At 39.0% G+C, this 64,667-nt stretch overlaps 2 protein-coding genes and 1 pseudogene across 2 annotated transcripts; 1 reads left to right on the forward strand and 2 right to left on the reverse strand.

Annotated features, from left to right (window-relative positions):
• The window catches only part of LOC140245878 (probable lysosomal cobalamin transporter), an 18,283-nt pseudogene extending 13,406 nt beyond the window's left edge, over positions 1-4,877 (reverse strand).
• Positions 4,878-7,171: 2,294 nt separating this feature from the next.
• On the forward strand, positions 7,172-15,379 carry LOC140245882 (1-acyl-sn-glycerol-3-phosphate acyltransferase epsilon-like). The gene is made up of 7 exons (XM_072325364.1): positions 7,172-7,441; positions 8,115-8,309; positions 9,189-9,287; positions 11,260-11,350; positions 11,826-11,996; positions 14,184-14,307; positions 15,157-15,379. The coding sequence occupies exons 1-7, from the start codon at positions 7,226-7,228 to the stop codon at positions 15,377-15,379; spliced, it is 1,119 nt and encodes a 372-aa protein (XP_072181465.1). The 5' UTR covers positions 7,172-7,225.
• A 7,322-nt stretch (positions 15,380-22,701) lies between these two features.
• On the reverse strand, positions 22,702-52,681 carry LOC140245879 (trifunctional enzyme subunit alpha, mitochondrial-like). Its single transcript, XM_072325362.1, has 20 exons — positions 52,582-52,681; positions 49,732-49,785; positions 48,947-49,017; positions 48,152-48,285; positions 46,188-46,218; positions 44,490-44,597; positions 43,870-44,092; positions 42,583-42,652; positions 42,272-42,324; positions 41,141-41,259; positions 38,390-38,509; positions 37,458-37,639; positions 36,894-36,929; positions 36,236-36,371; positions 32,741-32,827; positions 31,693-31,902; positions 28,211-28,406; positions 27,266-27,468; positions 24,187-24,241; positions 22,702-23,500 (listed from the first exon to the last, which is right to left on the reverse strand). Exons 1-20 carry the CDS (start codon positions 52,646-52,648, stop codon positions 23,352-23,354), a joined length of 2,304 nt encoding a protein of 767 aa, XP_072181463.1. The 5' UTR covers positions 52,649-52,681; the 3' UTR covers positions 22,702-23,351.
• Positions 52,682-64,667: the final 11,986 nt, after the last annotated feature.

The raw sequence follows: 64,667 nt of genomic DNA on the forward strand, positions 1-64,667 counted from the left end.
ATAAATCGCCAAGTGCCACGGTACACTGTTTGATGAAAGCTTCACTCGTGATTCCATTCCTCATGAAGAAAACTTGTGTTGTGTGCTGATTGAATAGTGGTGTTCCAATCTCAGTTGTTGTTGTTGTTGTTTTTTTTTTTGAGTAAATTCTAATTTTCTTTTGTGGTTGTGTCTTCAAAAGTCATGCCTCCCAGATCTGGACAACAACGCTGTTACTGGCCATTTGCAAGAAAAATAATCATAGCCTTGTAAAAACATAAAACAAAACAAAACAAAACACTCCCCCCAAAAAACAAAAACAAAAAACAACAACAACAACAACAACAACAAAACAAACAAAATACCACAGCAAAGTTTGGAATTTTCTTGGAGCTACAAATGTTTCTATTAATTCACATGGCTTTGAAAAACAAAGTTTTCCAAAAGTACTCATAAGAATGCATTGCAGTCCCAGATTAGTGTTGCATACAGGGGGTATACATTGTACTCTGCAGCACACATACATGTAAACTGTAGAGCTAAAAAAGCTCCTACCATAGTAGCTGTACTGCATATCTTTCTGAATGTTGTTTCTGGTCACATTGTCTGCTGCCCAGTCCTGCAGTGAAACAGAAACAGAGAGAGTGTGCATGACAGAGGTCAAAGTACAGGTACTTTATATGAAAGTGAAAGGGATGACACTCATTTGTTAAACTCAACTACGACCTTTATTTAAATCAATTTGATGTTTCTTGCATCAAGTTGTCTTTTTTTTTTTTCAACAGATTGACAAATTGCCCATTTGCTCATCGTCATAGATAAGCACTCATTATTTGGTGTTTAGAGTAGTAGCCATGATGATAAAAATCAGGGGCATGCATACTTGGGTGGTATCAAGCTTTGTTAACAACATTGACATGGGCTACATGTGTACCTGTAGCTACATACACATTATAGCTTTGCTGTGTTTTACTTTTGAGAAGTTTGTAAAATCAATATTCATTAATTTAACAACTTACACAAATACAGTCTCCTATAGTGTAAATACACTGTATTTTTGTCTCCAAGACTAGAAGACAGTACGGTTTGGAGCTCTGTGTTTTTCTAAAATGGATATTCAGATACAATACTTCTCATTCTATCACTCTGGCTTTTCATCACAAATTCAACCACTTGCAAAATTGCCTCACAAGTCCCAATATGCTATTTCAGTCTCACCAAAAATGTATGCAATATATACACAGGTGTAGCATTCTTGTAATGAACTGATACGTTTATTGTGCCTGCATTTAAACTGCAAGTTTTATCAACTTTGCTTGACTTATCTATATTGATCAGTATGTCACACAAAGTAGAATCTAACATTTTGGCTGTCATAAAACTGTTGTTGGTTTAATACTTACCTTAAGGAGTACATAGATGACTTCTGATTTACATCAGTACAATTTGTTCTTTGTTCTCTTTTTTTTTTTTTTTTTGGTCATTTCCTCATTGACGGTATGTTATATCTTACATCTGAATGACTGAAACTGCTCTGTCCACTTGTTGCATTTTGAAGATTAAGTAACAAGACAAGTATATTTCATTGATCTGACTCCCATGTCTCTTCCCAGTAAATCACTGATTCATATGAGGGTTTTACAGTCCTGCTATCTGAAAAAGTGAAAGAAAGATTATAATGATAAAAATAATGATAATAACAATAGTAGTAGTAGTAGTAGTAGCAGTAGGCTTAGCAATCATTTATAATTATGATATTAATATTTATATATGATATTAATAACGATAATAATAATGATAACGATAATAATAATAATGATAATAATAATAATAATAACAACAATAATAACAATAACAATAATAATAATAATAATAACAATAATAATAATAATGGCACAACATTTGCTCCTTTGACAATTGCTCGGGGACGGACTTATTTTCTCCAAGGACTTAGGGTTAGGGTTGTGATGGGGTTTTAGGTTTAAGTTGCAAGATGGGGATTAGGATTAGGGTTTAATAGGGTTATAAATAGGTAGAATCTATGTTTGGTTAAGTGCGCAGATATTTCATGAGAGCAATTGTCGCATGGGAGCAAAATGTCGTAGAACCACTTGCCTGGACCCTGACTCGAGACTAACTGAAAGGAGGAGAACTCACCTCAAACGTGCCATTGCCGTCCTTCATGGAGGAGACGAGGAAGATGTCAATAGGAATGAGAGCCACAGTCAGCACGGAGACACACAGACTCAGGAAGGCTGAAGTATCAGACATAAAATACAAAAATCAAAGGGAGCCAACATTTCACAGGATAACATACAGCTGCTCAGTGTTTGTATGTACTGCAGACAACTCTAAATCTAACTTTAAGAATAAAATTAATGTTGAAGTAATTTGTAAGACAAAAGGGAACCAATGCCAAGAAGACTACAATTCCTGCATGTGTTTGGGTACTGCAGACAACTCTTACATGACAAGACAAGGCAAGACCAAATGCTGAAGTAGGTATACAATTGTACAACTGGACATAATACAAAATTTGAAGGGAACCAATGGCAAAACAATTCAACATTTGTTGAAGGATTTAGGAATTGTAACAGAGCTACAGTCCAAATCTTATCTTATAACCTATGAGAGGATTCAGTAATTAGCAAACAAAAGCACAGGTTTCTTGTGTGCTTGATACACACGAAAGGTATGTTCACATATAACTGGCCTGTTTATTTCAATAAGCCCTGGGTGCAGTACCTTCTTTCTCTAATCATTGAATCCTCTAATGGGCAAAAAAGTTATTATGGTACCTTATATTTGAGTTGGTTTATGTATCCAGTCATAGAAAGCATTAAGATACAATACATGTTTTCACAGTGAAAAACAGTGGGAGAATACAAATGAATGAACATCACTATAAAGATGTGCGCACGCACAAAACACAAAAATAAACGGCACATTGACTTCCCTGCATGTACATGTACAATGTATACTACGCCCTACGGGCTCTTTGCAATTTTAATAATAAACACTTCCTCTGTGTGTGTAGACTAAAAAGGACAAACACTTTCACTTGGGCTACCAGTACAGCCACTACAGGACTAAACAAAGTGATGAGTTATATTGTGTACACGCCCATGAGGGACAAGGCTGTGCTACTATTAGAACTTGTTAGTGTTAGGTGAAGTGAATACAGAATAGCCTCATCATGCCTTCACAATGTTTTTGTTTTGATAAGTGGGGAATCCCATGGCCATGGGCTGCAGTTTAGGGCATCTATATTGTAGGAAAGTGTACAAATGTACTTTCAATACAGGATGAGAAGTTTTTAAAAAAAAGAAGACTTTTACTTAGTTTTACCTGTCGTTGTAGCACTGCATTCGCTGTGGATCACACTCTTGAGACCATAGATGAAGAAGAAAATTGCTATCAGCAGGAGCTGTGGGAATGATTTCAAGAAAAGACAATATCTAATATGATGAGACAAATACAGCGAAAGCATTCAGTGAATTAAATGAGAAATGATAAAAGTTGATGTAGACTAGATCCGAACGTTAGACATCGATCAGGCTAGAGAGTACTTAGGGTAACTTGTTAGAAGGCAGGAGTAGATCATACAGTGTAGCTGACTGTGATGATGTCATTCTCATAAAGCAAGTGGCCCTTGATTCGACAGGGTTCCATGAATAGACCACTCATACAAATAAAAATTTACTGAAATTCATGATTAAAAAATGGTGCATATCAAGTGCGAAATTCAAACTATGCAAAGTGCCTCCACACATGTTCCGAAGAGCACAACAGTGGGCCACGTTGCCGGACCCCCCAAAATCATTGTCGCGACCCTCCCGGGTCAACTCGTATTAGATAAGCAGTTCAACGGGTAAGTAAATGGGTAAGTAAATTTGCATAGCAACACATAGACTCGTTTCATTCCAAGTTTCGAAGTTTCTAGTCCGTATACCTGCACTGAATCTGTACAGCATACACACCTACAGCCATGATGGCAGCCGTTTCTGAGATAACTTGAGCATTCACACAAAATTTAGATTTTGCATGCCACCTGTGCCAGAATTTGCGGTATCGCCGTGGTTTAATTGATCGCAACGTGTTGTGTATGCGTTGATTCTTTCGCACAGCATGGAGTACATGGAGTACCGTGCTCTCGTAGTGCGATGTAGTATCTCAGTCCGGGAAACCCGCTCATGAGGACCGCTCCCGCGTACAAGGACTGCCCCGCCTCATGAGGACCGCCCCCATGCCTCATGAGGCCCGGGGGGAACGCCTCATGAGGCCCCCCTATTCATTTCTATTCATCTCACATCTGACGTATAAATTGTCGCAACTTTGCACGGTGATTTTTTGTTACACACACATGTCCACTATCCATGATGAAAATCTGTTTTTTTTTTCTTCAAAAATCAAGTTTTAATCAACCGATGCAGAGCGCCCATTAAAACGCACGTGTTTTTCATTTAGATCTAGAATTTAGAAACTAGAACCCTAGCTCATTTAGATCTTGGTATCTATCCACTTTTCATGGAATTACAAAAAAATACTAAAACACCTTATTACTTTCTCTGGTTTAGGGGTGCCTACACCCTCAGCTCAGAGTGCGTGAGTCAACGTATAACTAATAAACAACCATTGCATTATGGCGAACAATCCCATCTTATCTTAGCATCTTATCTAGAGCTGGATCTGGTATAAAGTTTATTGGTAAACATGGTTAGTGCAGTGGGCGAAATAACTGTCTTTTTTAACCCCCAAAGAGCAAGAATGAAGAGCAAGATTTAGCCAATAAATTGTCCATAAGAGTTAAGACCACACTTGTCACGGATACTTACCAGTAATATTCCTCCCGTGCATCCCCAAACAATGACGGAAAGGCCAGCGGAGAGACTCTCCATCGTCTGACTTTAGTTTGAGATTTCAACAACGGTAGTGAAAATACGTGACGCCCTGATGCAGTGATGGTGTGAGTGAGCACTTCCGTTCTCGGAAGGCCTCGGAATTCCTAGGAGTTTCAGAGACAGTCGTCTTTTGTCTCTCAAAACTCGGTACCAAGCTCTGGAGCTGAAACTATCAGTTCCGAGCTCTTCGTGCGTCATTCACGTCTTGGTTTTCCTCGGTAAATAACTTGATATCTGTCAAAAAATCGACGAATTCCTATCCTTTGAGTGTGAACGTGATTCTCCGACTTCGATCTTTGCGCACTGCAGCTGCGAGTACTTACATTCGAGTGTGCAGTAAACATTGATCACATGACCCTATTGAAGTTAGCAGTAGGTATACCGGGTAATGGCAAGTTTGCGATGGTACAGTTAAAACGTCCTGTTTTCAAAGTCAGAAAAGTTCTCTTACTGGGGCCATTATGCACATTTCAATATTTGATTTCAATTTCACTTTCAATTAAAGGCCACTAAGGGGCTGTCTGGTTGAGGCCGGGATTCATATTTTTTTTTTACGTTCCTAAGTGAGATAATGGGAAACCTCTCATGAAATATGAAAAAGCATGTAATTTTAAGAAGGATTCAAGGTTTAATGATGAAAATTGGTTTTCTCAGCCATCTCCGAAAACGACCATTATTATAGGCCTATACGGTTGTTCTGCTTTTTATTCAAATTTCATGGGTCTATTTAACGGCTACTTCTACAAAGAGGTATAGCTTAATTCACTCTTTAACACATTCAAACGCATGTACATCCCACAGTGTGTTCATGAATGTTGAAAAAAAAAAACACAAAAAACTTGTAGAACCTGCACGGATGAGAGAGATGATATGCAAACAAGCTTACACCTGAATTCCATTCATGCATAAATTGAAGAACCGCCAACGGCCAGTGGATTTTCTTTTTCACTCACTCAATTCCACTATATCATAGGCCTAGTTCTATCATAGGCCCTAAATATCAATTAAGATATATCTACTAACATGGACGCGCGTCGCGTAGAGTTGTATTATAATCAATTCCACGTCAACACTGATCGACGTGAAAGATTGAACAGTCATCACTATATTTCCGCTATATTTTAGTTTTGACGTGACAGGGGAAAGTTACAGCGTTGTGTGAAAAAATGTTTTAAAAAATCGTATTGATATCCTAAAAAAGAAATCCACCCCAAAAATAAATAAACTTCAAAAGAAAGAGAAAAAAAAGTCCTCTGAGAATGATACAAAAATAACAAAATCGGATAAGAAATAAGGATCGAAGATGTGACATTTTGAAATTTCATATGAAAAACATTTCTTGACTTAGTCAATAACCCGTTATTGAATATCTAAGTGAGTGAGTTGATGATGTTTTACCCTCACAATTTTCATGCAGGCCTACATGTTATCGCCAACTTGCTGATTTCAATATTGATAAGGACTGGGTCAAGATTAACGGTTCTCAGAAAATCAGTGAAATTTCAAAATGTCATATTTTTGATTTGTTTAATGTCCTGTAGGAAGGCTGTTTTCTCTTACTTTTAAAGTTTATTTACTTTTGTGGTGGCTTTCTTCTTTAATTCTTTTAATAGTCACTTAATTGTTGAGGGGAAATCGACATGTGTGTCACCGTAATTTCTATGTCTTATTTTTTACTCATGAGGTGCACAAAATTAATATCCTCGACATTCTTTGAAAAAAAAAAAACCTGGTGGCAAACTTCGAAAAATGTTTTTTTTTCAATGCATAGCTCTTCTATATATATATATCTCTCTCCCTCTTTTTCGCTTTAACATTCAGTGATTGACATGACTTTAATTACAAGAAAGGGCTTAAAAACACACCTTTGATCTACACTGTATTTGCTATTCGCCTCATTATGACGGATGAAAAGATAGCCAAATGCTCCCCAACAATTACTGTAGAATAGTAAGCTTTTAGGTTTAGTTTGATGAGAGGAATCGGGATTATGGTTATGGTTATGTTAATGGGTAGAATGTTTGGTTTATATAGATATTTCACGATAGCATACCTATATAGTGGAACCCTGTCCTTTTTGCTTCCTGCTCAGCCAGTTTGACGCTACCATAGTTTTGTAGTTTCATCATAAAAAACAGTGAGAAGACCTACCAGTCGGTACACGTGAGTCCTTGAGTTTAACTAGGCAGCACTCTCAGTCTCAGCTCAAGAAAAGACTTTCACCAAACCTCTCGATAACATAGTATCTGACCGAATTTGCGTCTGTGTCGCCATGATGTTACGATCCATTTCTGCTGATCAATGAATTACTGCTATTGAAATTATCTTGTCCAAGTACTACAGACATGTTCACCGTAATCCTTCATCTGAACTCGCTGCGGTATGTGGTACCCGCCGCAATGATGATGGGCTGTGCGCCCACGTACCTCCGGGCGTACTTCGGCTGCCACGCTCTCAGCTACGTGCTCCCCGTGCGATGGTACAGGGCCGTGGAAGACACTGTTTGGGCAACTTACCAGCGCCTCGTTGAGTTCTTCTTCGAACACTACAGTGGTGTGGAGGTGTGATATTTGAGTATTTTCTTTTGACACTTCTGTTGGTGAATCTTGCGCTTGTGAGTGTTCTGTCAAATTTTAATGTTGTCTTCGTGTTTAGACGATCCAGGAATTGTGACTGAGCTGTTGAGTGTGAGGAACTGAGGTTGATCGATGACGACAGATCTGTGTGATTGTGAAAAGTGAGTGTAGACCTTGCCTTGAGTTTATTTTCAGTGTCTGACTGTGATAGAGAATAGAAGGGGAACCATGTAGAACTCTTGTCAGATGATGCTCACCAAACTGCGTCAGAGTAATGTTACAAAAAATATCAGGCTTCCGGCCTCCTCCTTCTTCCGTTAAGTGCAGCGCAGCGCTTCATGCTTGAACTAGATTTCACGCACTGTAGTGTGTGAGATTGTGCAGCTGTATGATGTGTGCTCCATCATTCAATGTCTAATGTATTTTATTCTACAAGTAGTGTAGACCTATAGTGCACAGAACTGCCATCTCAGAGAAGTCAGGTTTGTGCATGCTGATGGGAAACACAATCAGCTGACAATGACAGCAAATGTAGACTTTTTCTTGTAATTTTATATGTACCTGGTAATAAAAAAGGGGTAATTAAATGCTGGAATGAGATACAAAGTTTGATGTAATCCTGTAGTAGTATCTAAACGTGTCTCTCCTCCATGCCAAGGTGATTCTGTATGGAGAAGCAGAGGACTGCCTCTCCAAGAAGGAGAATGTGGTGTACGTGTCCAACCATCAGACCACGCTTGACTGGGTCGTCACCGACATGCTGGCTGCGAGGGCGGGCTGCCTCGGCAGAATTCGCTACATCCTGAAGAGCGGCCTCAAGTTTCTGCCACTCTACGGATACGTCTTTGGCTTGGTAAATAATTGTGTGTTTTAGATGGAATCAGCAAAGAGACGAGTGTGCAAAAAAGAAAAAGAAAAATAGTAAGTTTTTTTTGCTTTCAATTTGATGTTATTGCAATATTATCTGGCCTTTTTAAGTCTTTTGGTGCCCATCACACATCTCAGGGATATGGAGACTGAACGTTTTCCTCATTGCTCCTTACCTATGGAACTCCCTTCCATTATTTGTCTGCGAGATTGACCATCCGAACCACTTTGCAAAGCATAATTCCCTCAAGACTCGTATTTTTGCCAGACATTCACTTAATATAATTATGACTTAATATCTCTTGGAAGGTATGCCTTTCAGTGCTTTTTGAAATAGAAAGATGGCGTCATACAAATATACAGTATTGTGAATCTTCATCATCATCTCATCATCATCATCATCATCATCATCATCATCATCATATTTGGTTGATTTTTTTTTTTTTCATCAAGCCCACCGGAGGTGAGGGGAGACTAAGGGATCGCCTGCGCCGTCTGTCTGTCCGTAATGCTAAAAAAACTTCCATTACTTTGTACTGAGTACTTCCATACGTCAATCAAACTTGGAGCGAAGAGTGGATTATGGCTTATAACATTTGCTTGGTAGGACTGTTTGTGACCAAACTTTGGTGGTAGATATCTCTTGGGGAGTTGAAAATCACCACAAGGTCAAAGGTCACAGACAGCAGTCAACAAACTTTCAGAGGCCAATGTTAAACAATCAAAGTTAGATTTTTACAAATGTGGTGTGGTACATTTGTAGGCATGATGACTCATTTGGGCACTTGCCTTGTTTTTTTTGTTATTTTTTTCGTAAGCTGCTCTGAATTTCTTTCCATTTCTTTCCACTCTTGTATTTTAACAGCATGGGAGTATTTTTGTCAACAGAGGCAAGAAAGGCACACCACCATCTTTTACAAAGGTGTCCAAGCAGCTGAAGAGCCTAAGAGATCACAAGATCCCAGTGAGTTTACGCTGAGCTCATGTCGGTATTTCCAGCAGCCATTACTTCTACTCGGTGTTACAAAAAACATTTTCCTCTTTTGATCCTTAATAGTTCAAAAACTGTATATCAGATAACACTGACATTGATATGAGCAATAGCTGAATAGTGTACAATTTTGTTGGAGGTAATTTAAAAATGATAGCATACATGTAAATCAGTTTCATCAAATTCAAGATTTATTTTGAAGTTAGGTTTCAGATTTGCTCTATTTTCAGCCCTCTGTACAAAATTTTGATTTTGCAAAGGGGTCAAATGATGTGTATCTATAGGAGTGTGTGGTTATTACAAACACCCCGACAATGGTCCTGAACAATGACCAGGATTGGAATGCTCTATTAGATATTCATGAGAAATTCCACAATATCAGCTAGTCTTTATTCATCATGAAACATGTGCTTATTTTTTTTTTACTTTATATTTCAGGTGCATGCATTTTACCCTGAACCATGAATTCAGACTAGCAGTGCCTAGGGCAATCCATCATGAAATATGAATAAAGCATTCATGTGCCTTGGAGCAAGACTCCAGAAGCCTAGTCGAGCAGAGCTCTGAAAACAGAGCTCTGAAAAAGGTGGTATTCATGGTATTCATGTCTATTGTTCAGGGTCATTGTAAGCACACGCTCACACACGCGTCACTGGTTCACTGTGTATAGTGCAATCTTGTACAGAGGGTCCAAATTTGACCAAAATCTGGAACTTAACTTTAAAATTAATCATTTACACTTGTATGTAATGAGACTGATTCATGCTCTCATATTCAAATCACCTCCAAAAAAATTGTACACTATTCAGCTATTACTCATTATATCAATGACAGTGTTATCTAATGTATAGTTTTCAAACTTTTAAGGATCAAAAGTGGGAAATGATTTTTGTAACACCAAGTACTTATTTGAACATGAATTCTGCATTACTGTTGATTTGAAAATTGGTAGTCATCATTATCATACCATTGTTGGGGGGGGGGGGGATAGGATGAGGATAGGATAAGGATTTGAATTCTACAGGATGGAGACTGAGCTGAAATCATTTCCTTTTTGTAGCAGTCCATCAGATACTGTGTGGACAATGAACGTCAAAAGTGTGAACACGAATGTGTTTGTTCCAAAGGAAAAGCTAGACAGATTATTGCAAAACACGCTGGATACTACTGGAAACCTCTTCCTGGAAACAGAGTTGTAAATTCAAATGTAAACTTTATCAGTGCATTGACCTTTTGCTGCCCTTTTTTTTGTGGGGGGGGGGGGGGCCCTTTTTTTTGGCCCTTTTTCCACCCTGGAAAACCCTTGTAAAATGCTAGAGGATAAAGTTTTCTCTTTCTGCAGCACAGTTAGCATGCTCTCGCATTTGTTTGATTGTTCTGTGTTAGTTTATATTTAGTTTTAATTCTTTGTGTGATCTCAAGGAAAATATCTAGTTTGCAGGCACAAACCCTTGTTGGTTGTAAAGTAGTCTGCGCCAAGACTACTACATGCACCACCCAGGCACTGCAGCCTCAAAGCTACAACACAGGGCCTATGGGACAGTGCCGAAGTGGTGCATGTAGTAGTCTTGGCGCAGACTCCTTTACGACCAACAAGGGTTTGTGCCTGCAAACTAGAAAATATCGGTGAGCTCAATATAACAATACTGCCATGCTATCCCATGATCAAAGGAAGCAACTCTGAATTATCAAAATCAATATTTTTCTTCATTTGGGGTATTTTTTGTATGCTCTGTATGATGGTGAAGAAATTGAGGTCACATGACTCCCAATTTTTGAAATATACAATGTAGATCAAAAGGAAATAACTCTACAGATTTCCTCATAAAACAATGACGTTTTCTTCATTTACTAAGAAACACATTCCAAAGAGTTGCTTCCTTTTGTTGTGGGACGGCAGACTGAATGTAATTGTTGTAATAGCAGCACATTGAATCCATTGCAGGTGTGGATGGTGGTGTTTCCAGAAGGCACACGATTCAGACCGGACAAGGCAGAGGTGATCAAAGCCAGCCAGGGCTTTGCATACGGACAAGGTGATGATCATATCAGTTTTGAGATTCATTAACTGTTTCTTTACCAGGTACATTTTGGACAGGGTGTGCAATGTTGAGGGTTTTTGTGTTGATGGGCACTCAAAGCATGTAAGGGGTTAAGCCATCACATAGATGATTTTCCCTCAGAATATTTGCTTATTTTTAACATAATATTGTTAGAATAGTGATAATCTAAATTGAACTGGAAAAAAAATATGAATATGATAAACCTATACATTGTAAATATGATATGTGTAGTAAAGATTTCATTTCATAATAATTTTTTATGCAATATGGATTTGAGGGTTGAGCAAGATGAATACAAAAGTCAAATATGGTTGAGTTTCTGTATTTTAAGAGGTCTTTGTTTGCTATGTCTTTCTCCAGGAGATTTGTACAGGAATGGCTGGGATCTCATGGGCAATATGTTCAGGGCTATGATCAATTTACCCCAAATTATTTTTTCCCTTGACAGATCTCCCTGTCCTGCATCATGTACTCTCCCCCAGGGTGCGAGCCACTCACCTCTGCGTGGAGGGGTTCCGGGGCTACGTAGACACCCTCTATGACGTCACAATAGCGTACTCCAATACAGGGGAGCAGGGCGAGGGGCAGGTCAAACGACGAGAAGCGCCCTCTATGCCAGGTACCCAGACACTCAAGTATCTTGTGTTCAGTACAGTGTAGTGTTGGCTCCACACTATAATGCTCTATTTTTTTTGTTTTCCTCTTGTCTAGTCCCATGTTTGTTTTATTTCGTTGTGTGTGGATTTTTTTTAGCCTTTGTGTTCTCCTGCATGCATCGGTACCTTGCCAAGCCATTGTACGTTTGTACAAGCACTCCTACTATTACTTTGTCTCAAAATTCAAGCTTACAGGGAATGAGGATGCGTTCATGCTTGACTTTGAAGGCCAGAATCACTGTTTTGAGACATGAGTAGAACAAAACACTATTGCATCCTGACTTACCTTGATATAAACAGCATTTCAAAAAAACTGATTCCAAATGCAAATGTTTGTGTATTTACGATCAGCATTTTGCTCTAATCACATCTACAGGGGAAACATAAATGCAAAACACATATAAAGATGTTTAACAGGTACATGATGTCATTTTAATGCCTTTCCGGTTCATGTAAATTACTGTAGACATCTGCAGACCTCCCAACCATACTGAATTTGGAGGAAAGAATCTGAATTTTGACCATTCCCAGCTCTTGTTTCAACAGGAGTTTCCTATTTTTCTGGATAACTTTACTGCACACTCCTGTTCTTTCTCTCCGACTTTTGAGGCAAATCATCCTTTTTTTTTTTCAGTCAGAAAGGTTGGGAGGTTTGGGCCCTGAATATCAAAAGATGAAATCGATTTTAAATTTCCTTAACACACAGGCTGCCATAGACTTACCATCAAAACCAACTTTATAATCAATTTTAACTCTTCATAAAACAGGGCCCTGGACATGTATGTTGAACTGTTGGGTACATTAGGGGTTTAAAGTGCAGTTGTAATATTACCATATGCAGTGTGTGTTTGCGGAATCAGCTCCTTCATGAGCTTGAAATAATGTAGCATTAAAGGGAAGGTAAACCCAAAGAGCAATGCGGATTGAGTGAAAGCAGCTACATTAGTAGAACACATCAGTGAAAGTTTGAGAAAAATCGGACAATCGATGCAAAAGTTATGAATTTTTAAAGTTTTGGTGTTGGAACCGCTGGATGAGGAGACTACTAGAGGATATGACGTATGAGTGGACAACAATACAAAGAAAATATAAAGGATATTCAACAAAAATTCACTTTTCTAGAATTATGAAAGAGCAGTGGACCAACCGCTTTCAGAAAGCAGGGGGAATAATTGCTACCCTTAACATATGTCAATATCAAGTTGATGGAATTTGTAATTTTCATGAAAAATGGATTTTTGTAGTATTTTCTTTATATTTTCTTGATATTGTAGTCCACTCATACGTCATAACTTCTAGTAGTCTCCTCATCCAGCGGTTCCAACACCAAAACTTTAAAAATTCATAACTTTTGCATCGATTGTCCGATTTTCTTCAAACTTTCACTGATGTGTTCTACTAATGTTGCTGCTTTCACTCAATCCACATTGTTCTTGGGGTTTATCTTCCCTTTAACAGTTCCCCTGTGAACGGCATTTTGAATCAGTGTGTCAAAACATTGATTCTGCCTTTGCAAATTGAGCATAAAATGCACCCTACGAAGAAAACGATCAGGTGTGACTATGACAAATTTTCCCAGCAAGATCATAAATGATTCATTTCTAGAGAGAAGGAACAGTGCATTTCTCCCAGTTCATTTGCAGCTAATTTCACGAGTGACAAAAGAGACTATTAATATGACATGCATTGTAGTGCAGGAGGAACTGAGAAGAAAGAAATCTCAGTGCATTACTGGATTGCTACATCTGTGTATTGAAATTTGAACGCCACTGCCAGTAAAGATGTCAATGTTACACTATTTTCTCAACTATTTGTAGATAGAAAATTATTTTCTCAACTGTTTTTAGAAAGAAACTTAAATTGTAGTCCTTTAATCAAATGAGCGCAAATTACGTACATGTAAATCAAATGGTTTGGTGTTCTCATTAAGTGATGAAATCCAGTTGTCCCATTGAAATGTATAGGTGGGTATGTAATGGTAATTATACAATAATACAGCACATTTATACATGCACATTGTATTGCGCCATCTATCTAGTAAAACTTTTTTAAAGCACATTGTGAATAGGAGGGGAAGTAGAAGAAATATAATGTTATGCTACAGATGAGTGATGACATGAACCAAAGTTCCTGGCTCTGCTTATTTCCAGATTTCCTAATGGGCAAATGTCCCCGGATACACATCCACATGCGTCGGATCGCGGTGGACAGCATCCCGTCGGATATTGTTGACTTCCAGAGATGGTTGCATGGGGTCTTTGCGGAGAAAGACAGGTACGCTTTCACAGATCTGAGATTATGAGATGCCTAGGCACCTTCAGCAAGTCACAGTGACAATAATTCAGCATGTTTTATTGGCTGTTGCACTAACTTAGGTTGCATTGGTAAATGTACAGGAAGAAGGGGGGGGGGGGGAGGCCATATTCAACCTATCCCCCAACTGGGAGCGCTATCTTTGACCCCTACCCCTCCCCACACTAAAAGCTTTTGTGGCCCCTATCATACTTGGCATGTAGACAGTTGTACCATAATGCTCTCTTGTGGAGTGTAGATGAATGGCTGACAGCACTGGAAGTGTATGCCGGTCTATCTCCATCTGTAGACAGGATTTGCCAACACATGCCTTCATTCTTTATTGTATGACCTGAAATTAAAATGAGCATGTGCTGCATTCAAATTAGCATACTGTAAAACGAGAAATGTTCGTGTCCATTTTAATTTTGCGAATTTTGCGAGAGCCAATTTTGCGAGAGCCAAGATTCGTGACATCAAAGTGCATGCAAAAGTTCTTGTCTACGCTGTATGCGTTGAACACCAGTGGCCGTTGATTCCAATTTGTAAAAATTTTATGTTGTGAAAATATCTTTCTTTAAAGAATGCTTGCTGGTACTATTGTGCTGTTGGCTTATTCTTGCCACTAAAGTCTTAACAGATGTACAATTTTGGTGGCTTGAAGAAGAAATGTATTGTCCCTAAACTAAAGAAACATAACAACCTATTTAGAATATAATATATTAACCTTTGTTGGAAATTGGTGGCTGGAGATCCAGTTGTAGGGGCCCTGGGCCCCCACCGAAAATGTAGAGCCTTCAGTTGGTATAAGTATATTTTTATTTTCTGCAGAATGCTGGCCGACTTCTACTCCGAAGACCCAGACAAGAGGGGTCACCTTGAGGGCAAAGGTCGCAGATCAAGACTCGGTCTGGGAACCACTTTTCCGGCGTTTGCCGTCTCGATGCTCAGCATGGTACCGTTCGTGATGTTGTCTTCGCAGCGACAGGCATACTGGAAGCTGTGGGTTTACGGGAGTCTCTTCACTGTCATCTGGATGAAGCTGATGACATAACGCAACTTTAGTGCGTCTCAAGTTGAGACTTTTTACCCTTACCTTTCACATTAGGGTACCAAATATCATGTGTCAGTGAAGTGAAGAGAGCTATGCACTCTTTTTTTCAAAGTGGAGGTGTTATTAGCATCACGAGTGAAGTCCTACCATTACCCACCCATCATCCATCTACACAAATGCATCTGTCATGTAGTAAAGTAGTTATTACCCAGACTGCGGTTTCAATTTCCTCGGTAAGAATAGGATGCCCACACCACAGGGCCTATAATCATGATACAGTGTTCCCTTAATAAATCTAGATATTTGTGAGGAGTGGATTGCCAAGTGCATTGTGTAGTTTAGCAGTATTCTACATACCTTGTTTGCGCTATAAAAACAAAATTCATGTTGCGACTGCTGTAGCTCCTATTCATTTTAATACATTCACTGTATTTTTTCTTCTTTACAGTCTCCTGTGTATTAAATACTATTGTTTTATTACTACAATTGGCTTAGGAGGTATATTTCAACAGTGTGGTTGGATGAAAATCCATTGAAGATAACTACAATTTCACAATGCAAGTTCTATGAAATGCCTACCTCATCTACAATGTGATTGTATCCCCTGGCATGTATGCCGGAGGATACTGTGGATTCAGCAGCGTTACGCCGCCAACGTCTCCGCCGCCGCCGCCGCGTCACATTCTTGTGTGCACTCTAGCAGCCACAAACCTTGATGGATTTCTTTGAAATTTTGTATGGAGGTTCATATTGGTAATAACTCCACATGTATAACTTTGGGTGATGCTGCCCCCAGTGTTCCATCTTTTAAAGAGTAAAATGCCATATTTTTGTGCATAATTTGTGTGCACTCTCGAGGTCACATTTGTTAACAGATTTTGTTCAAATTCAGTATGAGGATCTACCATGATATCATCTACAAGCCTAAAGATTTTGGATCTGCAATTATATATTGTTGGTAGATTGTGGCATATCATGGTATATTATCATATATTATCTGAAAGTTTTGATTTGATTTTAATTAATTTTTTTTTTCAGGTACTGGTGATTTTTAGCAGAGGGTACTGGTGATTTTAGCAGAGGATTATGGTGGTCAGTACTTTCATACCAAATAGAGAAAACACTCATATTACACATTTATTTTGACTGTCTTTTGAAATCTTGAGACGAGGCTCATTGTTACTTGCCTCTCAAAAATTATCAGATTTATTGTTGTATGCAATATCATCAGTTTCATATTTGTACAGTATGTTTTGTGCTGCCAGCTGTGGAAAATTTTTTGGGATTGCTGGTGTTGTGTTTAAGCATATGTAGTTTGGTTTTACCCCTATAAAGGAAGATTTTCTCCACACTATTATTACGCAGAGGAGAGTTTGTGCCTACTAAACCATCAGTTTCTTTACATGCAGCTTCACAATGTAAATATTTTTTCACTAAATGTGTGTTCACATTGAACCTCATTTTTTCTTTTGTACAAAACGCCTATTTCTGTCTCGCTCATTTACCACCTTGATTTTTTATGATTGAAATCATGTGGCAAGGATGTCCTTGACATGTTTCACCTTACTTTTATCTCCCTTCTTACGTTCTTCACCCTATTTTTCTGTGTTTTCTCTCATCCCATGTTCACTGAAATTGCCACGACATTGCTCTCATGTAGGTAAGCTAGCTAAGGAATAACCAAAGCCATTGAATACTTTATTCATGTGCCACAGTCCGATTAATTTGATATAGAAGTTGGATATAGGTGTATCATATGCACTGTACCTTTTTTTTTGGGGGGGGGGGGGGGAATCATTACAATACACCACTCTACTCTATTCCTTGGCTAACCAGAGAGGTCCTGTGCAAACTTAGAATTGATTAGAACTTAAGTTTGTTTCATGTGACCACTAAAGTGCACTCCCGTTATAACAAACACGGTTATAGCGAAATTCCGGTTACAACGAAATAAAAATTCAGGCTGCAACATTATCGGCTCTATTTACATGATTGTATTTCTATTGTTTATTTTAATGTTTGGTTATAACGAAATTTCGATGTAACGAAATAAAACTGCCGGTTCCGAGAACTTCGCTATAACGAGAGTCCACTGTATTGGAAGCAGTGAGTACTTTACCTGTATGCAAGCTACCACAGGACCAACAACTTTGAGTCTCCTGTGAAAGATAAATGGAGATAAAGTGCCTTGCCTAGGGGTACAACCGCTGCAGCAGGGGACACTCTAGTTAGAAACAGCGTGATTTACAGTGTATGATCTCTGGTCTTGTCCAATGAGATACACAACAGATTCTTGAGGTAAAGGGGAATTTAGAATCTTATGTGATGATCACAGAGATAATCCAGAGCTACCAAGTATTCCTGATTCTGCAGGAGTCTCCCTGAAAATGTCAAAATCTGTTCATGTCTGAATAAGAGAATATCAAAATCTCCCCACATATATTGGTTTTTGCCCATTGCTCATTGAAATGCATGTAACACACAGATATCTCCCTGATTGCTGTGTGGCATCTCCATGATTTGGATGTGGGAATGGTGGCAGACCTGATAATCATGTCAGATAGATCTTGTGAAAGAGCTTCTGACTTATCTTCACTCAATCAAAAAAGAGTCACAGCAGCAATGTAATACTCTATGCTCGTCATAGAGGGGAGGTATGGGTTTTTCTCCTGTGTACTAATATCACATTGCTGTGTCGTGATCATTTGTTACCATGTTGGCATTCCATACAATGTACGTTGATTGTGGATGTATTATGTATACATGCAGCTACTATCTGCTGCATGTTCGCACCAATGGTACTCTTTAGCCCACCATCATCATTGTGCAACTTGATGCAAAGAACTGTTAACCTCGTGCCGAATATAAGAAGTTTTATCAGAATTTGTGGGCTCTTTTATGTACATGTAGGAAGTACATTGTACAGAATAAAGGGTATTTTATTGGAAGTTTTTAACTTCAGATCTGTTAATTTGCAAATTGTTTGTGTGTGTGAGAGAGAGAGAGAGAAAGAGAGAGAGAGTATGTGTGTGTGTGTGTGTGTGTGTGTGTGTGTGTGCGTGTGTGTGTGAATGATTGTGTGTACATGTTCATTAACACAATATGTGGCTGTGCATCACAAAACCAACAAAAAGTTGCATGCCGCGATTCTTTTGTGAGCACTGAAAATTATTCTTATAATTATCGTAATAGTCATATCGTAATTATTCTTAAATACTTCAACAGAATTGAGGGAGTAAGTTCCATAGAGAAGACCCGGCTTGAGCAAAAGTTTGTTCCCACCACCTTATGGGTTATATGGTCAGGATTAGGAGTAGTGTTAGGAACAGGGGAAGAGTTTGGGGTAACTGTCCAGAGGGTCATTTTTCTAGTACCCCTGTTCACAATAGTACTAAACCTAGTTTTCATTATCAACTGGCTATCACAGCCATCTAAACTTTGTTTATATGATTAGAACCAGCAATTTTAACATGCAAACGCCAGGAAAAATATCAATTAATACACTACAGTTGTCACACCATGGTTTTATCTATGAATTATACAATGTATATCACAAGCCCTCAAAAATTCCTTTATCATCCTATCATGGATTTGGACCGACTTGTCAGGAGGATCAAAATGGAAATGTAGGCCTACACATGCAGAAAACAAAGAGAGGACATTGGAGTTGTATAAGGCTAGATGTGTGACACATACTCTATTGTGAGATTAAATTGGAAGACTTGGCCACTTCAATCAATGTGATTAAATTCTCATGTACATGTATTTCAAGTGCAAGGGGAGCACAATGGATTTTTCTTTAACCTCACTCTACAAGTTGTATGTGACCCTGCATCACAAAACCGCAAGAAAAAGTCTCTAGATAGATGTAAGAAATTTTTAGTTAAAGGCATATTCTGAAAGAGCAGACTTTAAAGCTTTAAGACGATGTACCTTGTATAACTTAATTAAAATGGACACACCCTCGAAAAGTGTGTGCTGAGAAAAGAGGCTCTGAAGTACAGGTTGTACATAGAAAAAAAAAATAGGGTCTATTCAAGTGCTTAATCTTTACCAAGCCGCACTCTGTGCGATGAATGGCACTATGTGCGATGAATGGTACAAAAAACAGGACATGAAATTCCACAGCAACAACAATAAAGGGATTATGAGAATAAGCTGAAATTGAGCGTAGTCTATAACTGTACCACATTCTATCCATTAACCCTAACTAGGCCGTGCTATTTAGGTAGTTGATAGAGCCGGGGGGGGGGGGCCTCCCAGGCCCCCCCTCCAGATCTCGGCCATCGACCGCGCGATCGCGACGAAAATTGGCACACACATTGCCTATGATGTAATCTAAAATACCATGAAGTTAATTTTTCAAAAAATCATCATTTATGCTAAATTATGCTAATTTATGCATGATGATGCATAAAATCAGACTATTTGGTATAAATCACAAAAAAAAAAAAACTCAAAACAGGCACATTTTTTGTGTAAATATTCTTTTTAGTGTCCTTAGCAAATGTAATAAAAACAATTGTGATATCAGAAAAAATTCTAAAGTATTTTGTTTTTTTGAATTTCTTATGTATTTCCTTGTTTTTTCGACTTTATGTTTTTCATTGTTTTTTCGATGAAATTTGTCCGCAACATCGCTCCGAACAAGAAAATATGTTATTCATTGATCTTAGTCAATAAAACACAATCATGCATTTATGAAATTTGCCAGTAAGCACAGTTTGCATTGAAATTGTACACGAATTAACGTTTTTGAGCAATTTTTGGTCTGACATGCATGTACAATTACTGTACATATTTATGTGTAACTTCCGAACCGCGCGCCCGGGCGTCGCAAATTTGGTGTCAAAAGATGCAAGAGACTCAAAAGAAAAAAGTCATGAAACTTCGCGGCGATAGCTTTTTGCGATTGCGATACAGTGCTGTACATCGCGCAGAACGTCGAGGGTGGGGGGCCTCGGACGGCCCCCCCCCCGGCCTAGTTAGGGTTAAAATGACAACTTTTAGAGCAGTAGCACCATGTTTTTAAGTTTAATATCAGAGTTGAAAATGGTAAAAGGGTTTTTTAAGAGATGAAAAGGGGGCTTTGAGATATACATGTACCTAATCACACAACAGCATTTTACAAAAGTGTTCTTGAAAAAAAGCCAAAAAACACAATTTCCCATTTGTTTTGTGATCCCAAACTGTAGAATAATGTACATGTAGAAGAATAATCATTGCTCTTTAACTTTCAGAAAATATGAAAAAGTGAAGATTAAATAGGTTGACCTATTTCGCGGCGATAGCTTTTTGCGATTGCGATACATCGCGCGGAACGTCGAGGGGGGGGGGCCTCGGAGGGCCCCCCTGGCCTAGTTAGGGTTAAAATGACAACTTTTAGAGCAGTAGCACCATGTTTTTAAGTTTAATATCAGAGTTGAAAATGGTAAAAGGGTTTTTTTAAGAGATGAAAAGGGGGCTTTGAGATATACATGTACCTAATCACACAACAGCATTTTACAAAAGTGTTCTTGAAAAAAGCCAAAAAACACAATTTCCCATTTGTTTTGTGATCCCAAACTGTAGAATAATGTACATGTAGAAGAATAATCATTGCTCTTTAACTTTCAGAAAATATGAAAAAGTGAAGATTAACTAGGTTGACCTATTTTGCCTATGTTAAGTCCTCGCATAAAACCAGGGCATGTAACTTTTTGTCGGTTTTGTGATGCACGGTCACATATTTGACTCCGTAGCACTGCAATATCTCATTAATGAATGCATGAGAATAAATCACTTTCTTTTTTCTTCTCTCTTTTTAAGGGTTTTCAGGGTAAGGTGACCTTTAGCTAGTATGACTGACTATAATGCAGAGCTTAACACACACATTATCGCAAATACAAGGCTTATTATTTTTTTTTTATAATTCAATATCACTTTATTGCAATTTTACACAAATCCAGATTGTACGACAACAAAACTGTCATCGTTCGACATCCATGTAACTCTCATATGAAGCGAACTTAAACATGGACGGTGGAAATATTTTGTTTTTTCCATCTCCGCCATCTCTTAGAGACAACAATTAGGGAGAAAACTTTTATCACTTTTTCTCTCATATAAACTATGTTTGTTTTTTTTCCACCATCCCTACTTCAGAATACATTCCACAAAACCTGCAGAATAACATAAAAAACTTGTCACAGTTCCTAAGTAAGAGATATGACAATTGAAAGCAAATAAAGGATGACCTTTGTAGAGCTTTGCTTCATTGTTGTTTTTCTATCGGATGCTCGTCAATGTTTCTTGTCACCTATACCTTCTTCACCTGAGAGAAAGTGTAGCAATGGCCACTTCTTTTGAGCGCCTTGTCAGAACACTCAAATGTATGAACTCTCAAACTGTTATATTATATGGCTCATCAGGATGCAAACATATTTTGCCACTTTTGCTTTAATTTCCTGGTTTCTGCAATACGAGGGGAAATAACTTTCCGTCAAGTCTTCATGACAGCTACTCTATCTTGGGAACTCAATTGTGGGATTTTCAGAAACTATGCTTGGTCCAAGGACCCATCTAAATGCACTCATTTGACCATTAAACTTTCATCAACTCCATGTGATGTGAAAGCCACTTAGAAGAAAACCCTGAAACATTTTCGGTCTCTCCGTAAAGTACATCTTAGTGCCATATTTCCAGTGAAGTAAAATCACATTGCTCAGTCCCATACATTTCAGACGGCGCAGGTTATAGATAATTTAAGTCCTTTGAGATTTACACACATCTGCAGCATTACCAATGAAATAGCATAAGAAAGGAAAGAAAAAGAGAGACACTAAAGCAAATACCCAATCCCAACACTTTCCTTCTTTAGCTAGTCATCCAATTTTATAGGACTGAGGATAGGATCAATACTACACGAACATCAGTTCCAAATTTTGTAATGACGCACATGCCATAACTGTTGTGAATTCCTACAATTGCAGTTACTGTAGCTATAAAGTGAAAATACAGTGTACTAACAGTTGATCAATAGTTTGGCAAAGGTGCCATTGTTGTAACTACAATCAATGTAACTTGCACTTGGTAAAAAGAACATGAAACCTTGCCTCGGTCTTAGACAAGGCACTGAGATATTGCGACATCTCTGCATTGAATAGATGTGCAGAATGTAACAAATCCGTGTGCATTGCAAATGACTCACATGCTGTTCAGAAACACACTCAAGCTTCAGTAGACACATCACCAATACACTTTCCTTTTTTCCTAGCACTTCTGCAAAGTGTAAAAAAAAAAAAAATGTTGGAAACAGGAAAAGAGAGACCTCTGAACCACACTGATGTTCAAAGATTTTAATTTGGTCTACAATATCTAAAGGCATGTACAATGAAAACCATAATAAATTAAATCTCTGCAGAAAGAAAGCAAATATCTCTTCTAGGGAATATTTCAGATCAAGTAATACAAAATATTACATGAAAACCCTAGTTTGTTTTTCTCAGACTGAGAGTTTTATGCATTCAATCATGCCAAAGCTACACTGCTTAATTCTCTTATTAAAGTTGATATTTCAAACTTGTAGAAGTTGAGGATTCATTGGTATTTGGGGAACTGTGCTGATTTGTATGGTGCTTCTTTATGACGAAGTTAACTGAATAAGTTAAACTTAACTTTCCTAAATAATACATTTTATGCAAAAAAGAAATATCAACACACCATATGCTGTTCAGATTACTGTTTTGCTTCACTGAAACAAACTTGTCACATTTCTGTACAAACATAAAACAGCCTTTCAGTGCTGAAAATAATAGTTACTCTTCTTACTTGTTTTTTGAACATTACCCTTTGGAAGAAGTAAGTTCATTGGATTGTTAGATCATTTTTAATGTTTGTTTTAATTTTCGGTTAAATACATACATCCTAGGCTCAAATAGCTTTTCATTTCACGCATGAATGATTTGCATTTTCTTGTTCTCAATCTTTGCATCTATTGTGAGTGGAATTTCTTGGTCTTGTCTGCTGCGTGGTCTCGCAACAACTGGCAGGGTTCAAAGGCTGAGCCGTAGGCGGCCGCGAAGCGCTCCATGTGTGCAACGATTTTGTCAGCGCCGTAGGTGTCTGTGTAGCGGAATGGACCTTTGGATAAAAAGACAGACAAAAATGATGAATGTGATAACACATTGGGAAGATCAGACAGGTACAAACATAATATGCACATCATTTTGAAGCCGCAAAAGTGCAGTTGGGTGCATACCAAATTTGTGTTCAGACAGAAATGTTCCAGAAAGTTTGTTGGAACTGTTTTTATCAGCTGATGTCATTCGGACATCTCCAAATTCAGAAATTCAGGGCAGCGACAGTTCATGGACTCTACGAAAACCTGCTAACAACTATGCATTCTATCAGCTACTCATTCAGGGGAACCTTGGGTAAGGGGTTGGATATAAAGTAGTAGGAATCTGATTTTAATTACAAGCAGATATTTTCAGAGCCCCAAAACAAAAAAGAAATGTCCAAGATCCTCAAATATTATAAATATATATGTACATATATAACAAAATATTTTCCCTTTTTTTTTTGGGGGGGGGGAGGGGGGTGGGAGGAATGTGCCATAGTGGTTGATTTAAACAGATTATTATATGCTATGAATACATTGTAGAACATAGAGCAAAATCTCTTTTACCTCATCCACTAATGACACACAGACCTACGAAAGCTGTGAAATATGATCCAAATATCACATAAACTATCTTTCTTTATACTCTTTATATCTACATTTCCTCTCATATCTCTCTTTCATGAGAAAGGAAAGGGTAATGTACCTCCAAGGAAGGGTGGGAAACCAAGGCCGAATACAGCACCAATGTCACCCTCGACCTTCGAGAGAGAGAGAAAGGGAAGTTGGATTCAGATTCACAAGATAAAATGTTATTGCAATATTTCATTAAATTCAACAATCACTGCATTGCACTGGTAAGAAGAGGAAGAAAAGAAATGATGTTGTTGAAATACATTTATCTTACTTTTATACATACATTGTATACCCCACATTACAATTATCTAACCATTGGTACATTTACTATTGCTAACAATGAACTAGCACCTGTGTTGAAATAAACTTGCATCAATGGAAGGTGAATTTGACAGTAGCCATTCACCTTAGAACCACACATTATATGTCTATGAAAGCCCTTGAATACTGAGGAAAACAGAAATGAAAATTAAATGTCAATACAATGCATTGAATACTGTATGTTACACAAGATATGTACTGCTGTCGATTTTACTATCAAATGAACTATTATTCTCTACATTCAAAACATTTGTTATGACACGTTGCATACAAACATTCCTATAGAGTCTTGATTGTGTGGACATGACAAGGTGAGGCAAATATCGTTTTCTTGTACGGATGACAATTTCTGATAGAAGAGCACATTGATGTGGATGTTCCCAGGCTGCAAATATTCACATATTAAATCATGAAATGTCCATAGGAGCTATCAGGGAGACATTACGGAGCTTTAGATTTTCACGATGCAGATGTTCAGAGGGAAAAAAAAAATGTTTTGCCCCATGCACACATTTGCTTTAATAAAAAAATCGGCCTTGTGTCATCTGAGTTTGCATGGTCGGTTCGGGGCCATTTTTGCGCCTGCTCAATCCATGACGCAGAGAGCTACTTGATGCATGGATCATATTGGGGCGCCATTTTACTTTAGCACAGGTTGCGTGCTCTTGTACTCTTAACCCTAAAAAGACTGGGGGGGGGGGGGGGCCTAAAAGGCCCCCCCCTCGACATTTCGCGCGACTACTCTGCAACACGCAATGCTCTCGCCGCGATGCTCTATGACTTTTTTCGTTCGAGTTTCCCGCACATTTTGACGCCAAATTTGTGATGCCCGGGGGTACGGTTCTGAAGTTACATAACTTTTTGTACATGCACGTGAGGCCGAAAATGGCTCAAAAATGTGATTTTGTGTACAAAGTCAAATTAATGCAAATTGAGTTTTTTCACATGGTTCATATAAATATGCTTATTTTTACTCTCAATGGCTAAAATTAATTTGTTTTAGGAGTATTATGCTTCAAAAAGTGCCTGCCACAAATTTTGTTAAAAAAACAATAAAAACAAAAGGTCGAAAAAACAAAGAAATACATAAGAAATTCATAAAACAATAAAATAAATAAGAAATTAATTTTGATACCGAATTTTTTTTCAAGTACATTTGCTAAGAATGCCACAAAGAATAATTAGACCAAAAATGAGCAATTTTGGAGCTTTATTTACTGATTTAGGTCAAAGAGTCTGATTTCTCGCATAAATTAGCATAATTAATCAAAATAAAATAAAAGAAGACTATTTTGGAAAATTTAAATATATGATCTTGTAGATTACATCGCACACTACCATTGTGCAAATTTCCGCGGCGATCGCGCGATCCACGGCCGAGATCTTATGGGGGGCCCTTTAGGCCCCCCCCCAGTCTTTCGAGCCACCAAAATAGCCCAGTCTATTTAGGGTTAAGCCACCCTGCAACATGACGCATGGAGAGAGGAGAAAGGACAATGCAATCATCATCCTAAACGTCCGCATTGCAAATCTAAAGCTCCCTATTTGTGAGTAACTGACACCTCATTAGACAATGAAAATCCAAAATCAGGATATCTTTCGGGATACACGTGTAGGTTTTGCTGTTTTTTGGAGCCTCCTGTAGAATCACAAAGAATCAGTGGATTTGATGTGAGTTTGCTCACCACACAAGCATGGGGATTTATCATTACTTACATGTTCATAGTGATATGTGACATTTTGCTCATAGGGTACATGTAATTTTTACTTGCTTATATTATGTTCCACATGTACAACATGTACAAAAAAGTTGTACATACACATTTTCGTTTACTTTTTTTCTCTTCCTCATGTGAGCATAAAGAACATAATAGGAGCATTTTCCTGCATTCTTCCTTTGGTTTCTACAGTGTATATTTATCTTCTCTCTTGTTGCAATCTTGCCCTAAAAGACAGAACAACCCTTTGATTCTTGACCCTAAGGGTCAAGAGTTAACCCTAACTAGGCCGGGGGGGGGGGGGGGGGCCTCCGAGGCCCCCCCCTCAACGTTCCGCGCGATGTATCGCAATCGAAAAAAGCTATCGCCGCGACGTTTCATGGCTTTTTTCTTTAGAGTCTCCCGCATCTTTTGACACCAAATTTGTGACGCCCGGGCGCGCGGTTCCGAAGTTATGCATAAATATGTACATATGCATGTCAGACCAAAAATTGCTCAAAAACGTTAATTCATGTACAATTTCAATGCAAACTGTGCTTACTGGCAAATTTCATAAAAGCATGATTATTTTGGTGTTTTATTGATTAAAATCAATGAATAACACATTTTCTTGTTCGGAGCGATGTTGCGGACAAATTTCATCAAAAAAACAATGAAAAACATAAAGTCGAAAAAACAAAGAAATACATAAGAAATTCAAAAAAACAATAAAATACTTAAGAATTTTTTCTGATCTCACAATTTTTTTTTATTACATTTGCTAAGGAAACTAAAAAGAATATTTACACAAAAAATGGGCCTGTTTTGAGTTTTTTTTGTGATTTATACCAAATAGTCTGATTTTATGCATCATCATGCATAAATTAGCATAATTTAGCATAAATGATGATTTTTTGAAAAATTAACTTCACGGTATTTTAGATTACATCATAGGCAATGTGTGTGCCAATTTTCGTCGCGATCGCGCGGTCGACGGCCGAGATCTGGAGGGGGGGCCTGGGAGGCCCCCCCCCCCCCCCCCCGGCTCTATCAACTACCTAAATAGCCCGGCCTAGTTAGGGTTAAGGGTCAAGAGTCAAAGGTCAAGGGTCAATCTTCATCCACACTTACGGGATCCCTGAGGATGCCTTCCTGTAGGCAGAGGACGGCCTCGTTGACGAATCGTGTCACCATCCTCATCTGCACATCTTCCACGCTGTTAAAGCCCTTGGACGGCAGAGCATACTTCTTGAGGATCTCCTCGGCACCGGAGTTTACGTCCCGTTCCTTCGACTTGCCGCTGTAGTCGAATATGCCCTTTCCTGACTTGCGACCTAAAATGATTACACCGCAAAAAAAAGCTATCTTCAGTATTCATTGACTTAAGTACATGTACATGGTAAGGAACAGAGCAGCCCAGGCCAAGGTGAGCATACTGTAAAACCTGAAACAATAGCTGCATGAAACTTTGCGAATTGGAGCTGACGGCCTTTTTTAAGGCTTGAAACTTTTGTCAATTGGCAACTGGCATTCACTTTATTGTGTATAGACAAAAACTTTCATGTGCATTTTTCTCTCAACAGTCTTGACACCTTCTGATTCTTGGTACCTTCGGAGGTGATGCGTGTTGATGCGGGTAACACATCAAAATTTTTCCCAAAAAGAAACACATTGGGTAGTGGGTGATGTGAGATCACGCCACGATGCATGGGATGGTTTTCAGTAAAAGCAGAGCAAGTACAGAAATTTAAAGTGCTCAAGTAGTCTCGACTTCTTACTGGCAGATTACACTTGTTATTTAATTGATCATACAATGTAAGTCAGTGCACATGTGACCTGATCTGTGACCCTATGTGTGATTTCCTGATTCACTGCATTTTGCAAGTCCCCTTGTGTTACCTTGTGTCACCACGTACACCACATATTCTATATCTCAGTAGAAACAGTTCAGGTAGAAGTTAAATATGAGGTGATGCCACTGACAAAAATTCACAGTGACGCAAATTATACAAGGTGTCCAGTATAAACACACACAAGGAGTTCCAAGGATTCTGTAGGGAAAAGACACACACTCACCATGGAAGCCTGCGTCTACCATGTCTTTCAGCATGGCCACGTCGCCTCCTGCAAATCTCTCGCCAAACTTCTGGCCGAGATCAGCGGCGATGTGCTGTGCGACGTCGAGGCCCACCTCGTCAGCCAGCGTGGCGACTCCGACGGGGAAGCCGAAGGAGGTGCTGGCCTTGTCCATTTCCTTGGGTCCAAAACCCTCCTGTCATCACAGAAAGATAGAAGATGGTTGTTTAAAGGACAAGTCCAACTTCATAATAATACATGTGGATTGAGTGAATGCAGCAAATAGTAGAATGCATCAGTGAAGGTTTGCTAGGGAAAATCGGATAATCTATTCAAAAGTTATGAATCTTTTATGTTTTTGCGCAGTCACTGCTGGGTGAGAGGACTACTACAATAGTGTATGATGTCGCATGTGTAGAACAATATAAGGAAAATAGAAGAGAATTTCACAAAATTTGATTTTTAGAATAAAGTACACATTTCCTCAACTTGTCACTGACATACAAGAGTAATATTATTCCCCCTGCCTTCTGAAAGAGGCAAGTCAAGTGTTCTTTTATAATGCAAGAGAAGTGAAAATATGTTGAATTTTAAAAATGTTTTCTTTATATCGTTAAACACACGTGACATCACAAGTTGTAGTAGTCTTCTCATCCAGCAGTAGTGACTGTGCAGAAACTTCAAAAATTCATAGCTTGATTTTCCTTAAAGGGACTGTACAGTACAGGTTGAGGTAGGAATTCATGTTTTGAACTTTCCTAAGTGAGATAATGAAAAGCCTCTTATGAAATATGAAAGAGCATGTAATTTTAAGAAGGATTCAACATTTATTCGATGAAAATTGGTTTTGAAATGGCTAAGATATCAAAAAAAGTGCTAATAATAAAAGGTGACATGCAACAACTTTATTAGGATATCTTTGTTTCACCTTGTTTCTGGATATCTCAGCCATTTCAAAACCGATTTTCTTCAAATAAACTTTGATACCCCTTAGAACTGCATGCTCTTTGACATCTCATAGAGTAGTTTCTGAATATCTCGCAAAACGTTAAAAGCTAAATCTTCACCTCGACCAGAACTGCACACACCCTTTAAACTCTCACTGATGTGTTCTACTAATAATGCTGCATTCACTCAATCCACATGTCTATGAAGGTGAAATTCTCCTTTAAATTAAACTAGTTACTTGTACATAGTTTAACCCTAATCAGGCTGGGCTTTTTTGGCTATGCTATATCTGGGGGGGGGGGGGGGGGGGGGCGGATTCCGCCCCCCTTCAGATCTCGCCTATGGAACGCGTGATCGCGCCAAAAATCGGCACACGCGACGCCCGCGACGTATACTATCAAAATGTATGGTTACTTTCTCCGAAAAATTTTTCTTATATTTTATATTAATTAATTATTGTAATTTATGCATAAAATCAGTTTTGGGCTCTAAATCACTTATTAATGCTCTAATCAAGCTAATTTCTTTTTAAAAATGTTTCTTGTATCATTCTCCTGAGACATAGGATAAAAAAAAATCTGCATCGAAATTAATTTCTTATGTATTTGATTGTTTTTTTGAATTTCTTATGTATTTCCTTGTTTTTCGACCTTTTGTTTTTGTTTGTTTTTTCGCCAAAATTTGTCACAGACATTTTTCGAAGCTTTATTATGCTAAAAATAAATTAATTTCGTCCATTTTAAGTCAAGATATGAATTTTTATGTGAATTAATTGAAAAAACACAATTTGCATTGGATTTGTACACAAAATCACGTTTTGGAGCAATTTTGGGGTTGACAAATTTTTTTCGAACGGGCGTCGCGTCAAAACGGTACGCGCGGGCGCAACAATTTTGATCTCAAAAGTTGCGCGATACTTGAAAGAAAAAGTCATGAAACATCGCGGCGGGAGCTTATCGCGCTGCGAAGATATTGCGCGAAACGTCGAGGGGGGGGGGGGCGGATTCCGCCCCCCCAGCCTGATTAGGGTTAAAAGAGCGAAAAAGTCAGCCAGTAAAAAAACAAACAAGAAGACACTATTCTATAATACATATTCCAACCTCTTCTTGGTACACCAGATGAGGGCTCACTGCATGCTCAGCCCCCCCCCCCCCACTCATGCTGTTGCTATTTCATTCTTTTCCTTTCTTTATCCCTCTGTTGTTCCTCATTTTGTTTGATGTTGCCTCCCTATTCACCTTATCCTTCAAAGGTTGCCCCCTTGGTCCTCCTGATCATCACTATTAGGAACCCTCCTCCGCCTTTTGTCTGTCCACCCTCCTGCTCTAATCCCCCTCCCTTTACCTGTTGGGCTCCTTGCCCATGATTTCCTATTCTCTCCTTTTGTTTTCTTTGTTGTGTGTCACCAGCCCTAACCTGACTGTTCTTGTTGTGTGTAGTCTTTATTTGTGATTGCTTTCCCTGCCTGTTTGTCAATTTGCCTCTCATGAGGATACTGCTAGGATCAAAAGCTCAGGCCCCCTTTGACTCCATTTTACTACATTTGGCTTGCCACTATTGGATGAGCAATTTTCAGCAGCCTTTTTTTTTAGTAGACATAGATAAAGAAGACTGACAAACACAACAGTAATAGTGAAATAGAAAGAAAGAAGGTGAAGGTATAAATGACTACTAAGGAAAAGATAGAAATGAAGAATAGCATTAACCCTAACTAGGCCGGGGGGGGGGGGCCCTCCGAGGCCCCCCCCTCGACGTTTCGCGCTATGTATCGCTATCGCGAGAAGCTATCGTCGCGACGTTTCATGACTTTTTTCTTTCGAGTCTCCCGCATCTTTTGACACCAAATTTGCGATACCCGGGCGCGCCGTTCCGAAGTTGCGCATAAATATGCACGTGCATGTCAGACCAAAAATTGCTCAAAAACGTGAATTCGTGTACAATTTCAATGCAAACTGTGTTTACAGGCAAATTTCATAAAAGCATGATTATTTGGGGGTTTTGTTGATTAAAATCTTTTCTTGCTCGGAACAATGTTGCGGACAAATTTCATCGAAAAAACAATGAAAAACATAAAGCAGAAAAAACAATGAAATAGATAAGAAATTCAAAAAACAATAAAATACTTAGGAAATTTTTTTTGATTGCGCAATTTTTTCTCTTACATTTGCTAAGGACACTAAAAAGAATATTTACACAAACAATTTGCCTGTTTTGAGCTTTATTTAGTGATTTATACCAATTTGTCTGATTTCATGTATCATTATGCATAAATTAGCTAAATTTAGTGAAAATGGTAATTTTTGCAAAAATTAACTTCATGGTACTTTAGATTACATCATAGGCAATGTGTGTGCCAATTTTCGTCGCGATAGCGCGGTCGACGGCCGAGATCTGGAGGGGGGGGGGCCTGGGAGGCCCTCCCCCCCACCCGGCTCTATCATCTATCTAAATAGCCCGGCCTAGTTAGGGTTAAGAAGAAATCGATGGATGACAAGGAATAGAAGAGTAGGAGGGTGAAAAAGGTAAGTGCAAACCTGGAGAATCCTCATGGTCTCAGAGAGTGTTGGAGCCAGTATCCTGGTGGTGTAGAATCCCGGTCCGTCGCCAACGGTGATGATGATCTTGCCCTGCCTGAGGCCCACCTCCACTGCTGCTGCTGCCGTGTCCTTGGATGTTTGGGGCGTGGTGATGATCTCCAGCAGCTGCATCTTGTCTACTGGGGAGAAGTAGTGCATGCCTACAACCTGCCGGGAGCAGAAAGGAGGATAATACTGTATAATTCTTTATCCCACATCACAGTCATGTTTACATGCTCATTCAAAAGCACATTTGTGTCTGCAGGTGACGTGACATTTGTTACTACGACAACTGCTTTCTATCTGGTCTTATTTTCTCCAAGGACTATAGCGTTAGGGTTAGGGTTGTGATAGGGTTTTAGGTTTAGTTTGATGGAAGGATTAGGACTAGGTTTAAAGTTATGTTTGTGGGTAGAATTTATGTTTGGCTCAGTGCGCAGATAGTTCATGGGAGCATTTGTCGCAGGAGATAAATATAATGGAACCACATTATTTTTGTTTCTGATCCAGAGTCAAACAAAAACACCATGTTTTTGTGCTTTTTGTTCTGTGCATTGCTGCTAAAGTAAAGTGTTGCAGCAGTCATTGCCAGGACAATATCATGGGTTTTCAAGGCCTTGGCATGGCAGGAAGACACTGCATCACCCCCCCCCCCCCCCATTTACAATGTACACACACACACACACACACTTCACACTTATTCAAACTCTATGGAGTGAACTTCTACTTTTTTAAAAGGTTTTGTCTCAAGTCACTGCATTGAGAGTAAAGAGTTGGGGAGGATCTCCTAATAAAGAAAGAACCTTCTTATAAGCCGGTCGCATATAACAAAACCCTCTTTACAACAAGGTGATCTTGCATGTTCCCATTCTTGATACTTCATACTTATATGATATAGTGAGAATCCTAATGCAACAAGGTAATCATGATGGTTTTTAGGTTCTCATTACAACCAGGTTCCTTGAATGAAATGAACAGATTTAGGAGCATCATGAAATGTTTATACCTTTTCTGGTCTCTTGCTGGCCTTGGCGATGTCTGTGATTGGCAAGGCAGATGTGTTGGAAGCAAAGACACAATGGTCTGGAATGACCTAAGGGGACAGAACACGAGAACACAAGACATACATGTAAGAGAAAGAGTGTAAGAGAGTAGTGTTAATATGGCACTTTCAGATCGTATGAGAAATCCCTTCTTCAGCAAGCGTCATGAACAGGAATTGTGTCACTGTTTTGAAATATAAACAAGTTCTTGGAAAAGTCCCTCAAGCAAAAGGGGCATAAGTTCGTCATGAAATGGAAACATTTTAAAGATATCCTGCACTATATCCTGTATGAGGATGACATCTTGACTTGACTATTAGGTTTAATTGCAGACCACAGAAAGACATACAGTCCATTTAACAATAAACAAAATAGGTAGTAAAGTCATAAACCCCCACCACCCAACAGCGAAATTGCCCGACACACAAATTATCTGTACTCTTAATTAAAAAAAAAAAGAATCGAGTGAAAATATTCACTCTTGAAGGAGTGAATAACAGGCTTTCAAGCGGGATAATGTAAAAAAGTAGGAATAAAGTAGGAACAAAATCTCTAAAAAAGTAGGAAAAAGTAGGACATGAGAGGGAAAAAGTAGGGCATTAAAGAAAAAAAAGTAGGAATAAATCAGGACACGTGCAGGCTTTTTGGAGTAGTTTTCGTTGATACTCACCAGAACTCTTGATCAGTGGCGTATCTAGGGAAAACGGCGCCCGGGCAAGTGCGAAAATTGCGCCCCTAAATTTTGAAAAAGTGTTCAACCCAACCCCATCCCGGTAGGGACTTTAAAAAAAGTCCACATGATATGCTTTTTCAATAATAATAATAATAATAATTGCATTTATATGGCGCTTCATACTGACGTTTCTAAGCGCACTTTGCTACTCATACAAATAGACTAGAAAACACAATAACATTAACAAAATTAACATTAACAGTAACAAAGAAAAAAAAATACATGTGATATAATGGTACAATAATTGATAACTGTGTGCGCCTCCAGAAAAAAAAAAAAATTACAGCTGATTAAACAGGTGAGTTTTAAGGAGAATTTTAAATGATTTTTCAAGCACCTAAAAGGGGTCTTTTGAGGGTGATTTAAATGAAATAAATTTTGATGATTTTGGCGAGCGAGCGCAGCGAGCGAGCTGAACATTTTGTATTTCAGCTGACAAAACATGGGATTCTTGTCATTTTTTGCTTATTAAATCTTACAATTCCAATCAAGATATAGTGACGGCCTTATAGATAACGATTTATACCAACAAACTAAGGACTTGAAAAAATACTCTAAATTAGTATGCATGAGTGAAGCGAAATTTGTATTTGTTATTTCTGTGTCATCATCACGTTTTGTTCTTTTTTTTTTTTGCTAAATTTTGGCGAGCGAGCGCAGCGAGCGAGCCGAAAAATTTGTATTTCAGCTGACAAAACATGGATTCTTGTCATTTTTTTGCTTATTAAATCTTACAATTCTAATCAAGATATAGTGACGGCCTTATAGATAACGATTTATACCAACAAACTAAGGACTTGAAAAAAAAAAAAATCTCAATTAGTATGCGCGAGTGAGCAGAAATTTGCATATTTCTGCGTCATCATCACGTTTTGTTCTTATCTTTTTTGATAAATTTTGGCAAGCGAGCGCAGCGAGGGAGCCGAAAATTTTTGTATTTCAGCTGACAAAACATGGGATTCTTGTCATTTTTTGCTTATTAAATCTTACAATTCTAATCAAGATATAGTGACGGCCTTATAGATATAGATTCATACCAACAAACTAAGGACTTGAAAAAAATACTCTCAATTAGTATGCGTGAGTGAGCGGAAATTTGTATATTTCTGCGTCATCATCACGTTTTGTTCTTATCTTTTTTTTTGATAAATTTTGGCAAGTGAGCACAACGAGCGAGCCGAAAATGTTTGTATTTCAGCTTACAAACATGTCTTTTTTTTCTTTTTTGCTTATTAAATCTTACAATTCTAATCAAGATATAGTGACGGTCTGATTGATAACGATTCAGCCAACAAACTGAGGACTTGAGAAATATTCTAAATTAGTATGCGCGAGTGAGCCGAAATTTGTATATTTCTGCGTCATCATCACGTTTTGTTCTCATCTTTTTTTTTGGTTAAATTTTGGCGAGCGAGCGCAGCGAGCGAGCCGAAAATGTCTGTATATTCAGCTTACAAAACATGGATTCGGAATCTTGTGTGAACACAATAAACATTGTTATTTGTCCGCGTCATCATCATGTTTTGTTTTTATCTTGTTTGATTTGGTTTTCTGCCCCTCCCCCCTTCTCCCCCCCCCCACCCCGTCCGGGCGAGTTTTTTTTTTTTTCCTTCTTCTTCCTCTTCTTTTTTTCTTTTGTTTTCTTCTTTCTTTCTTTTTTCATTTTGTCCTTTTTTGCGCCCCCAAAGAGTGGCGCCCGGGCACGTGCCCCCTTGCCCCCCCCCCCCCCCCCCCAGATACGCCACTGCTACATGTAAATCTTAATTTGTACTCACAACCCTGCTGCCCCAGCCTCACTTTCTCACTTTTGCTCCTGTGGAGAGCCTGGTAATTTGAGCAATGATGAGAGCTGGATGAGCACTGCTCCATGTCCGAGGCTGTAATATCAGTGGGATCAATCACATCTGCACAGGAGCAAAAGCTGAGGCTGGCAGCAGTCTTGTGGTTGATTGGTTTGTGTTATCCCTCTTTCATGCTGAAGAGGCTCTCCCAACCAGTAAGAATCTGCAACTAGAGTCTACTCATCATTTCTGAATATCAACTATTCAAGTAGCCTTGCACATTTTTTTTTTTTTTTTTTTTGCGGGGTTTTTCATCAAAAAAGTAGGAAAAAGTAGGAAAAAGTAGGATTTTGAGCAAAAAAGTAGAAAAGTAGGACAGCAGTAAAAAAGTAGGAAAAAGTAGGAAAAGTAGGGCCACTTGAAAGCCTGGAATAACAAAAAAGTTATCTGAAAGCTCTTAATTACTGCATCTGTTTGTCATTACTGTAAAAGCAGAAATTTTCGCGCATTTCCGCAACCAGAAACTAGCGCGAAAATAAAAGCACACGAACATTTTTGCCTGCCATATGTTCCAGTAGTTGAGGTCTTGATTCCGTGGAACTAAAAACATGTGAAACTCTTCTTACCCCGCTGAATCTCTGTTACAACAAACATAGGTCATGTCTCAAAATTATCATCAACACCCTATTTGTTCAGCTGTATCAAAGAAATTTCAACGGAACAAGAAACAGGCAGTCCCAAGGACTTCTGAGATAATGGGAGTCACCTGTTACAATTAGCATTGTAATCACTGGCAGAAGAAGCAATAACCATGTCACAATCTATGATTTTCCACTATGACTATGAGATGTGCTGATACACTGTATCACTAAATCATATTTCTTGATTCATATAGTGAGAGTGTTATGTCAAAGCCCAAAGACATGTCATAAGACGATACTCACTGCCTCCACCTCTTTGATGACTCTGTGCTTGATGGCGAGATCCTCGAACACGGCCTCGATCACCATGTCACATTTGTTGAAGTTTGCGTAGTCGATCTGGCCGGTCACATTGGACATCAGTCGATCTCGCTCAAAGCTGAGCAACACCATGTGTCAGAGAAATTGAAAGTGGACATTCACTCATTAAGTCTTCATTAGGTGAGGAACTGAATGCTTCTGGCATGAAAACATAAATGTCTGAGGACGCTACTCGTCAACTTTGGAAAAGATGGAATGAGAAAGAGCTTGCATATAGCTTGGAATCAATCCATCACCTATTTGCTTGGAATCTTGCAGGAGTTAATACAATTTGTATCTTCCAGTCGTAGAGCAAATCACGTGCCGTCAATGTCTACTGGAAAAGATGTGAAGTTGTGTTTGCCTGACATACAGATAAACAAATGAAAAGCTCATATTGACATAAAATAAGATATCTTTGGAGAATTTATGATATGTATTTCATAAAGCAAATGCTTTGTACTCCGCAGAACTTTGGTGTCTTTCAACTATCATGATATCACTAATTTTCACAATCAGTCATTAAAAGGGTTTTAATATGAAATATCTTCAAGTAAGTCCAAGGGGGGGGGGGGGGTGAGGTGGGAGGGCTGGTACATACCTTGTTAATCGTTTCCTCTTCACCTTTCCATCCAAGCTATCAGGAAGAAAATGGGAAGAACAATAATTAAAAATACAACAATAAGCTCAAGCAGTTCAGCTGAACCTTATACACAAAACATACAAACAATATTAAACGAAGACACATGATTTCATGCCATTGTGAAAGCTGCATTTCCTCTCCAAGATATCTAGATATATATGTATTTTATGATATGACAACTATTAGACACCCTATGCAATACAACGGAAACCAAACAGACAGAAAGATAAACAGACAAAAAAACAACATCTTTCACAACCACGACATATATACAATGTATACAACCAAACACACCTCAACCACGTCTCATACACACAGTTCATCAGATTTCTTCATTTATTTTGTGCTAACATTCAAGTCTATCCTCATGGGCGAATAACAGGCACGAATAACCATTATTATTTCATACTACAAGAGAGCTACAAGATATATACCTAGAGTACTTGAGATCAGAAACACACGAGAAGAAACACAAACACGTACAGATATACATAAACACTACAATAAGAAAAATGTACAAACCCTTTGAAGATTTGCTGCTCTCCCCTGGCCAAACCTTGTAGCGACATGTCCTTGAGGAGGACATGCATACCCTTGTCGATGCTGACCTGGGCGACGCCGGCGCCCATCAGACCAGCTCCTAATACGGCCAAGGTCTCCACCTTCCTCTCTGGCTTCCCAAAGTTGTTCTTCTTGCACGCGACCTACGATAATAAAATAGGTCGAGTACGAAGAGTATACAAAGAGTGTACACCATACAGGGCAATAGTAATAAAGAATCATGTACGCAATGATAACTTTGGAACAACTAATACCACATGCTCTAAAGCCGAGTGCATTTTGGATGATATCAAAAAGTTATGGAGGGTAGATGATTTTACAGATGTCCAATCAAGTAGTGTGCCTTATTTGTTTTATAAAATTATGTGATTTAAATTCTACGGCAGCCATTTTTGCAAAATTTGCAGGCAGCACCAACTCCAAGCTACATTGTAACTGAACCACACAAACCACACAAACAAATGATGATAGAATAGGTTGAATAAGAATAGTATACGAGTATAAAAAAGAGTGCACACTATACGGGGCAATAGTAATAAAGAACCATCTATGCGATGGTAACTTTGGAGCAGTCAGTACCACACGCGCCAAAGCCGAGTGTGTTTTGGATTGTAAAAAAGTTAAGGAGGGTGGATGATTTTACAGATGCCCAATCAAGTAGTGTGCCTTATTTGTTTTATAAAATAATGCAATTGAAATTCTGTGGCAGTCATTTTTACAAGATTCCAAAGTAGCACCAACATCAAGCTAACTGAACCACACACACAATTACAAAAGGTAACTATGCATTTATCATACACAGGCAATGCATCTGAGCATGGATGAGTGGTTGCTGGTACTGGTCATTAGTAAACTAATGTCCGGTGAAAAGTAAAGAGAAGAAAGTGACTAACCTGCCCGTGGAAAAGGCCCATGAGCGCTTTTGAGTGTGTCGTCATTGCTAGATCCCCAAATCCCTTTGCTTCATTGATGTAGCCAGCTTCATTTCCCTTCTCCACTCCTGTTCTGACAGCCTGCAGGGTTGCAAAAACAACAACAACAACAACAATAAACCACGTGTTATCTCTGAGCTACCAAAAAATATACAAGATGCAGCAAATTACGAGCACAGATTACCACATTGCTGACAAAGTATGGCTAATTCCCATTAATCTAATACATGATATGCCTATTTCTGGCAAGAAAACGGTAAATATTATTGGGGCAAAAGAGTTAAACTAACGAGATTTGGTGATTCCCTGGAGCATCGTCTACGTTTATGGAATACACTCATTGCAATTTCACAAAACAGGACTGATTCTAATTCTCGCTATCGCCAATGACGTAAAAAGTACCCGGATGTGGCTTTTTCGTCAAGATTTAGTGCACTTCCGGGACTGGGGCACGTCTGGCGCGGGGTATATTTTGCACAGCGCTAGCGTGCGCGTATGTGTAACTTATCTATAGCGCCGCGCCGACCACGGATACTAGTACAGTAGGCGGCTGTAGTCAGTACCCAAGCCAGCCAGTGGCCAGGCCCTTGATACTCGTATACGCGTACACTGTAGCTATAGCCCCCGCATTGCCCTATCCACTAGGCCTTGCATTAGCATGCACCACCACACGCATACAAGCTAGACATACCAGTACATCGCACTGCTTGATCATGCGATTGATTTGCACTCTGCATACGTTGAGAATATTGCTGGAAAATATTCGCCCACCTGGATATCGTCATGGAATGCCCATCGTTTTTATTTGTTCTCTGTCGAGGTGCCGCGAACAAAATCGGGAACGAACCGTGATCTTGAAATTATCCTGTCTAGTACGTCTCCGAAGCAATTTCTTCCAAGCAAGTAAGTCGCATGCGAACGCGCGCTGCGCTGTGGAGCCACCCGCAAACTTCACCCACGCGGCCACATCACATCTCGCATGCCAGTAAGGGTCCTATTTCTGTAGAATTTTTTCATTTATTGTCGTGCGGAAAACACATGGCAGCTTCGCAGTAACAACCCATAGTCGTATTAACAGCATAAAGAATGGAGAAATTTCAAATCATATTAAAGCTAAAATTCAAGTCGAGAAAACAGTAAGTACACATAGAATACAGTCGGCTTATGTGTAAAAAGCATTGAACGAATAGTCACGTATCACGCGTGTACGAACGGAAGTGACTTTGCTACCGGACTATCCCATAATGCACCGTAAATGATGCTTAAATCAACATCTGGGTACTTTATACGTCATTGGCGATAGCGAGAATTGACAACTCAAAGGATAAGTCTATCAAGACCTGGTGTATGACTCTCGTACGCTGGGAGAAACATAATTTGATGCTGAGGCAAAAACCATTTACCATCCCTCCATCTGTGAAGATCTGAGTAAACAGTATTTTGTAGGTGCTCACTTTGCATTACATCAAGCTACATACAATGTAGTCATGACTCGATAGCAATCTGACAAAAAACAACAACAACAACAACAAAGCTGATATTCAGATCAAGAACAAGAACAAAAACCAAGAATAGCTATGAAACTTCACATATTTATCAGTACATTATTCTTGCTTGTAGCTACAGAAACTTTAACTGTCACCTAAATAGGATTTCTTCACTTCACTTTTTAACCCTAATCAGGCTGGGCTTTTTGGGTTATGCTAAAACCGGAGGGGGCGGATTCCGCCCCCGCCCCCCCCCCCCCCCCCCAAAAAAAAATCTCGGCCATCAGTGGTGCGATCGCGATGAAATTTGGCATGCGTGACACCCACGTCATAACCTACAACACTGTGTCATAAGATTTTTTGAAACAATCAATTTTTAATTTTAATTAATTAATTATGCAAATTAAGCTCAAGATCATATTTTAGCCTAATTAAAAGCATTGAGAGTCTACTTTTTGGTCTGTAAATCTGTTTTGGCATATTCAACAATTGTACATCACTAAAACTTCCAAAAGTAATTTCAGTTCTTATGTATTTTATTGTTTTCAGAATTTCTTATGTATTTTTTGGTTTTCAACTTTTGTTTTTTCTCTGTTTTTTTTTATTGGAAATTGTCACTGACCACTTGTCTACCATAATTAGCCTAAGATTACTCAATGAAAGTGATTAATTGTAAAAATAATCAGGTTTTTATGACTTTCATGACAGAGCACTGTTTTCCATAGGAAATCTACACAAAATCACAAAATTGTGCCCGTTTTGGGGCGACAAGCCGTTACAAAAATGGGCGTGGCCTCGAAAAAGTATGCACGGACGTTGCAAATTTGGTCTCAAAAGTTGCGGGTGACTTGAACAAAGAAAGTCAAGAAGCCTCGCGACAAGGCCTTCTCGCGTTACAGAATTATAGCGCGAAACGTCGAGGGGGGGCGGATTCTGCCCCCCCAGCCCTGTTAAGGTTAAGTAAACAATGGTCTGTAAAACAGAATAACAGTTCTGATAATGAACCTCATCAGTTAATGGCAATTGCGTCTATTGCATCCCACAGAAAAGTTCTCATGTGCATCAGCCTATCTGAGCACACAGCACCCCCACTTTGACTCTTATTCTATCCAGCTGTTACAAAATGTAAAGTCTTCCTCTGGACAGGCACATATGACACACAGTGTGTTGTGCAAGATTCTCAACACATATTGCAAATATAAAGTATAATTGTATCCTCTTATACCTCGATGATCTTGAAGGGGGCAGGGTAGAGCCCCTTTGTGTTCTTCATCACCATGGCGTTGACCCTCTTGTAGATCTGATTCTGCACAAAGCTGGTGCCCATGATGCTGTCCTGGAGTTCTGTCGTGGGGGGAAGGGAAGGGAATGGCAGGGACATAAAATACCATGGTACTGGAATGTGGATGCAGAGCAGGAATACAATGTACTTTGTCTGCAGTAAAACTTCTACTATCTATGTGTAGTAGTAGTAGAAGTAGTAGTAGTAGTAGTAGTAGTAGTAGTAGTAGTAGTAGTAGTAGTAGTAGTAGTAGTGGTAGTAGTAGTAACAGTAGTATAAATAGTAGTAGTAGAAGTAGGAGTAGTAGAAATAGGAATAGTAGAAGTTTTAGCAGTTAAGTAGTACAATATAGTAGTATCAGTAACATTTCTTCAGTTTGTCTCCCTCTAACAAATGGAATTTGTAAGATTGCAACTGCTGATCTGTAATTCAACAACCATGTCGGAAAAATATTCTCTTGCGTTTATTTTCTCTTCCATCTTTTAATGACTTGTCCGCCTTGGACTACTTAACATATAATAAACAATGTCAGAATTTCGGAGCTTGGGTATTTGTTTCAAGTTCATTGTGTCACTGCCGGCAACCACGGAAAGCAGTAGATGACCGGTTAGAGTCCAGTGGTTCCTTTTTTCCGACATGTTTGTTAAATTACAAATCAGTAGTTGCGATCTTACAAATTTCATTTGTTAGAGGGAGACAAACTGAAGAAAATTCACCAATATTCTCTTGCATTTGTTATCATTACTGAATACGTGCTGTTGTCACTTCTACTACTATGACCATCCATTCCTACTCTCATTATCATCATTCTATATCGTTACCATTACACTACAACACAGAATCACAATCCTCAGAAAAAGTTTAATATGCTCAAAAAAACAAAAAAACAAAAAACAAATTCTAAAGGTGTGCACTAGATTAACCTTTTCTGTGCAAGAGATTTTGGAGATTGTGTACAATGCTTTGAGGTTTTCTGTGCCTATCATTACTCAAAGTATCAAAAGGCTTTAATAGGGAGAGGTTAGAGAGATATTTCTCCCATACTAGGGAGACGTTCACACTCAGCCAACTCACTCTGCATCATACTCTTGGGTTTGTCTGTCTTGATCTTCCCTGCAGCGAGATCTCTGAAATTGAAAACAAAATGACAATATTTTAAAGAAACAGACAAAGTTAGGATTACCATGATCACAAAGTTATGATACATATATGCATATGTGGAGAATAGGAAAAAAATACTCGGACTGGACTTGGGAGATGAAAATACAACTGGAATTACTTGAAATGAAGAAATATAAAACAAACAAACAAACAAAAGCAGCACAAAATCACACTCTGAAGTGTACTGATAATATCACATGGAATGAAATAAAGGGAATGTTTACCTGGCAGCCTGGATTGCCACATTTTCAAGGTATTCAATGTTGCGTTCATCAATAGGCTTAACACCCGGACCTGCATAAATGGTCATCAAGGAAAATGAATCAATGTAACTTATAATACAAATAAGTATATTTTTGTTGTTTTTGTTATTACAGTTGGGGGGAGGTGTGGTTCTGAAATATAGTATTTATTAGTACAACATGAAGGCTACATATCTTCAATCTATTAGTCCTTACACTATGCAGCCAATCTATTCTGCTAATATATTTGGACTTCCTTTTCTTCTTCTGACCATATTAGAGTACAGGATCAAAAATAAACAAGTCTTATAACCAACCATTTGCTACAGAATATCATGACGATCCTATTTTCTTTCTCGCCATTTACAAAACCATGACTGAGACTTGACATCTGAATTGCTGTTTGTTCAGTAGCCTCTCCCAGTATGCTGACATCGATTTGAAAAAAAAAAGGAAGGAAGGAAGAAAAAGAACTAATTTCTAAGGACTAATACCTTCTTGACATGTAGGATAACTGATTTGAAATTTGTTCAGAGTCAGGATAACAGTCATCATCTAAACTCTGGACTGCACTTCTTGCCTCCAAACTTCAAACCCAAGTGTCAGAACATCCATTTTATTTAATTCATAGGAAAAAGAAGGAAAATGCAAACTCTCACTTTGTCTGATTCTCATCAATTGCATCACATAAGGAACAGCCTAAATGAACATATAATATCCAATTTCATCATTCATGAATGCCCACATCAGTACAGAAAGACAGAAAGCCGATTATGAAAAGTAATCATGAAATGTAATCAAAATAAAATCAGACACACAAGGAAGCCAAAGCAAGGGCAAACAGGCGAGCATTTAACCCATTAGTAACTGAACCGCCTGAAACTGCCAGTCCTATTACTCCCTAAACACCCCCAGTCCTATTACTCCCTAAACACCCCAAACCGCCTGACCACCTTTTTATAGTTTTATGCTTTACCATTTATAAGATATAGAATAATGCAATTTGAAAGAGGTCAAAGGCCAACAAAAGTATGCCAAAATTACTTCTGTGACACACCATTTCTTGATAGAGTCTTTATAGGCTTTCAAATAAACATAACTTATAAATAACAAAAATAAACATGCAATGCGCTATTTTACGTAATTTCGAAAGTTGTCTAAATGAGAGTGATATTGTTGTAGTTTCTAGGAAACAATAGGTCCTTTGTATGGAATCTTCAGTTACTAGAGGGTTAATTAACTTTGATTATCGGTCAGAGGGCGACTTACCCAGGGGGTCAACCAGCTGGTCCACTAGACCCATCTTCTTGGCCTTATCTGCTGGAATGTTCTTGCCGGTCAGCATCATGTCCAGCGAGTTGGGGATGCCGATCAGCTTGGGTAGCCGCTGGGTACCCCCGCCCCCAGGAAGGAGACCGAGCATGACCTCTGGTGCACTCAGGACTGTTTTCTTGTCCTTTGTTGCAATTCGGTAGTGACAGCTGAGTGCAACCTGGATACATTTAAAGTCAGAGGTTACACATCACGATTGGCATTTACACACTATCTGGAGTACATGCTAAACAATATTCAATAACCCATGACCATTTTAAATCATCTTTTCAGCAGTATCATTTGTCGCCTCATTGGAACCTGCAGTGAACTACACAGAGCTACATGCAGTGATTAATTTTGTTAACACCTATGGCACAATTTTGAGCAAACTAAGTCATCACAAAAGATGGATTCTCTCAGCATTAACATTTACATATTAAAGCTTCTTTTAACTCCATCCTTACCATCAGTAGCTTCCTCTGTGTACAGTGGCAATGACATTTCAAGACTGTAGCCTCGAGGGGTTAATCAACAGGTGTAACACCAATGGCTTCTTGGGAGTGGGGTTCACTCACCTCTAGGCCTCCACCAAGACAGGTGCCATTGATGGCTGCTACCACTGGCTTGGGGCTCTGCTCCACCTGCTCCAACAGAATCTGACCGTTTCTTGACAGCTCTGTGACCTGTGGTCATTGAAGATAAATACTGTACACGTCATGCCCATTCCATTGTTCGAGACTTGCCCCACAATATCACAATGCAACATGTTTACTTTTCTGTCCCTTATTGACCGATGAAAAGTAAAATATACAGTCAAAAACTTGTCTTAAGCAGTCATTCAAAGAACATGAAAGAAGTGGCCTTTATACAGACTGGTGGGTGTTATAAAGAGGGTCTTTTTTTTCACTCTGGGGGAATTTCTTTAACGGCAGTAAACGGCAGGTGGCTGCTAAGGCAGGTTTGACTATATGTACTACACTAGTATGCTGATTGGCAACTGACCCATTATGACGAACAGACTAAAGTGTACAATTTATCTTTCACAGTTCTGCAGTGGGTGTAATCCTTCCCAGGCACCGAGACATTTTCTTATCTTCCATTTGTTTGCCGTTGATGTTCATTGTTGAAAGATGATATATGCAGTCTAATCATGAACCCATCACATGGCATTCATAATCATGATTGGAATTCCAAAATAAATTGCTTGTCGTGTGTATTATTGTCATCTATTTGGAACAATATTTGAGAATAAGAATTATGCCATCTCATCAGTATGCCTTACAAATGCCTAACTTCAATGTAAGTGACAATAAATATGAAAAAAAAAGCAGGGGTTTGAGGGTAGGTAAGATGTTACAACAATATACTAAAATTCTATCTTTCTCCTTTGCTGAACCCAGCACTGAAAACATTAACTGTTATGTCTGGTTCTATGACATTTGCTCCTGTGACCATTGCTGTCATGAAATGTCTGCACACTACAAAGCCAAACACAAACTCTACCCACAAACATTTATAACCCTAACCCAAATCCTAATCTTCAAATCAAACTAACCTAAAACGCTATCAAACCCTAACCCTTGGTCCTTGGAGAAAATAAGACTGTAGCAATTGTCGCAGGAGCAAATGCCGTGTCATCATTATATGAAGAGTTTGTTTGCAAAAACCGACAAGTCCATTTTTGAAGATTTTGAAGTATGGTCTCTGTCATAAAGTACAAAATAAGACCTTTTAAATGATATATTGGTCACTACATATAAAGGCACATTTTAAAAGTTATGGTCAAAAGAAGCAAACATTTTCTTATTATTCTCTTTATTTTTCTTGACCTTTAATCGCAAATATCTCCATTTGGCAAATATGGACTATCGGTTTTTGCGAACAAACTCTTCATATCTAGATGATACTATTGCCTATTGGAGTACAAAAAAACCCAAAATATGCACTCATCTACATGTACCTATTTTTATCGAATCACCTATCCATCTATTTCTCTTTTCATCTATTTATTTATCTATTTATTTATCTGATCTATCTATCTATCTATCTATTCACCTATCGATGTATTTATCACTATCAAAACATATTTCATTCCAGATAAAACTGTACACTATAAAAAATACAAAGAATGTGTATATCATGCACTGCAGTGTGTATATGTGCATAATCTGCATTTGTGTGTGTGTGTGTGTTTATGTACACTGTATGACAGCAAACTAAGGTGCAATGTTCACTCCTGGAGAGCACATCATGAAAGATGGTATCATACTTACTTCCTCTGCAGATTTGCAATCTCCAAGCATCCTGGTAGAGGATGACAGAACAGACAGAAGAGAAAAATGCTGGTATATTAGATTCATTCAAGACAAGATGCATATAGTGGTGAGGGTTACAGGTACACCACTGCAATATATCTTTCCTGCAAAGTACAATTGAAGTTCCTGGCAGTGGTTAAATTGGGTTTACCATATATGCTGGTACTGAGGGCTCTCCACTTGCAGAATGGCCATCACAGCATATACAGTAGATTCATGAATGGGACTACTTCTTGAATTTAATTTGCATTTTTTGAAGACCGCATGTGGACACCAGCGTCCTCCAAAAAAGTGATACTGCCTCATGAACTTCTCAGGTTTTGAAGCAAATCATACATTTAGTCCAAAAGATACTCAAAGTGATGCCAACACACAGCATTCATGAAATCAGTGCAGCCTGCTACTATAAATAAAACACAAAACTCTCATAACATTTATATTACCAACATTTGACTTCATGAGGCAATCTCTGTCATATTTTACTTTTAGAAAACTTAAACAATTGTTGATTGTTCTTTTTTTCATTTTGTGTGTGATTGATTCATTTAGTTACATGATCTACTGTGTTAGATACATTATAATGTATGTATATAAATATATATTACAAAATCTTTTTAATATCATTTTGCTCATTTTGTTGTTTTATGTAAGAGTTGATAAACACATTCACAATATACTTACTTATTCATTGGGTTACAAGCATATCAACAGAAATTAAATCAGCAAAGTTAGCACTTGCAATGGATAATCACTACATTGATTGACACACACATATGGTCCTTCTGAAGTATGTCATGACAAATGCACAGCCCACTAACTATCAGCAACTAAGGGCAACAACTAAAGTGCTCATTTCAAGTTGGTTAATACTAGTGATCACTGTTATTCGAATAATATTAGACTTTGCTATCACAAGTCGGGACTTGGAAGATGCTTACAAGAAAGCATACAAACTACACTCATGGATTTAAAAAGAGGGACAAAACACAAACCAAGCACAAATATCAAAGAAAAAAATATAAAACATAATGCCTCCAGCAACTTCGTTGGCGGAGGCATAAAAAGTGACTAGTTATCAATCTGACTTGGCACAGCGAAGTGCCCCTAAATGATTCTCACAATTAGGTTTTATGACAATATTGACGTATTTATTACAACATGTATCACTGACTTCTGGCAAGGATTAAAGAAAGACAAAAAAAAAAAAACAAAACAAAACAAAACAAAACAAAGCAAAACAAAACAAAACAAAACAAAACAAAACAAACACCTGAATCCGATATTTTATAAAAATACATGGTCCTCATGAACGGTATCATTCTTAAAGGACAAGTTCACCTTCATAGACATGTGGGTTGAGTGAATGCAGCAATATTAGTAGAGCACATCAGTGAGAGTTTGAGGAAAATCGGACATTCGGTTCAAAAGTTATGAATTTTCAAAGTTTCTGCTCAGTCAAGGATGGATGAGAAGACTACTATAGCCTGTGATGTCACATGTGTACAATGATATAAAGAAAGAATAAAGAAAATTCAACATATTTTCACTTTTCTCAAATAACAAAAGAACATTTGACTTCTCTCTTTCAGAAGGCAGGGGGGTGATACCCTTAACATATGTCAGTAACAAGTCAAAGAAATGTGCACTTCATTCAAAAGTGAAGTTTTGTGAAATTCTCTTTTTATTTATTTTTTTTAAATTCGTAACTTTTGAATGGATTGTCTGATTTTCCCCAAACTTTCACTGATGTGTTCTACTAATATTGTTGCATTCACTCAATCCACATGTATATGAAGGTGGACTTGTCCTTTAACATTCATCCCAAAAGAATAAATGAATGAATAAATAAATGGAAAAGGTGACAGATGAATGTAAGAGATTATGCACGTGAAGGGAGTGAAGAGCACTGAGGTTTGACTCACTTGATGTCGGCGCCAGCGATGAAATTTCCTGGCTTGGACGAGATGAGGACCACAGACTTGACCGCATCGTTGCTGAATAGTTCATGGAAGACATCCTCCACTTCTGCATTGAATTGTCTGGATAATGTGTTAACCTGTGCGGGGAAAAAAAAAAGTTTAAATGATATATTTGTACTCATCAGACCAGGCTAATTTTATTTTTAATATTTCATTTCTTTATTTTATTTTATTATCATTTTTTTTTTTTGATATGTGAGCAACCTTTGCAAACAAAGGATTTCTCTAGCGAATGAGACAGCTTTAAAACTTCCAGTCTTGCAAGATGTACACGTGTAATCAGGTAAACTGCATGCTGATTGGGATCTCCACATCAAAATGTATTAAGTGGGAACATGTTAACCGAGTACACAAGCGGGAATAAAATGGCATCATGGTCATTCACAGCAACAACGAAAGTCCAGTAAAAACATGAGCTTTGAAAGAATAGTTTAAAACTCTAATTCATCTTTGTCTAGCGTTTTTAAACATCATTAGAATGATTTACTAGTATTATAGTTACACACTAACCCATTTTTTTTCTCTACTGGTATGACAGAGTATTTTCATGTTTTACTAGTTCATTCCTGAAAAGGTTACTGGTCCAACAGTGATTTTTACAGGTCAAGGACCGTCGGACTAGTGCTAATGTGCAGCCTTGATTCATACAATAACTTTTCCCTCATCTAAGAAGTAACATTCATGAACAGATTAAAATAACAAAAATGTGACATCTGTTCAATTCCTACAGCACCTTACCTTAGAGTTGGGGTCATTCATGCGTACAACGGCAACATCTCCTTTGAGTTCATAGTTCACAGTTGTGCGTGCTGAAAAATAATGTGAAAGAACAAGCTATGAACTGCATTGTTTGTAAATTGTGAAACCAGGGCAGAATTGAATAAAAGTCAATGACAAAGTACGAACAAACTATATTTTACAATTACACGCACAAGGCTTCTACTCTAAAAGAGGTTGTTATGCACAGAACACTTCTTGACATAGAGTGGAGGCAACATCTCTACACCAACTTTGCATAATTTCTATTGTAGTAGCACCTACCATTAGAGCTGTACTTCAAACAAACTGGCATTACATCCAGGTTTACAGTGCTTTAAATTTTTCTCCTTTAAGTAGTAATTAACATCCAGCAGGCTTTAAAATTACTTATAAACTGCTCTTACAGAGATGGGGGCTATGTATTCCTACATTGTACACACAGTATAAGGGGTAGAAACAAGCATTAAACTTTCCATGAACAGAAGTGATACAATTAAAAAACAAAAAACAAATAAAAAAAAAACAAAATTAAAAAAGCAAACAATGAAAAATATAAAATAAAAGGTCCAATGACTGCAAAGTTATCTATTGTGAGTTTTTTGTTTTTATTTGGTCGAATATTTTTTTTTTAATACATGATATTTTTTAGGACTGTTTGTTTACAGACTCTATACTTTATGCACACAGCTGTATGACTGAATAAAAAAGATTGAGATGTGTAAAATGTGGTAGTTCAGCCCTTAACACTCTTGGTTAGTCTGTACCTTTTTCAGCTCCTGATGCAGCAAAGTATCGCTTTGTTGTCATTCCTGCAACACCTACAGGATAGAACAAATGGGATAAGAATGTAAAGATTGCAAGTTGAAGTGAAAGTTCATTAATGTAAACACACATTTCAGCCAACTTATTCTGCACTTCATTATCAAAAAAACCCAACATGGACATTCACAGATTTATGTCACACCAGTGTTATCAAATACTTGTAGAGGCTTCATGTCTGTTATTGATATTGACAACACAATTTACCACTTACCGAAAATGCAGATTACACGTGTATATGTAGTGTGGACTCCCAATTATTCAAAAAATGGTTGTCAGTGTGAGTGAAAGATGATGTACCGTTCACACTTGCTGCATACAGATTCTAATCTTTGTTTTCGGTAACATGAAGTCTAAACTTACCAAATAATAAAGATTGTCTTAAATGAGTTTGAGGTGACAAAAATAATGTCAAGTGGACTCTATCAAAACTCAACGCGATCTCAGTCCGGGAAACCCGCTCATGAGGACCGCCCCCACGTACGAGGATGGTCCCTCCTCATGAGGACCTCCCCCCGCCTCATGAGGCCCCCCGGGGAACGCCTCATGAGGCCCCCCCTTTCACTTCTTATTCATCTCACATCTGACGTACAAATTGTCGCAACTTTGCACGGTGATTTTTTGTTACACACACATGTCCACTATCCATGATGAAAAGAAGAAAAAATCCTGTCTGTTTTTTTTTTTTAAATCGAGTTTTAATCAACCGATGCAGAGCGCCCATCAAAACACGGGCGCCAGCGCGTTCGCACAATGCAAGACTGCCGCACCTAGCGGCCTGATCCGACTAAATATTTTCGATGCTTTTTTCTGCGGCTCTCACCTCTCCGCGCACGAATCAGCCTCGTGAAGCTGAAGTCTGACATCTTTTTACACAAATTCGTAACGAGAAAAATTAAATCAGTTCTAACCTGATCTTGTCCATATATTCCAAATTACTATTCCACACTGATAGAGTAGGTGGGTAGATGACATACTCCAGTTTGTTAGCAAAATAATCACTTTGTAGGTATGACGAGTTCACTTTCTTCGTCAATTCCGCCCACGATTCCGCCGTTTGGGCGCTTTTTCTGGAATCATCCCACGATGCGACGTACGTCGCATCACATCACGCATCCAGCACATACCAGACTGGTATGTGCTGGATGCGTGATGTGATGCGACGTACGTCGCGTCGCGGGATGATTCCAGAGAAAGCGCCCAAACAGTAAGCGGGCGGCGGAATCGTGGCGGAATTGACGAAGAAAGTGAACTCGTCATACCTACAAAGTGATTATTTTGCTAACAAACTGGAGTATGTCATCTACCCACCTACTCTATCAGTGTGGAATAGTAATTTGGAATATATGGACAAGATCAGGTTAGCACTGATTTAATTTTTCTCGTACGAATTTGTGTAAAAAGATGTCAGACTTCAGCTTCACGAGGCTGATTCGTGCGCGGAGAGGTGAGAGCCGCAGAAAAAAGCATCGAAAATATTTAGTCGGATCAGGCCGCTAGGTGCGGCAGTCTTGCATTGTGCGAACGCGCTGGCGCCCGTGTTTTGATGGGCGCTCTGCATCGGTTGATTAAAACTCGATTTTAAAAAAAAAAAACAGACAGGATTTTTTCTTCTTTTCATCATGGATAGTGGACATGTGTGTGTAACAAAAAAACACTGTGCAAAGTTGCGACAATTTGTACGTCAGATGTGAGATGAATAAGAAGTGAAAGGGGGGCCTCATGAGGCGTTCCCCGGGGGGCCTCATGAGGCGGGGGGAGGTCCTCATGAGGAGGGACCATCCTCGTACGCGGGGGCGGTCCTCATGAGCGGGTTTCCCGGACTGATCTGCATTTGCGCTTTGCGTCCGCTTTGTTGTTGGAGCCCCGTCACATTTTTACAGCGACTGGGCTGTTATAAGGCCAAGTGTAAATAGTTTACCAGACATCCACAATCATGACAATACGTAGTTAGATAGTGTGATACACTGAGCTGATAGAGACTAGGGCTACCCGCGCTTCACTACTGAAACACATTGCAAAGGTTACTGTAAGTGGCATGAAATTTTCGCGAATCGGAGCTGACAGCCTTTTTCGTGGCATGAAATTTTCGCGAAGTGCCACTGCACTGGCATTCAAGCTATTCTAGTGTAAACAAGAACTTTCGCATGCGTTTTAATTTCGCGAATCTTGGCGCTCGCGAAATTAAAGTGCACGCGAAAATTCCTCGTTTTACAGTACCTAATTTACAATGAATGTTTTAACACAATATTAAATCAACACAAACAAGCAGAGTTCTACACTTAATAAAATCTAAAGCAGACTCTAATTCCATCAAGGACAAGGTATTTGTACTTTACCAACAAGTCATAAAAAATAAAAAGAAGTCACGTCACCACCGTCCACGCAAACCGTAGCATCAGCAGATCCAGAGTTCCAAGAGCTGAAGTATAACTCAACTGTACACATTTCAGACTAAACGTCTCTGCCACTTGGTCATATTACTTTATCATGGCAGCCTTTAATATAGGAAGAGTGAAGGAAGAGGACAGTGGGCTAAGCTAATGCAATACACAGCCAGCCACAGGTCATGCCATGCATGCCGACGGGCGGGCTGGGTGGCTGCTGGTTGCCTGTGAGCTCTCTGCTCTGTTGTTGGTGAGATCCCGGTAATCGGTATTCACCGGCAGATCGAGACAGGACTGGAAAGAGTTGTAAGAGGGCCCATCACTACAGACTAAAAGGAGACACATACCACAAAACGATAATAAATACTCATGGTATATATATGACTACCTCTTTTCTCCCATATTTACCTCTCAGTGTTGAGTATTTTGCCCAGGAAACAGCTCTAAGGGCTCCGAGAGAACGAACAGAAGCCATGGCGAATAGTGTTTCAAGGTGCCCTTGTGCCGAATTTCACGTAAAGTTTATGTAGCTGAATTGCGCACAGCCCAACTATCTAATAATCAGAATGTAAGATATAATTATTACAATCTTTTTGTTGAAAAAAAATACATCAAATATTTTTAAAATTACAAATTATATTATACAAACTAGGTTTAAGATAGCTTAATATATGAAAAATATTATTAAATGCACGATTACGACAGCGATTGAAGCCGGAAGTTTGTTGCTACTGATTCAACGCCGCACATGTAGTCTATTGACGTAATAGTAGACGCCAAGAGAGATGCTGGTTGGGTGTACGTAGTGTTGTGTACAAACGTACACGCAGTGCATTGGCAATACGTGTATTACAGATTGGCAAGTCGCCGGCCGGTTCGGTTTGCACGCAGTGTGAAGAAACAACAAGAAGTGCTGCGACACAGTGACCTGAAATTTACCTGATAATCCACAACCATGGCATCTCTTATGCTCAATTCTCTCCGGCTTTCAAGTCTTCTCTCTTCAACTGGAAACCAGCTTGCATACAGTGAGTTTTGGTAATATGAATGGGTTGAAATCAGGTTGTAATTAATCGCTATTTCAACTGTAGACAGTGTTACAAAGTCAAATCAAGGTCACAATCGCTTGGTGCAAAATTTGCAAGTTATGAATGATTGTGTACAGTGTAAATGTTAGTATGACAGTTATAAAGCAATGGTTTATAGAGTTTATACTATAGTCTAGATCCCTCTAACAACTAACATAGTGAGCATGGTGAGGACTCGGCGCGGCCTACTGCAGGTCAAAGGCCAAAGCCTGATCTTGTGAAAGGGCAGAGCTACAACTACAAGTGTGTATGGGCTTATGCCACGGCCATGCCCATGGGGAAGAAGGTACCGTACACAAAGAGGCCTTCTTCTTCTTCTTCTTCTTCCAGGTAGAGTGCAGCTTCAAGTTTTGAAGATTATCGCACTGTGAAATGCGTGCGAGTGTGTGGACCCTCACACACGTCTACGTCAGGATAGCTTTCGTGCAAGTGCATATATATACAACGTGTAGGGCCTAAGTAAAAATTTGTGTCCTCTGGAGACAAAACTATTTCTTCTTCCCACTCAAGACAAGCCGAAAGGCGTCGAGAGAAGAAGAAGAAGCTGGGTCCTCTTGGAGGCTGTTCCAGTCCTTACAGGTCCTTGGGAAGAAGGAAGAAGCGTACGCTTGATTGCTACATTGGATCGTCTGCAGTCGAGAGCCATGTCCTCTAGTGGCTGATGTCCGTTCGCTGAGGTAGGACTGCCAAGCGATGTCAACAAGGTTGAAGCGGATGCGATACAACATAGCCAGGCGGCTGTGAAGGCGTCTGTCCCGTAAGGCTGCGTTCACATAGAAGTACAGTCCCGCTCGCGGTAACCTGTGGGGGTCCGTGTCACTCCCGCGATTACCGCGTATGCCCGCGTCCTCCCGCGTACTCCCGCGCTCTGTCATGCAGAATTTTCGCAAGTCCGTGGACGATGTGTGCGGCGCCAAAAATCGCGACAATACCGCACACAGTACAGGGAACTCCCGCCCACACGAGCGAGTGCGAGTTGTACGATCGCGATTGCAGCATGCATGCACACTGTGCACAGCACAGCTAGCAGCGCGCGATTCAACGTTGTGCTTGTCGTGCTGTTCCTGACGACGCAATGTGCACTGTATGTGTTACGAGTGGCGTAATCACAGTACAAAACTTGTATATTAAAAAACAAATGTGGAATTAATCCCAGCAAAACCCAAGTAAAATTTATGCTACATATCATTAAAGACTAGAAGACATTCGCATTGGACCACGAACGCAACGGTATAATATCGTTACCTTCTCATTTCGAGCGAGTCCCGAGGAGGCATCGAACGGCAAGAATCAATGCAACATGACAGTTTATGCAGAACGTTGAATTCATTTCCAGTCCCATGAAAACAGCACGATGTGTTTTTTTGCTATAGTAGTACAGTATTCCTGTAGGTACGTAAAGTACAGTTTGTAGGCCCACTGGTAACTGACGCACCTGTGTCTCACATCTAGTTCTCCGACCGTGCTGTATGACCGCCGAGTCGATTGGTTGGCAGTACCAAAAATAATAATAATAATAATGATAATAATAATGATAATAAATAAATAAATAAATAAATAATATTGCCTTCCATGTGTTTCTGGTACCGCATGAGCTAATAAGCCTGTGCTAGTTCGTATCAGCTGTTCCCTGTCACAGCTTATTAGGCAACGTACCGTACGAGAAAGATTTTTTTTTTTAAATTTCCATTTGTTTGCTTTACTTATGGCCTATATATTTGCCGTAACTTTATGCCACGAACGTCAGAGAATTAAGTTTAGCAGAGAACCATGAAAACACGTGTAGCCCCTAAAGAACGTGTATTCCCCGAAATGTCATTGATACTCACAACCTGTCGAGAAAAATGCGATCACAACAGCTGGCACGCGCGATCGACAATTTGTTGAGCGCCCCGCGGCCCGTTGCACTGTTTGTTTATTAAATTTGCTTTCTAGGAACCATACCGTGCTCATACGAAAAATAGAGCTAGAAAACAACTGTCGTATCGCTTAGAAATATCCGTAAGGAAATTATAGAGCTAAAAGAAAATTATGATGTCATGATAATAATGACATACCGGTAAATGATTATTGGAATTAGCTTTTGTGAAGTGAGTAAATGGACGGCACAGACCCCTTGCAAAATGAGCCTAAAAATTATGATTACAAGAGGAGGCAAAGAGTAGACACAGACGATGTAATACGATTCGAAAAATAAACGCATTTGTGAACTCTCATCTTCATAATGATTTGACAAGTTTCGATTTTACCTCCTGACTAGTGTATTCGCTCAGAACTTCCCGTGAACACGCAGGGGAGTTGAAATTTGTAGCTCCCGCGATTCCCGCGTTCGCTCCAATGAACACGGAAGGCATGCAAGCTTTTGTACCTCCCGCGTATTCCCTCAACTTCCTCTGAACATTACGAAGGGGTGAGAGATTAGTGCTCCCGCGTTTACCGCAGAAGCGCTTTCCACTGAAAAGAGAGCGCAAACTTAATTACCCCGTAATCCCTCCTCTGGTATAGAGTAAGGGAAGGATGCGAGATTATTGTAACTCAATAAATAATAGAAAATAGGCCTAATTTGATGCTGATATGCATGTCTATAGTATATGCAGTCGTTGCTATAGTATACTTAAGTTTCTCAATATAACCATACCAATAGATTATATAGTGCGTTAATTCAAGCAATTCCGCCTCCCTGCTTCAAGTCTAAGATCTCTGGCTGGTGCGGATTTGAAGAAAATGGTTCCAAGTTCATTACTACCTATATAGTGATGGCCCTGAGCAAAATTGGCCATAACAAATACTTTGTCAAGAAAGTAGAGGGCAACGCTTGTGATTTTGATATTTCTTTCTTTAAATAATGAAAACACTTGGTGCTCATGTAGAGGACAGATAGATAAAGACAGTTATACCAGTTTATTGCTTGTCTAAAAGAAAATTATAGAGGTTATAGTAACAGAGTTATTATGATAGTAGTAATAATGACAGTAGAAGACGAAGAACGGAAAAAAATTGATAAGAATAGATGATTGGTGTATTTATATGTGAGTCCAGTACGAAAGATGAATTCATCTGTTTGTTTTTAAGGTGAATGCTGAATACTCTAATGATTTGATAAATTTCCCTCCGCCATGGATTTTTGTTACTGCTGTTATCAAAATGAATAATACAAGGACTTGAAATGTTTTAGGGATTTATTTGCCATCTGATATTACTAGAAGAAAAAACGTGTACGGAAAACAAAATTGCATAATATTTGATTATGAACCAGAGCTTGTGGATTTGAAGAAGTACAGTATAAAATTTCCGGTACGACAATCCTGAAAATTGTGGCCAAGCAGGACCAGTGTTAAAAATAAATAAAAATAAAAATATTCTGGAATGGATTTGTGTAAGTTTGTATTCGCGCTGAACCTGCTGTGAACGCGGGAGGAGTCGAGATTTGTAGCTCCCGCGATTCCCGCGTACGCTCCAGTGAACACGGAAGGGGTGCAAGCTTTTGTACCTCCCGCGTATTCCCTCAACTTCCTCTGAGCATCACGAGAGGGGTGAGAGATTAGTGCTCCCGCGTTTACCGCAGAAGCGCACTCCACTGAATAGAGAGTGCGAACTTTGAAATTACCCCGTAATCCCTCCTCTGGTATAGAGTTAACAAGTGAAGGATGCGAGACTACTAGTATTGTAACTCAACTATAGAAAATAGGCCTAGTATACTTTGATGCTGATATGCATGTCTATAGTATATGCAGTCGTTGCTATATAGTATACTTAAGTTTCTCAAATAATTTATAACCGTACCCATAGATTGATAGTGCGTTAATTCAAGCAATTCCGCCTCCCTGCTTCAAGTCTAAGATCTCTAGCTGGTGCGGGTTTGAAGAAAATGGTTCCAAGTTCATTACTACCTAGTGATGGCCCTGAGCAAAATTGGCCATAGCAAATACTTTGTCAAGAAAGAGAGGGCAACGCTTGTGATTTTGATATTTGTTTCTTTAAATAATGAAAACACTTGGTGCTCATGCAGAGGACAGACACCAGTTTGTTGCTTGTCTGAAAGAAAATTATAGAGGTTATAGTAACAAAGTTATTATGATAGTATAGTAATAATGACAGTAATAAGTAGAAGACGAAGAACAGAAAAAGATTGGTAAGATGATGGGTGTATTTGTGAGTACAGTACGAAAGGTGAACGCATTTGTTCGTTTTTAAGGTGAATGCAGAATACTCTAATGATTTGATAAATTTCCCTCTTACCATGGATTTTTGTTACTGCTGTTATCAAAATGAATAATACAAGGACTTGTAATGTTTTTAGGGATTTATTTGCCATCCGATATTACTAGAAGAAAAAACGTGTACGGAAAAAAAAAAAGTATAATATTTGATTATGAACCAGAGCTGGTGGATTTGAAGAAGTACAGTATAAAATTTCCGATACGACAATCCTGAAAATTGTGGTCAAGCAGGACCAGTGTTAAAAAAATAAATAAATAAATAATATTCTGGAATGGATTTGTGTAAGTTTGTATTCGCGCTGAACCTGCTATGAACGCGGGAGGAGTCGAGATTTGTAGCTCCCGCGATTCCCGCGTATACGCTCCAATGAACACGGAAGGGATGCAATCTTTGTACCTCCCGTACGTGCATTCCTTAAACTTCCTTTGAGCGTCACGAGAGGGGTGAGAGATAAGTGCTCCCGCGTTTACCGCAGAAGCGCTTTCCACTGAATAGAGAGCGCGAACTTTGAAATTACCCCGTAATCCCTCCTCTTCTGTATAATAGTCTTCACAAGTAAAAGATGCGAGATTATTAAGTTTAACTCCAGAAATAAAAGAAAATAGGCCTATACTGGCTACTTTGCTGCTGATTATGCAAGACTGGTATTCAGTCGTTGCTATACTGAAGTTTCTCAAATAAATATGCGTTAATTCTAATTGTTCCGCCTCCCAATACTTCATGTCTGTAAGATCTCAAGGTGGTGAGTTTGAAGAAAATGGTTCCCATGTTCATTATACTGATGACCCGGTCCACAAAATCGGCCATAACAAATCTCTGTCAAGAAAGACAAGTATTGGTTAAGTGCAACGCTTGTGATTATTTTTCTCTTGAATAATGAAAACACGTGGTGCTCATGCAGAGGAAAGATAGAGAAAGACAGTTAGTTTGTTGCTTGTCCAAAAGAAAATTATAGAGGTTAATAGTAACAAAGTTGTTATGATAATACTAATAATGACAGTAACAAGTAGAAGAAGAGAACAGAGAAAGATTTGATTAGATAACGGGTGTAAATATGTGAGTATATACAGTTCAAAAGGTGAACGCATGCTATTTTGTTTGTTTATTGGGTGAACGCTGAATAATATTGCTGAGTGATTTGATAAGTTTCCCTCTAACCATGGATTTTTGTTACTACTGTTATCAAACTAAAAGATAAAAACAAAGACTTGTGATGTTTCGAGGGATTAATTTGCCATTTTTTATTACTATATACAACGTTTCCGAAAAATGTATATATACATTGTATAAAATTTCATATTTGATTATTTATTATTTTATTAAGAACCGGAGCTTGTGGATTTGAAGAAGTACAGTATAACATTTCTGGTACGACAATCCCGGAAAATGTGGCCATGCAGGACCTATGTAACAAAACAAAAAAAGTATGTTCTGGAATGGATTTGTGTAAGCTTGCATTCACGCTGAACCTCCTGTGGACACGGGAGGAGTCGAGATTTAACTTTTTAGCTCCCGCGATTCCCGCGTACGCTCCAGTGAACACGGAAGGCATGCAAGCTTTTGTACCTCCCGCGTATTCCCTCAGCTTCCTCTGAGCATCACGAGAGGGATAAGAGATTAGTGCTCCCGCGTTTACCGCACTTCACTGAATAGAGAGCGCGAACTTTGAAATTACCCCGTAATCCCTCCTCTTCTGTATAATATGATAGTCTTAACAATTATACAAGATGCGAGATTATTTAACTCCAGAAATAATAGAAAATAGACCTACTTTGATGCTGATATGCATGTCTACAGTCGTTGCTATATTATACTAAAGTTTCTCAAGTAAATATAACCGTATATACCCATAGTTTATAGTTCATAAATTCAAGCAGTTCCGCCTCTCTGCTTCATGTCTATAGATCTTAAGTTGGTGAGTTTGAAAAATGGTTCCCATGTTCATTACTGATGACCCGGACCAAAATCGGCCATAACAAATACTTTGTCAAGAAAGTATTGATTAAGAGTGCAACGCTTGTGATTTTTTCTCTTGAATAATGAAAACACGTGGTGCTCATGCAGAGGAAAGATAGCGAAAGACAGTTTGCTGCTTGTCTAAAAGAAAATTACAGAGGTTATAATATATAGTAACAAGGTTGTTGTGATGATACGAATGACAGTATAGAAGAAGAAGAAGAAGAAGAAGAAGAAGAAGAAGAAGAAGAAGAAGAACAGAAAAAGACTGACCAGTTGTAAAGATGTGAGTATAAGGTTCGAAAGATGAACGCATTTGTTTGTTTAAGGTGAATGCTGAATACTATGCATTTGACAAGTTTCCCTCTTCCCATGGATTTTTGTAACTACTGTTATCAATATGCAGAACAAATCAAAAACTACTTGTAATCTGTTGATGGATTTACAGGTTTGCCATATTACATGTATACTATTTAAAAAAAAAAAGTTTCCGGAAAAAAAAAAAAAAAAAAAAAAAAGATTAGTAGAACCAAAGCTTGTGGATGGGAAGAAGTACAATATAAAATTCCCGGTACCACAATCCCGAAAAAATGTGGCCATGGATAGTACTAAATGTAACAGAAAATACAATTCTGGAATGGATTTGTGATATGCTTGTATTTGCTCAGAACCTCCTGTGAACGCGGGAGGAGTCGAGATTTGTAGCTCCCGCGATTCCCGCGTTCGCTCCAAGGAATATGGAAGGGGTACGTGCAAGCTTTTGTGTCTTCCGCGTAATCCTCAGCACCCAAAGTATTGTGGAGCTGGTAGCACTTTCCGCGTATTCCTTTAACATCCTCTGAACATCATGAAAGGAGTGTGAGATCAGTGTTGTGCTCCCGCGTTTACCGCAGAAGAGCACTCCATTGAATAGAGAGTGCGAACTTTGAAATTGCCCCTCTGTATCCTGTCTTAACAAGGGGAGGATGCGACATTACTGTTACTGTTACTGTTACTCCAGTAAAGAAAATGAGTTTGATAACTGGTGGGTTTGAAGAAAAGAATGCACAGTTCATAAATACATGAAATAGACATTATAGTTATTGCCAGGACCAATATCCTGCCAAAACATGAATATTCTACGAAGAATGTATATAAATTGCATATCGAGCTCCTCGCTGTTTGTCTTCCTCTTTTTCTTGTCTTTTGACTGATGAAACCATTTGGTGCTCAGAGGAAATATAGAGAAGACAGTTGCCTTATCGCCTATCGGAAAGGACATTAAAGAGGTAAAAGAAACGAAGTTACGATGATACTAGAAGACGCAGAGAAGAGCAGCAAGATTGATCAGATTAAGGATAGTACAGAATAGATTATTTGAATACAATTCAAAAAGTGAACGCATAGTGAAACCATAGGTTTGCCTTGACAAATTTTTCTTCGTCTGCGTGTGATGAACACTTAGTAAGGTTATGAAACTATGTGACAAGTTTTCCCTTTTCACTTCATTGGATGTCAATGAAATCTACAATATACACTTGATATTGCAACAACGTCGAGGATTTTGCTTGCCACGTTACGACTCAAGTTTCCGGGTGTACAACCATCATTTGGATATTCACCGTATGTATTAAATATTTTGCCGCCAGATGAAGAAATGCATGATCACTCCGTGTCGTGGCAGAGAGGTAAGCTTTCGTTAATAGCGTTCATCAGATATTAAATTTTAACATATAAATTTAAGATCCGGAGCTTGTCGATGGACATTTGAACCAAGACCTTATGGGAAGGGTAAGCATTCTGTCAAGGAAGTGAGGATAATGATATACCGACAATCTCTTCGTGAAAGTGAGGAGAAAGGTAAGTGAAAATAAAGCATGCCTATTATATAATTTCAATAATTGCCTGTGGTCTGTGAAGGCATTAACACTGAAAGTGGTCATGTAAATGAGAAGAAAGGTAGTAGCTCCCGTGTAGTCCCGCTCTCCCTGTTTAACTCTCAATAAGGGAGGGGACGGGTAATGACCCTTGAAGCTCCCGCGTGCTCCCGCATTTTGTAATTACAATACAGGCAAGTTGATTACGACCTTTGTTGCTCCCGCGTTTTCCCGCGCCCCTTCTCTCGATACAGGAGGGGTAAGCAGCTTTGAAGTTCCCGCGTAATCCTGCACACCCTACTTTCAATACGGGCGGGATACGAACCTCGTCACTCGTGTAGTCACGCACTCTGGATATCACTTATGAAGTATCAGTTGGGGGAGGGGCACTCTCTACTCTCAATACAGGAGGGGGATACGAGCTATGTCACTCATGCGAAAATGAGAAAGGGATATACCCCGTGCCAGAAAATAATTTTCTATCACACCATGATGCGTTAACTATAATATATCCATTATCGCTAAGTGATTTAGGCCACTAAAAAAGAGTGGAAAAAAAAAATGTAGGCACTTTGTATTAATAGTACTGTTAGATCAAAGATTCAGAGCTTGTGAAATTGAAGAAATGCAATTATATCTAATTGAAAAAAGGGATATAGTAAACAAAAATTATATATCACATTTTACTGTATCTATTTGATGATCATGATTTTAAAAATGTTCAGGATATCACTTTTGGTGCAAATGTGTATGTCAGTTGTATCACAAAACATCCAACCATACTCTCTTTTTTTTTTCAATAAAGCCTAAACTATAAGGAAATATCGCTATTTTTCTCATTAAACCATAACTGTAGAGAAGAAAATGTGAGCAAGAATATTTCGTTGCTTATTGTGCAACACAATCTTTTTTTTTTTTTTTTTCGAGAAAAGTATGAATGTGAATTTATTGCCAAAGATTGAAGAACTTTCCCCAGAAAATGTGTCTCGGAGCAAGTGCATAAATTATAAAAGAAATAGAAAGGCTTTTTGTTATTTCTCTGTTGGTCTACGATGTTTCATCACCTGATTAAAAAAAAAAAACAAGGAAATGTAAACGGGCACAAAATAATACGGCAGGGGTACGAGCTTTATAGTAACTCCCGCGTTTCCCGTACAACACGCTCTCAGTACGGGAGGGGTACGATCTTTGTTATCCGAGCTTTGTAACTCCCGCGTATTCCCTCAACTTCTATTGTGCAACACAATTTTTTTTTCGAGAAAAGTATGAATGTGAATTTATTGCCAAAGATTGAAGAACTTTACCCAGAAAATGTGTCACAGAGTAAGTGCACAAATTAGAAAAGAAATAGAAAGGCTTTTTGTTATTTTTCTGTTGGTCTACGATGTTTCATCACCAGATTAAAAAAAAGAAAAGAAACGTAAAACGGGCACAAAATAATACGGCAGGGGTACGAGCTTTATAGTAACCCCCGCGTTTCCCTCACTCCCTACTCTTAATACGGGTGGGGTACGATCTTTGTTATCCGAGCTTTGTAACTCCCGCGTATTCCCTCAACTTCCTCTGAGCATCACGAGAGGGATGAGAGATTAGTGCTCCCGCGTTTACCGCGGAAGCGCACTCCACTGATGAACACGGGAGGAGTCGAGATTAAACATTGTAGCTCCCGCGATTCCCGCGTACGCTCCAGTGAACACGGAAGGCATGCAAGCTTTTGTACCTCCCGCGTATTCCCTCAACTTCCTCTGAGCATCACGAGAGGGATAAAAGATTAGTGCTCCCGCGTTTACCGCACTCCACTGAATAGAGAGCGCAAACTTTGAAATTACCCCGTAATCCCTCCTCTGGTATAGAGTTAACAAGGGAAGAATGCGAGATTATTGTAACTCAAGGAATAATAGAAAATGGGCTTACTTTGATGCTGATATGCATTTCTAGTACAATCGTTGCTATAGTATATTGAAGTTTCTCAATAATAACCGTAAGGAAGTAGATTGAGCGCAACGCTTGTGATTTTTTTTCTTTTTTCTCTTGAATGAAGAAAACACTTGGTGCCCATGCAGACGAAAGATAGAGAAAGATAGTTTGTTGCTTGCACAAAAGAAAATTACAGAGGTTATAGTAAAAAAGTTGTTGTGATGATACTAATAGGTCTACTGTAATGACAGTAATTAGAAGAAGAAGAACAGAAAAAGATTAGATCAGTAGAGAAAGTGCATAAATTAGAAAAGAAATAGAAAGGCTTTTCGTTATTTTTCTGTTGGTCTACGATGTTTCATCACCTGATTAAAAAAAAAAGGAAATGTAAACGGGCACAAAATAATACGGCAGGGGTACGAGCTTTAGTAACTACCGCGTTTCCCACACAACACGCTGTCAGTATGGGAGGGGTGCGAGCTTTGTAACTCCCGCGTTTCCCTCACACCCTGCTCTTGATACGGGTGGGGTACGCTCTTTGTTATCCGAGCTTTGTAACTCCCGCGTTTCCCGCACAACACGCTCTCACTATGGGAGGGGTGCGAGCTTTGTAACTCCCGCGTTTCCCTCACACCCTGCTCTTAATACGGGTGGGGTACGATCTTTGTTATCCGAGCTTTGTAACTCCCGCGTTTCCCGCACAACACGCTCTCACTATGGGAGGGGTGCGAGCTTTGTAGCTCCTGCGTTTCCCTCACAACCTGCTCTCAGTACGGGAGGGGTGCGAGTTTTGTAACTCCCGCGTTTCCCTCACACTCCTCCACTTACGGGAGAGATGTGCAACTTCCCCGAGAATGAGTAGCGATTTACGGATACCGTACATGTAGTACTGTGTATAAATTTCTTCACAAGGTTTTCCCCGTACAGGAATGTTTGATTGTTTAAAGATGAATCTTTTTTTTTTCTGGAAAATTACTGCATGGTTCGATATGTGAATTTATTGACAAAGATAGAAGAACTCTTCTCAGGAAATGTGTCACGAGGTGAGTGCACGAATTAGAAAAGAAAGGTTTTTTTTTTTTTTATTTCTCTGTGAGTCTACGACGATTCATCACCTAAACTTCGGGAAATCACGTGCTTGTAACATCGCTTCATTCGTGTTACTGTTGCTTGCTGCTTTGCAGTTTTGTGCAGTGGACTGACAGGAAGGTAGAATCGAGTCCCTCCAACCTCGCTACTTACAGGGCCCTCCGTGCGAGGTACTAGTACGATGTGCTGGCACGTGAAATTAAATTACAGTTAGGCAGCTTTCTTCGCGTGCTTTTCTTCTTACTCTGCAAATTGCAACTGTGACTGAGCTGGTTTGTCTGCAAGAACACACGCGCTGCAACTTAGTGCAAGGATGTACGGTCTGTAGGCCAACACAGCGCAAATCGCACACTCAGCCATGCGAAGC

Source organism: Diadema setosum, unplaced genomic scaffold (assembly GCF_964275005.1).
Source record: "Diadema setosum unplaced genomic scaffold, eeDiaSeto1 scaffold_50, whole genome shotgun sequence".
In the NCBI taxonomy this organism is placed as follows: domain Eukaryota; kingdom Metazoa; phylum Echinodermata; class Echinoidea; order Diadematoida; family Diadematidae; genus Diadema; species Diadema setosum.

What these genes read in the sequence shown, in the direction of transcription:
- LOC140245882 (XM_072325364.1), top strand. Translation starts at nt 7,226, where the DNA reads ATGTTCACCGTAATCCTTCATCTGAACTCGCTGCGGTATGTGGTACCC. An exon ending in TAAGAGATCACAAGATCCCA is followed by an intron (nt 9,288 to 11,259) that starts GTGAGTTTACGC and finishes AATCCATTGCAG; the next exon opens with GTGTGGATGGTGGTGTTTCC. An exon ending in GGGCTTTGCATACGGACAAG is followed by an intron (nt 11,351 to 11,825) that starts GTGATGATCATA and finishes TTCCCTTGACAG; the next exon opens with ATCTCCCTGTCCTGCATCAT.
- LOC140245879 (XM_072325362.1), bottom strand. Translation starts at nt 52,648, where the DNA reads ATGGCTTCTGTTCGTTCTCTCGGAGCCCTTAGAGCTGTTTCCTGGGCA. An exon ending in TGAATGACCCCAACTCTAAG is followed by an intron (nt 48,286 to 48,946) that starts GTAAGGTGCTGT and finishes TTCCCCGCACAG; the next exon opens with GTTAACACATTATCCAGACA. An exon ending in CCAGCTGGTTGACCCCCTGG is followed by an intron (nt 42,653 to 43,869) that starts GTAAGTCGCCCT and finishes CCATTTATGCAG; the next exon opens with GTCCGGGTGTTAAGCCTATT.